Source organism: Doryrhamphus excisus, chromosome 15 (genome assembly GCF_030265055.1).
Source record: "Doryrhamphus excisus isolate RoL2022-K1 chromosome 15, RoL_Dexc_1.0, whole genome shotgun sequence".
NCBI lineage: Eukaryota > Metazoa > Chordata > Actinopteri > Syngnathiformes > Syngnathidae > Doryrhamphus > Doryrhamphus excisus.
The window spans coordinates 4,414,853-4,486,941 of NC_080480.1; the positions used below are offsets into that span (position 1 = coordinate 4,414,853).

General features: G+C 38.1%; 3 protein-coding genes and 1 long non-coding RNA gene across 7 annotated transcripts; 3 read left to right on the forward strand and 1 right to left on the reverse strand.

Annotated features, from left to right (window-relative positions):
• Nucleotides 1–2,054: 2,054 nt before the first annotated feature.
• luc7l3 (LUC7-like 3 pre-mRNA splicing factor) lies at nt 2,055–6,536 on the reverse strand. 3 transcript variants are annotated; one of them, XM_058049942.1, is made up of 11 exons: nt 6,324–6,536; nt 5,865–5,931; nt 5,669–5,708; nt 5,440–5,584; nt 5,293–5,370; nt 5,100–5,204; nt 4,531–4,692; nt 4,088–4,413; nt 3,788–4,008; nt 3,473–3,699; nt 2,059–2,203 (listed from the first exon to the last, which is right to left on the reverse strand). In XM_058049942.1, exons 1-10 carry the CDS (start codon nt 6,420–6,422, stop codon nt 3,506–3,508), a joined length of 1,437 nt encoding a protein of 478 aa, XP_057905925.1. In that variant the 5' UTR covers nt 6,423–6,536; the 3' UTR covers nt 2,059–2,203; nt 3,473–3,505. The 3 variants fall into 3 exon arrangements, with proteins under 3 accessions (XP_057905922.1, XP_057905925.1, XP_057905923.1); XM_058049940.1 differs by having other exon boundaries at nt 2,060–2,206; XM_058049939.1 differs by having other exon boundaries at nt 2,055–3,699.
• A 143-nt stretch (nt 6,537–6,679) lies between these two features.
• ankrd40 (ankyrin repeat domain 40) lies at nt 6,680–13,413 on the forward strand. 2 transcript variants are annotated; one of them, XR_009119652.1, is made up of 6 exons: nt 6,680–7,411; nt 7,741–7,889; nt 9,444–10,055; nt 10,834–11,015; nt 11,099–13,029; nt 13,134–13,413. XR_009119652.1 is itself a non-coding variant. In XM_058050208.1 (5 exons), exons 1-5 carry the CDS (start codon nt 7,278–7,280, stop codon nt 11,240–11,242), a joined length of 1,221 nt encoding a protein of 406 aa, XP_057906191.1. In that variant the 5' UTR covers nt 6,680–7,277; the 3' UTR covers nt 11,243–13,412. The 2 variants fall into 2 exon arrangements, 1 of the variants encoding a protein (XP_057906191.1); XM_058050208.1 differs by having other exon boundaries at nt 11,099–13,412.
• Nucleotides 13,414–20,580: 7,167 nt separating this feature from the next.
• On the forward strand, nt 20,581–29,534 carry wfikkn2a (info WAP, follistatin/kazal, immunoglobulin, kunitz and netrin domain containing 2a). The gene is made up of 3 exons (XM_058049340.1): nt 20,581–21,065; nt 23,064–23,380; nt 25,584–29,534. Exons 1-3 carry the CDS (start codon nt 20,859–20,861, stop codon nt 26,782–26,784), a joined length of 1,725 nt encoding a protein of 574 aa, XP_057905323.1. The 5' UTR covers nt 20,581–20,858; the 3' UTR covers nt 26,785–29,534.
• Nucleotides 29,535–31,979: 2,445 nt separating this feature from the next.
• On the forward strand, nt 31,980–44,097 carry LOC131103797 (uncharacterized). Its single transcript, XR_009119683.1, has 3 exons — nt 31,980–32,108; nt 37,206–37,271; nt 44,063–44,097. It is a non-coding gene; the product is annotated as an uncharacterized LOC131103797 (long non-coding RNA).
• The last annotated feature ends 27,992 nt before the right edge of the window (nt 44,098–72,089 follow it).

Here is a 72,089-nt window from a genome sequence, read left to right on the forward strand (position 1 = left end):
TAATTCCTTTATCGGAATATGACTGACAAGCAGACAAAAGATGCAAGTGTGTGTTGGTAGTCTCTGTCATTAATCAGCAAGGTGACAGCATTGATGAATTGCCTTCTCTGTAACATCGCCTGCATGATGCATCACCTAATGACCTTCAGTAGAGATTAACTGTGCAAGAGTAGACACTTTTCTCTTTGGACTATTTAGCAGCACGGAGTGCATACAGTATATGGTATGTTTGAATTGACTACTAAGTGGGGAATTGTTTTTTTTTTTTAGTGTGAGTGGACTATGACTGGGTTTAATTCTTGCTATTTTACCATGCTCGCAATGGAAGATGTGTGGTTTGATCTTATTACACATGGTCATACTGCCCTCTGCTGTTAGAACTCTTTACAAACAGAGCAGCATCTTAAAAACTATGTCAAGGATCATATAACGTATTTTCCGGACTGTAAGTCGCACTTTTTTTCATAGGTTGGCTGTTCAAAAATTGTTTGTTACATAAACACTGGACACCTTTTGTGTTCATGTTTATTTTTTGGTGTAGCTGAATAACCATTGTGTTAGCATATCTTACACCTATTAGCATGTTCGCTATTCTTTTATTATTGTTAGAACTTGCCTTCCAAGAGGACGTAATGTCTGTTTTGGTCAAGTAGTTTGGAAAATAAATTACCTAATTATGCATTTTTGGCCTTGTGCGACTTGTACTCCATATTGACTTGTTTTTTTTTCTACCTAATTATGCATTTTTGGCCTTGTGCAACTTATACTCCGTAGTGACTTATGTTTTTTTTTTCTAGTAGCGACTTATGCATTTTTGGCCTTGTGCGACTTATACTCCGTAGCGACTTATGTATGTTTTTTTCTAGTAGCGACTTATGTATGCTTTTTTTTTACCTAATTATGCATTTTTGGCCTTGTGCGACTTATACTCCGTAGTAACTTATGTTTTTTTCTACCTGATTATGCATTTTTTGGCCTTGTGCGACTTGTACTCCATATTGACTTATGTATGTTTTTTTCTACCTAATTATGCATTTTTGGCCTTGTGCGACTTATCTTTTTTTTCTACCTAATTATGCATTTTTGTCCTTGTGCGACTTATGTTATTTTCTACCTAATTATGCATTTTTGGCCTTGTGCGACTTGTACTCCATATTGACTTATGTATGTTTTTTTCTACCTAATTGTGCATTTTTGGACTTGTGCGACTTGTACTCCGGAGCGACTTAGGTTTGTTTTTTTTCTACCTAATTATGCATTTTTGGCCTTGTGCGTCCAGAAAATTTGGTCATCTTTTGGCAGGTAAATGCTAAAATATGTCCTAAAAATTTGGATTTTACTTTTACTAACACACCAAAATGTTATGCTCCTTTTATGTTAATAATTTATGTTCCATTGCAGATGACTCCAAACATTTTTGCAAAGTTTCTTGTGTGCGTGTATGAATTTCTGCGATACAGGATTCAATGTTAATATACTGAATGAATATTTTCGCAGTTCGAGCTGACACGTCTATTCCCTGTGGTCAACAGGCAGCTAAGGAAAAGAACACAGTCGTCACATGTTTTTACCTTTTATTCCTCAAGACCACATGGACATTAAAAGCAGAGCAAACCTAAACACGCCTTCAGTCTTCAGTCGAAATGATTTGATCCAAACGAAAAGTCAGTTGTGTTTTTTTTTTTTTTAACAGCAATCAATGCGAGCTCACGTGGAAGGGAAAGGAGCCACGCCTTATCATTGGATTATCATTTTACATAACTGTCTTTAAAAAAAAAAGTAAAATAAAAAAAAAATCAGAAGTGAAGTAGGACCCGACAGACCAAAATAAACCACAAGATGTTTGTTTTAATGACTAAATGCAGAGAAAAAGGAGCTTCTCACAAAAAAAATCTGCCTACCGAGTTTGGTATTTTAAGTAAAGTCTGTCTGATGTGTAGATCAGCTCCCGCCCCCTTCGAAATGAAACAATTGAACCACAACCACCCTCGTCCAGCTATGAGACTGACACATAGAAACATTAAAATCAGTATGTTATTTTTTTTTTTCCTCCCTCGCGCCTCATTTCCACGTGTATGTTCTTGACTTTAAATAAGCCCCTACGCATTTGTGGGTCACCTTGTTTGTAAGCGGCCAGGGGTCGGGTTGAAGGTGAGGTCCGGGTGATCTCCTGTTCTTCCTCTGCCGGGTATCCCAGATTCCCCTGCTGGGCAAACATTTTCATACAAGCTAATGTTAGCAAGGGAACTCAGCAACTGCTTTTGCGACACATTGTCTGCCACAGGAGCAGCAATAATCTGAAGAGAGCATCACACTAACAAGATTACAAAAAACATCCTCCGACACGTCTGACGCCATTGTCAGCGTTTGGCTCAACATTCCCGAACAATGTCTAGCAAGCCTGACACCACTTTGCAATTAAATATGTTTACGGGTGTCACGGCTGTTTTGATATTCCCTTAGTTGTTATCAAAGTGAACAGATGTTGACATAAATGATCAGAGAGAAAAAACTACGACATAAGATGTTAAAAATCAAGCAGGGAGCTTTCGCTCCGATACTTGAATGATGAAAGCTAACGACATACAAACATTTCACAGTCAAGCTCTCAAGTTCATGTTGTTCTGACAGGCAACAGCATTCACAAAAAAAGGATGTGGGTATAGAAAGGAGTACCTGGGGTGAGTACCTGCACAGTTTGACAGTCAGAGAGTATCCATGATTTTTAATTTGCCCTTTGCACATGTGGTCTCGCTCACAACACCAACGGCTGTGTGAGGTGTGGAAGTCAGCTGCAAATTATGCGATAAACCCCTACCCCTCCAGTTAGTAAGTTACGTTAGCCCCCCCCGGTTACTATGACAACCCCGTCCACCACCCACCCAAGAGAAACACACACTGCATGTCATTATCAGGCACAATAAGGGATTCCATAGCAAAAGTAATTTCTGTGTGTTTACATATGAGGATAAAACCACTCCCTGTTATGGGTACATATAAACACACAGTAGTATTTTCAATATAGCTTAACAAATCAATACTGCCAATTGGAAGAAAAAAAAAAGCAAGCAGGAAAATTGCTTGCGTTCATTAAGATTTTTCTGCTACTTTTGTCCACAAAAAGACAAACATCTTGAAGGATCAAAACCGATACAAGACGAGGGGTACCTCTGGGCACGTTAGCTCAGGGCTACACTGGCCTTTCCCTCTGGGCTTTGAGTGCATTTTTTCTACCTTCTTCTCATTCATCGAGCCTAGTCGTTCATCTTCAGTGCATATTTATGATGCACTATTCAAAAACAGGATATGGTACATCAGACAAACATTATCAGCATTAAGTGAATGCAAAGGCACAAAAGTGGGGGTGGGGGGTGGGGTGGTGCATAGGGAGAGGGGGGCAAAGTGGGAGGGGTGGGGGAGGAGTGTGTGGGAATCGGGGAGTCAGGGTGGGTGAGTAGGAGGACGCACTTACCTGAGTCTGATCTGAGGTCCTATCAGATCAGTTTTAATTGGACTGAGTGTCACCTTCAGAATGGAGGAGCTCTTGCTGGCCGTTAAGGAGAGGGGGGGAGGCCGCGGCAGCAGCAGCCTCTGTCTCCATGGGCTGCGCTTCTGTTGAAGCCTTGACAGCATCTGCATCGCTCTCAGAGTTCTTGTCTTTCTTGGAGCTGCTGTTCTTCTCCTCGGATGACTTACGGTCTGGAAAAGCACACGAGCAAAGTCGGCTGGTTAGTGGAATCTAGGAGAACCCATTTGACATGTGAGAGTATGTGACATTGATGGTCACCTTTGTCCTTGGATGACCGCTCTTTGTCTCTATCTCTGTCTCTATCCCTGTCTCTCTCCTTATCTCTCTCCCTGTCCCTGTCGCGGTCCCTACTGCGGCTGCGGTGGCGGTGAGCTCTGCGCTCCGAGCTATGCGACCTCCTCCTGTCGCGGCTCCGGGAGCGGCGCTTCCGGTCAGAGCGGTCGCGGCTGCGTCTCCTGTCCCTGTCTCTATCCCGGCTCCTGTAGAATTAGCAAAATAAGTATGACGTTTCGACAGTAACGTTTGACATGACAGGAAAAAAAAAAAGGTGCAAGTTACCTGCTGCGTCTACGGTCCCTGTCTCTGCTCCTGGACCTTCGGCGGTCACGTGAGCGACTCCTTTTCCTGTCTGATGCTCGGCTGGAGTGGCGGCTGTTGGAATTGCTTCGGCGTGCCCGTCGGTCCCGGTCCCTGTCCCTGTCTCGCTCTCTCTCCCTGTCTCGCTCGCGCTCCTTCTCCCGCTCTTTCTCGCGCTCCTTCTCCTTTTCCTCCTCCTCTTTCCGCTTCTTCTCCCGCTCCTCCCTCTCACGCTCGCGATCTTCTCTGTCTTTCTTAACGACCGGGTTTTCACCTTGGGGGTCCTCTGAGCGGCGTCGAAGCTTCTCCTGTGGATAGTCAAGCAAAGGAGCAAGATATTTAAAATTAAATGTGTTTCAAAATACCATTTTAAAATGTAGTGATTTGTTTCTTAATATGTGGTTAATATGTATGGCACTGTTTACCTTTAGCTCCTCCACGGTGGATTTGATCTTAGCATAGCCCATATGCTGCTTTCCCATCAAGTGGTCATCCACACGAGACTGCGCATCACCCACAATCAGGAAGGCCCCGCACACCTCACACACCTCCATCTGTTTCTCCTGGGCCGCAAAGCTCTCAATGGTCTGGATGACAAGAAACATGTGCTGCATCAGTTTGGAATTATGTCATATGCTTCACAGCTACTGTAAACCATGTAAGCCTATGTGAGACATGAACAGATGTCTCTTTTCTCTGTGTAATAAATATATAAAAACAGCTAAAACGAAACAGCTAAGATTGCATGGTTTCGGCCTCTTTAGCATTTTTAATATATTTTTATTTTGTACAGAAGAGAGAAAGACATGTTTATGCCTCACAGACGGATTGTGGATGATGTGTATCAATAAACAAAGTGCACTTTTTCTTCACAGCAAAAATAAATCAATGAAAAGCACACAACGTGTGAAGTATATCTGTAAGGTATCAAATTTAAGGGTGGAAATCACATTAAGTGGAGAGCATAATTCGTAGGCCGAGTCTGATGACTCACAGAAGGGTTTGAGCTGAGCTGCTCCCTCTCCTCCTTCAGCTGCTCTACCAGTTTCATCATGCCCTGAGCCTCCTCTACACGGCCCTCGGAGCCCAGCTCCTCAATCTATGGCACAGCAAAAAAAGAGGGGAGTTAAATCAGTTACTTGAATGGTAAAACAAATGAATGCTATCATGCATAGTTCACAAACAACCTGCACAACTAAATCTTCAATCTTCTCTGTTAGAACCTGAGCCTTCTCCTCATTCTTTCCTGCCGGAGGAGGAGCTTGCTGTAATAAACATTGCAGAATTAGTACACAATAACACACAAAATAACTAACAGAAAAAAAAAGACAAACCCCGGAATTTTGCTGAGCTTGAGAGAGAGCAAGGCGAGCGTGCCCTCGGCGAATACGCCGTTCCACCTCAGCCAAGAGTGACTGCAGATAGCGCAGGAAGTCCCGCTCGTAGCCCTCCTTCATGAACCGTGAGCTCTTCTCATAACTGGACACAGGGAAAATATTTGTAATCATTTCAATTAAAGGGAACAAACAAATAAAGCAAGATGTTTAAACGCCTCAAACTTACACTTTCCTAAGATTTTCATCATGAATTTTCTCACAGGGGCCTGCCAAGAGAAAATAAAATGATTCATCAGTATATTAATTACATACACATACGAGGTACAGCGTTACATAAGTCCAGACATCCATGACGTCCGATAGTACAGTAATGTCCATGCATTCCTTGTAAAAATGCAATTGTACACATGTGTTTGACTTACCCAGATCTGAGCGTGTGTTTGTAAATAACTCCGCTGGACAGAAGCCACACAGATAGTATCGACAGACCTAATTGCAGAAGAAAGATATGTTCTAAGCGTCATCGTATTCCCAACAATTATAAAACTTGGATTGGTCAGAAAACACGTGATAGTTTAAGGTAAGCCATTAATGTGCCTAAAATAAAAATGTATAGAAAACGGTGCCTCATTGTGAAGATTAGCATTAGCTTTAGCAGACACTCGTCTTGTGCCGCACTTGCTAACAACGGACGAACGTGTGTTTATGTTGTTACACACACCACGCTGCGTGAAATTGTGCTTTTACTCCCTTAATGTTAAATTGTTAACGGTAAGATACGTTATTGTGACACAAAAAGAATCCCGTCTCCAAACACAAGCATTTTACTTTAGTTTGCTATCAAACTCACACTGCTAACATTAGCAAGAATGCTAACTTACGCTCTCGTCGTCCCATTTGACGTTAGAACGTTTCTCGTCCGGGGCCAAATTTCTATCTCGGCCCATTAACTCATCGAGTAATTGGGCTGCGGAAAGCATTTTCAAGCTTAACTTGAAGTATTGTTGTTAAACACAATAATATATTGCGGAGATCCAGTTCACACCATCTAATGCTCCCAAAGTACATTGAATCAAAATGGCAGCTGCTAGTGACGTCACCCTCTACTTACCGCTAAGTGAAGCAGAGGCCTTTGACCCGGAAATGGAACACAACGGCAAACGCCACACTGGAAACGTGCTATGGATGGTATGTCGAATAAAATATTTCAATTCTGTTATGTTGTTGTCACCTTAAAAGAAAGCCACAACCATATAAGCAATATATATGTATATAATTTGTACGCACTCAATATATGTCAATTTATTTAGAAAAAGAAGAACCGCGTTACATATTTTCAAAAAGCAAGCAAAATGTAGCTATAATTAATTACAAGGGAAAATCGTTAACTTAATAACATACAATTATTTATAATACACATATGATTAAAATAAATGGTTATCCAGTGGTGTGGAACTACATTGACGTAGCGGTTGTTACATCTAAAAGTGTCCCCCGGTGAGGCGGTGGTGCTTCTGGCAACCCGCTGACGGAACGCTGTCGCCGTGGATAATCTTGAGTGGATAAACCCTGTATTGAATGTGACACGAGAAACTGAACCAACAACAACGGTGAAAAGGGACTGTGAGGAGTTATCCCATTATAAAAGCGCCAAATTATCAATTTACTAAGTCGCCTTAGCTGAAGAAATTTGTTGTTATCCGCTAACATAGCACCATAGATAGACCTGCTATCACCTAGTCAAGCTAGCAAGTTGTTCATATTTAGCCCGGGCGGCTAATGCTAGAAGCTTTTACATATCCTATGAACTCGGGCGTATCGCAGTCTCTGCAAACATGTCCACTACTTCATTGGATAAAGAACTACAGGAGCGACTGAGAGAGGCGTCTGCCATCGGGGATATTGACGAAGTGCGGACATTGGTGGAGAGTGGAGTAAACGTCAACTCCCAAAACGAAATAAATGGATGGTAAGTTTGCGCGCTCTTGTATGCTCTTTCTAAAAAATTCCTGGTGTAATAAATTTATTCCTAATTATAAAGTTCAAGTGTGTTGCGTGTATCATGTTTGACATGCGATATCCAATTAGGTAAAACATGTCTTAATCCTTCCAAAATCCTTTTAGCAGGTAATCTGGGATGTTGATGACATGGACCAAAAAAAACAAGACAATATGTTAACAGCAACACAGTTCTTTTTTTAAATAAAAAACAGTTACTTGTATAAGTTCATCAACACAATGGTGACACTGTATACTAACTGCCCTCAATGCTGTTTTGGTGATCTCTAATCTGACCAGGACTTGCCTCCATTGGGCATGCAAGCGGAACCATAAGCACATAGTGTCGTACTTACTAAGTAGTGGCGCAGACAAAGACATCCTTACAGCTAAGGATGAGATGGCCTCGCAGCTCACATCCAAGCCGGAGATCAAACGACTTTTAGGAGGTAAGCAATTTATCGCAGTTACTTTCTGGTTTGTATGCGTTTCATAGATGATTCTACCATATCTTACTTATAGTGTGGAAATATGGGGTAATAACTATAAAAGCAATCTTCACTCGCTAAATGTACTGCAAAAAAGGTCAGTAAGGATAATTCATAATGCCGCCCACAGAGAACATACTAACTCCTTATTTCTAAAATCACAAATACTTGCTGATATAGTTAATCTTCAAACAGCAAAAATAATGCACAAGGCTAAAAATAACCAATTACCTAAAAATGTCATCCAATAGTTCTCTACAAGAGAAGAACTACATTTGAAACACTTATATGCTAGGACTAAGTTAAAAAGCCATAGCATTTCAGTATGTGGAATCAAACTATGGAATGGATTGAGTAAGGAAGTCAAACAATGCACAACGATGAGCCAATTCAAGAAACAATACAAGCAGTTGATGTTTGCTAAATACAAGGATGAAGAGTCTTGAACCAGTCATGATGTGCTATATATATCACTATATTGACAGGTACTATGGTACACATTATGTCATTGTATGGTCATATCACCTCGTACTTCGGTATGAGGTACATTATTAAAAATAATAATAATAAAAAAACTGTATGATGGAAAGCAGGAAGTGAACAAATGAAACCGTTACTGATTGTAAAAGTAAACTGTATTATGGAAAGCAGGAAGTGAACAAATGAAACAGTTACTGATTGTAAAAATAAACTGTATTATGGAAAGCAGGAAGTGAACAAATGAAACAGTTACTGATTGTAAAAATAAACTGTATTATGGAAAGCAGGAAGTGAACAAATGAAACAGTTACTGATTGTAAAAGTAAAATGTATTATGGAAAGCAGGAAGTGAACAAATGAAACCGTTACTGATTGTAAAAGTAAACTGTATTATGGAAAGCAGGAAGTGAACAAATGAAACAGTTACTGATTGTAAAAATAAACTGTATTATGGAAAGCAGGAAGTGAACAAATGAAACAGTTACTGATTGTAAAAGTAAAATTTATTATGGAAAGCAGGAAGTGAACAAATGAAACAGTTACTGATTGTAAAAATAAACTGTATTATGGAAAGCAGGAAGTGAACAAATGAAACCGTTACTGATTGTAAAAGTAAACTGTATTATGGAAAACAGGAAGTGAACAAATGAAACAGTTACTGATTGTAAAAGTAAACTGTATTATGGAAAGCAGGAAGTGAACAAATGAAACCGTTACTGATTGTAAAAGTAAACTGTATGATGGAAAGCAGGAAGTGAACAAATGTAACAGTCACTGATTGTAAAAGTACCAGATGGAGGGGTAGGATTTAATAAGCTTTGCTTCTTCCTACTCCTTTTGGACATGTGGAACTGTGAACTGATTATGGGATGCATTCAATTGTAATCTGATGCATGTTCAAATGAAATAAAACCATTACCATAGATTTATGTAGATAAATATACAGTGTGCGGTGTACACTTGGAGCTTCTGAGACATCCAGCTCAAATGTCCAACTTTCAGGGTTTGTGGTATTGACATTGAGTGTTTTCACAGTTGAAGTGGAGGACCTGCCTGAAGTCAAGGAGCCCGAGTTGCCAATCATCCCCAATTATTTGTCCAACCCGCAATTTATATACTCCAAGATGGATAACAAGACAGAGCTGCTCCTATCTCAGCACCTTGCACAAAACGGATCCGTGGAACACACTGAAGGCACAGACAGCAATTCGGCCCCTCTTTCTCCAGCCCAGCACCGTCACATGACACAGAGCCTGGGCTCTGATGACCCCCCGACCAACCCCATCCAGACCAGAGAATTTATTCCTATCGCCGAGCAAAACGGCGTGACGCCGAGCCCAGTGCCGCCTCACAACAACCACACAGTGGTAAACTGCACAGTTCCAGTGGATGTGTCGGTGGAGCCTCACCTCGTTAACCACGCCGTGCCGCACAACGGAACTGTGTGCTCGCCCCCGTTGGCCTCGCCCAGCCCAGGTTTGGCTTGCAGCGGCGGAGGTCACGTACAAGCTCCGGTGGCTAACGCTAACCCGAGCGTAAGCAGGCAGCAGTCGGTGCCGCAGCAGATCGGCTACAGTCAGCCGGGAGGGGCTTTGCCAGCATTCCAGCCGTTTTTCTTCACAAGCACTTTCCCTGTCAATGTGCAAGGTGAGTCCAAATTAAAAATATGCAGACTTAGGATACTTTTATAAGTAAAAAAAGGTAATTGTGTTTATGGATCAATTTGATTCAGGTTAATAATTATAGGTTATCACATGGTTTGTCTGGTATCAGGCCAGGTATCAGCCCGAGACCGAACAAACCATGTGATGATCTTATTATCACATACTATTTAATCATGAGCTTATTATCACGTGCCAGAGAGTTGAATTTTGATTTGAGAGAATCAGGCTCGTATTCATCCCCATTTTCTTTTCTGATTGATAAGATAAACATAGACACGTATTTGTCTAACTCAGGCGGCGGAATACTTTCTACCAGTCTTCGTTCGTTCTTGCAGTTGATGAGCCATTCAGAAAAAAGCTTGAGGTCGCCCTTGGTTTTCCGACTTGTATTTGCATTTTTAGTTTTTTCGATCATTTCAAGAGTGTCCTCCTCATTAATGGTGATACAGTAAACCTCGGCTATATCGGATTCAATTGTTCCCACTGGCGTCCAGGTACATTGGAAACATAGTCAAGGAAGTGCCTTTTTATAACGGATAAAATCCGATTTACACATATACTGGATATAAATCCGATATATGCGTATACGGACATTTTCCGGTATACGCATATAATGGATTTCGCTTATATCGGACAAAACCAGTGGGAACAATTGAATCCGATATATCCGAGGTTTACTGTACTTCTAATCGTAATACCGCAAACCAAAACTGTATTGGGTTGGAAAAATTGGCTTAAATCCTGCAATTCTTCCACTGTAGAGTTAGTACTGAAGGTGCGTATTCAGAATCCCAACGCGCGGGAGAACGACTTCATCGAAGTGGAGCTGGACCGCCAGGAACTGACGTATCGCTCGCTGCTGAGAGTGTGCTGCCGTGAATTGGACATCAGCGCCGAGCACGTGGAGAAGATCCGGAAGCTCCCAAACACGATGTTGAGAAAGGTAAGAAGTTTTGTAGGTATTTGAATGTGTTTTGATACACTTGGAGACTGTGGAAGTGGAAATGTGTCTTCTTCCACGTACAGGACAAAGATGTTGCCCGTCTGCAGGACTTCCAGGAGCTGGAGGTGGTCTTGGAGAAATCCGAGGGCCTGGCCTTCTTCTCCGGCGCGGGGAACTTAACCGACAGACCCTGCTACAACATGAAGGCCTCCCGCCTCACTTACTAGCGCTCCCTAACAAGAGTCTCCCCCTGCTCCGACCGGGCTTGTGTAGCCGCCCCTGGAGCAGCCGTTAACCAGTTGCCTGCCAGATCTCCTCGTCGAGCTTTGTTCAGCTTGGGTGTTCTGCCAACTTTTATCAAGTTCACAAGCTTATCATCATCATCCTCCTCCTCCGGGCCCTTTCGCTGCTTTCGTGTTCCCAACTAGCTAGTAAGAGATTACTGATGCATGTTGTCTTGGATTATGAGAGAACGTACCCCCCGCCCCAACACACACACACGCATCTCTCTTTGTGCCAAGACAAGTGGAACACCAAAGGGTAGGTCGAGGACGTAGGCTTGTCTTCCTGTAGACTGAACGGGTTTCTGCAATAGCCTTATATGGACAAAGGTCTCATTTATAGACGACTTGGTGAAATATATTCCACACCCCCCCCCCCCCAAAACATGCTGTTGCTTTAACCTTAGTGTCTTTGCTGCTGATTAGGACTTCTGTTAGTTGCTGAATTAATTTTTTAATTTTTTTTTTAGGCGGGGGTGGGGGTCATCATTTTAACTGCTGACTGTCAACATGGAGAGCGCTGTGGAAAAGGAGATATTAATTTTTACTTCATTGAGTTCAGTGCGGCGGCACGGTGGTCTAGTGGTTAGCGCGCAGGACCTCAGCTAGGAGACCAGGGTTCAATTCCACCCAAGTTTGCATGTTCTCCCCGTGCATGCGTGGGCTTTCTCCGGGTACTCCGGTTTTCCTCCCACATTCCAAAAAACATGCTAGGTTAATTGGCGACTCTAAATTGTCCATAGGTATGAATGTGAGTGTGAATGGTTGTTTGTCTATATGTGCCCTGTGATTGGCTGGCGACCGGTCCAGGGTGTACCCCGCCTCTCGCCCAAAGACAGCTGGGATAGGCTCCAGCACCCTCTGCGACCCTCGTGAGGAAAAGTGGTAGAAAATGAATGAATGAATGAGTTCAATGCTTTGGAGTAAGAAGGCTCGCACATTTTGTGCGCAGCGCCCACGTATGTTGACAGTTTAATAACCGGGTGAGCTCATTTGACCCGCCGATAAGCAAACTGCGTCACAAAGGAATGCGGCGCTGCAAGTTTTTCGTTTTATCAAGCGAAGAACGACAAAATGCACCCGCTTGTCTGACACACAAACACCCCTGCCATATTCTTCCATAAAGTCACTTTACTACTTCTTTTAGGCCAGTGATTCTTAATTGACGGGTATGTAATAACCCGATGTCCCTGAATGCACCTAGCGTTCTTATCTCTGCTTTGTGCGCCCATTGAAATATAAGCTAATCGAGGAGTTTGAGGTGTAAAATGGTCACCGTTTGAGGCCATTGTGATTTAGTTTTTATAATTTGAAACGTTAGCTTTATCAGATGACTTAAGTCTGTTTAACGTCACTTAAAAGCGCACTGACATAATGACTAATAATAACTCAATTGTTATATGTTAAGATGATTTGGTTGGGCAAGTGTAGAGCCTCGTTATGGTTCCATGAGAATTTTTAATGCTGCTTTCATCATCACATTTTTTTTTAATGCTGGGGCTCAATTCCCCACATTGCACATCCTACAATCAAAACGTTTCTTATCCTGTAATAACTGTTTACTGTTCAAAGCTACACCTGAAGCTCTTACTTGTATTTCTATGTTTGATGATATATATTTTTATTAATAAGCATAGTTTGTGTTTTCTTTTAACCAGGTAGGCCTGTTGTGTTTGTGTCAAAACGTCAACAAAGGTGGAAGCTGGACTTGTTGAAGGAAAGTGCAATGAGAGGTAAAGACGATGTTCAAGGCTTTATTGAGACAAAGACATAAAGGTATGTGGATTCTGTGAAAAGGACGGGGTACTAACCATATTTGTGGGGTGGTTTGTTCTAGAGAGAAAAAGCAGAATGCAGCTGGACTTAAACCTATGCATCCAGAGTCTGATATTTTTATAAATGATACGTCCTGTGTACTTGCAGACATAATCGTAGGCGCTGTTTTTTTTTTTTGTTCTGGAGACCTGTATGTGTTCTTTGATAAAGCATGATGAATGACTTCATCTCCTGGCTTACTTGATGTACTTCAATTTCTAAGGGTGTTCAAAATGTGGCCTGGGGGTCACTTTAAATACATTTAAACAGGAAACGAGAAAATTAGGGGAAAACTAAAAGTAAAAATACCAGAATTTAGTCATAATATAGGGCTCTACCATGTAGACTGAGAGGTGACTGCGCAGGCTTCACAACTAGGAGACCTTAGTTCGATTCCACCATCGGGCATGCGTGGGTTTTCTCCGGGTACTCCGGTTTTCTCCCACATTCCAAAAACATGCTAGGTTAATTGGTGACTCCAAATTGTCCATAGGTATGAATGTGAGTGTGAATGGTTGTTTGTCTATATGTGCCCTGTGATTGGCTGGCCACCAGTCCAGGGTGTACCCCGCCCCGAAGACAGCTGGGATAGGCTCCAGCACCCCCGCGACCCTCGTGAGGATAAGCGGTAGAAAATGAATGAATGTGCACTTGGGAGGGGGGGGGGTACAAAACAGGAATAATTCTATTACATTTTCCATACAAAGTACAACAATGTGTCACACACAATTAAACTAAAATAAAGTAAAATTATTCCAACAGCACGCATGCTAGGTTAATTGGTGACTCCAAATTGTCCATAGGTATGAATGTGAGTGTGAATGGTTGTTTGTCTATATGTGCCCTGTGATTGGCTGGCCACCAGTCCAGGGTGTACCCCGCCTCTCGCCTGAAGACAGCTGGGATAGGCTCCAGCACCCCATGTGACCCTCGTGAGAATAAGCAGTAGAAAATGAACATTAACAACAAAAATCACAAAATAGTAATACTATGAGAACAACATTTTTCCACAATAGTTATCACAATATTAGGTTGGGAAAAAATAATTATAACAAAAAACAACAAATGGAAGAAACGAGCATTTATTCATTCATTTTATACACTTCATTTTGGCACCTATAACAAAGCTGACATTTATTTAATTAAATATAACAGTTAGCCTATCTACATGGCTTGTTTTGATAAATATAAAATATCAAAGTGCCCCCCCCCCCAATCCTTGATTTTACCATACGTGACCCTCTCTGAGAAAAATTGGTAAACCATAATCCTGTCCTAATTGAAATGCATTCTTAGAGCCACTAGAGGGCAGTAAATAGTCATGGCTTTTGTCATCGCCTTTTTAGTTCAGATTCCACAATCTGAAATTAATATTGGGATCTGAATGATTCATATGAATGTCTCTTTTTCATGGTATACATAGTCATAACATACATAGTCCTTTTTTTTTTTTTTACCAACAGCTGTATTTACATGGCATTACACATACAAGCTCAAATGTATTGGAGTGACCAAACGGTCTGTTTTCCCGATACCATGTCCTTGATATGATGAAAATATCCCAGTTTTCATTGTTTTTCATTAAAGTGACCATCATTACGGGACTCTACATCAACGTATGGGTGGCTGCTTCAATTAGTGTTGCCAAAAAGCTAAAGAAAAAGCAAAATATGAGCAAGTAGTTAATGTTCTGATAGTGTAAATTGTAAAATCAAGGACATCCTGCACAATAACAGTTAAAAATGCTATGTTTTGGTGACTTTATGGACCACGTTTGAACTTAGGGTCCTGTTTTGTTCTATTTGTGGAATCCTTTTCGTTTTTTGAACATTCTTCCTTTAGAATTTGTCTTTGGATATTCGGTCATAGGGTTACAGTTGTCTATCCATACAGAGGAGGCATAATATAAATGTATTAAAATATAATAATGTATATAATATGGCATCTTTGAGTATCAAGTTTCAAGTATCAATTATAAGACCTTAAGATTGATGTGAAAGCATGGCCCTAGGATGCTTTGACATGGTCACTGGAGGACAGAGGATTGAACCAGCAACAGTATCAAAGTGGTAGGACTACCCTTAGGGAATAATAGCACTACACAAGTGGAAGTACATTTACAAAGTATACATCGTAAGAACTTACGAGCTATGTATCAAGTCAACGCTTGCATGTTTCAAAAGCCACCCCCCCCCAACCCCTGCTGACCTATTCTCGTTTGACCCAGGTTTGCACAACCAAGTCACTGTAGTACATTTCCTGTGTATTTTTTTCCCCCCAGCGTGTTTTTGAGACATTTTGTTATGTTCCCTTTTGTGATGTAAAGAACACAAACACCACCTAAGTCACACTCATAGCAATACACTCGTAAGTCTGTGAAGCCTCCTCAATGGAACACACGTAACAGAGTCCATGTGGTGAGCAGATGTTCCGGGCAATGCAAACCAGCGAGTACAAATATTGCATCATCTGCATTGTCAGTGTCTAAAAGACGTATAAAATGAACAATTATGTTCAGCATGTCACTAAACACACATGCACCTGCACATGGATGTCTATGCAACGGTATGTTGAATGTCTAGGAATCAGCTTAGGGCCCCGCTGTGGCTTTTGTTCATGAGCGAGACACTCATAAGTAGCTTAGCACCAACAGTCTATCATTGTTTTTAAAGCAGCGCTACCAGTCTCCTACATGACGCACGTAAAGCAAACTTTAAGACTATTTTACCGCTGGGGGTCAAAGGCGACATCTTCCACGGGTTCTTGCGGTACTTGGACTTGGGTAAAGCTACACAAATACATTGCATTGCTTTGTGGTCTAATGATATCAATGTGATGTAGCTTTACCAAATGCTGCATTTGTTTTTGGTGATTATCCCATAATGCAATTTGGATAAGTAAACATTGAAGACAGAGTTAGTGACGGGCAGACTCACATGCCTAGACAACTAGAAATGTGTGAATGAGGAGGAAGTGTTGTTCCGAGCACAAACGGACAAGACGTGTTTGTGTGTTGAAGAGTTGGAGATACATACATGGTGTTGGAACCGAGTAATGCTGTTGATGTGTTAAGGTAGAATTGAATTTATGGTAATGGTTTTATTTTATTTGAACATGCATCAGATTACAATTGAATGCATCCCATAATCAGTTCACAGTTCCACATGTCCAGAAGGAGTAGGAAGAAGCAAAGCTTATTAAATCCTACCCCTCCATCTGGTACTTTTACAATCAGTAACTGTTACATTTGTTCACTCCCTGCTTTCCATAATACAGTTTACTTTTACAATCAGTAACTGTTTCATTTGTTCACTTCCTGTTTTCCTTAATACAGTTTACTTTTACAATTAGTAACTGTTTCATTTGTTCACTTCCTGCTTTCCATAATGCAGGTTTTTTAAATAATGTACCTCGTACTGAAGTCCTACCCCTCCATCTGGTACTTTCACAATCAGTAACTGTTACATTTGTTCACCTCCTGCTTTCCATAATACACTTTTTAAGGTTTTTTTGTTTTTGTTTTGTTTTTTTTTAAATAATGTACCTCGTACCGAAGTACGAGGTGATATCAGCATCCAATGACATAATGTGTACCATAGTAAGTATCAATATAGTGATATATACAGCACATCATGACTGGTTCAAGACTCTTCATCCTTGTATTTAGCAAACATCAACTGCTTGTATTGTTTCTTGAATTGGCTCATCGTTGTGCATTGTTTGAGGTCCTTACTCAATCCATTCCATAGTTTGATTCCACATACTGAAATTAATTAAAATTAGAATTTAAAAACCAGCAGAAATTGAAAAAAATAGTTACAATTTGTAAGTAATGTAATGGTAATGGTTTAATTTCATTTGAACATGCATCAGATTACAATTGAATGCATCCCATAATCAGTTCACAGTTCCACATGTCCAAAAGGAGTAGGAAGAAGCAAAGCTTATTAAATCCTACCCCTCCATCTGGTACTTTTACAATCAGTAACTGTTACATTTGTTCACTTCCTGCTTTCCATAATACAGTTTAAGGTTTTTTTTTGTTTGTACGGAAGTATGAGGTGATATGACCATACAATACAACATCAACTGCTTGTATTGTTTCTTGAATTGGCTCATCGCTGTGCATTGTTTGAGTTCCTTACTCAATCCATTCCATAGTTTGATTCCACATACTGAAATTAATTAAAATTAGAATTTAAAAACCAGCAGAAATGAAAAAAATAGTTACAATTTATAAGTAATGTGAAAACACAATGAGAAAAAAGCCAGAAATATTTAAGAAAAAAGGCTTTTTCACAGTTTTTTGTCTTGAAATATATACTGTACAACTTAACTTAGCATTAATGATAAGCGACGCTGACTGAATGAAAGTATCCATGAGGGCTCGCATGCATGGAAGGTCAAAGTCAAGTTTTTCAGACCGAGTATGTGATGGAGGAAAAGTGAGAGTGCCCTCCTCATACCTTGATTCAATTTGTCTGCCCAGTGTGGGCTATGCCGGGAATGCAGGGTCTGCAAGGTCAAGTTTAGGTTTGGGTGGGAGAAGGGACAAGTGGGTGAGAAGACCTCCACTCCAAAAACATCATCATGTACGCTTGTATGTGTCTTTGTGTGTGTAAGCTATTTAATTGTAAGGTCATAGGATCGATTGTGTCTATTCATTTACATAGTTGATTCACTACAGACTCGGACTGAGACTACAATGTCCACCAGGGACATATTGGGCCTCTTTAGACTCGGCAGGGACCCACCACACACACACACACACACACTCATGCAAATCAAAGTTGACTTTTAGTATTCCCCTCAAGGCAGAGTGGCTTTTTGAGGTCAGTGGTGTTCCTGGAACACAGAGACCATGTCACCATTCAGAGTTCAGAGACAAGCATGACACCAGAATGACTTTTTTTGGATTTCGGGACCCCTTTGTAGATTTGGCTCAAGAAGAGCGAAGAACTTATTGACAGAATGACATCAAGATGTTTGTACTTGTGACTACTAGTATCGTGTTTAACTAAATATAAGTCAACTTTTATTCCAAGACCGTTTTTTGGGAAAATATTTCCATTCGTGGGCTGCACGGTGGATGAGTGGTTAGCGTTCGATTCCCCCCTCGGCCATCTCTGTGTGGATTTCCGGTTTCCTCCCACATTCCAAAAACATGCTAGGTTAATTAATTAGCGACTCCAAATTGTCCATAGGTATGAATGTGAGTGTGAATGGTTGTTTGTCTATATGTGCCCTGTGATTGGCTGGCCACCAGTCCAGGGTGTACCCCGCCTCTCGCCCGAAGACAGCTGGGATAGGCTCCAGCACCCCCTGCAACCCTTGTGAGGAAAAAGCGGTAGAAAATGAATGAATGAATGAAATACAATAAAACCTAAAAAAAGCAAAAATTATAAAAAAAAAAAAATCTGAATATATTTTACAAAACTAAAGCCAAAATGTTAAAACCATCCTGAGGATAAGCGGTAGAAAATGAATGAATGAAAGTCCCAAAAAAAGTTGTAATTGAACAAGAAAATTTTATGATAATAATGTAATATTATGAGGAAAAATAACCTCAGTTTGGTTGCATAATTTAGAAATATTCAAGAAAAAATATTAAATAAATTAAAATTTTTAAATATTAAAACTATCTAATATTATGAGGAAAAAACATTTACTTTACCCCAAATATTTTAAGTTTCCTCCTGTAATTATGACTTCATTCCCATAATAATATTACTTTATTCACATAACAGACCTTTTCACATAACCGATTTCCCCCCAATGGCTGCACGGTGATCGAGTGGTTATTGTGCAGGCCTCACAGCTAGGAGACCCAAGTTCGATTCCAAACTCGGCGATGTCACTCCACCCCGATCCAGACGAGAACCATAGACTCCAACCTGGAGATGCTGATTCTCATCCCAGCTGCTTCACACAGTAGGAGGTGAAGATTATGACCCGATGAAACCATCAAGACATGGTTCAATTCCCATGCTCATGTGCAAGGACACTGCGAGAGTATAGAGATGGTCCACAGTTCCACGGTTTATCGAAAAACGGAGCCCATTTGTGGCCCTTAAAGTCCCATCATGTCCTCCAAAAAACCTAATTATTCCGCTACAATGTGCCATTTTTCTATATCTGTACCCTAAAGGTTAATCAAGACAATCACATTTGATTACAACAGCCTCCAAAATGTGTCTTTGGTGCCATCTTCTGGCCTCAAAAAAATGCAAGTCAAGCATCCTTGTTACTTTAATGCCATTCTGGGTCAATAATGGACAGACAGCAATCAACAAATAACATAAACATATTGGTCATATTGTGGTTTCACCATGGATATAAGACACTTCAGTCATCTATACATTATCTTCAAATGAGCATCCTCCTGTTTAATAACTTTCCAATTTTTTTTTTCCTATCAGGTATCTGTGCCATGGTTGCATCTCTCCTGGTTGGTGATGTGTGTGTGACAAGAAGAAAAGCTCTGAGTCACTTTGAGAGGTCTTATTTGGCGCCACCTTTTGGTGTTACTTGTATAACTATCCAGAACCAGTTTAGAAGTCAACCTGTCTTTTTCAGACTTTTATTGGGTTCATCCCAATATATCATCCCAATATCCCAATTTTTTATTGGACTGCGGCACGTTGTAGAAATAAAACAGGGAAAAAATTAGGGAAATTGCAAAAAAAAGGCCTAATTTAAGGAGAAAAAGCTCAAATGTCAATTTTGTGTTTTAGTAAGAATGTTTTTACTTATTAAAACACACACATTTTAAACAGGTTTTCTAGAAAAAAACAACAACAAAAAGCTAAAATGTCAATACTAATAACAGATATTACTGTAAATATCCAGTAATCCCTGGTTTATTGTGATTAATTGGTTCCAGACATGAGCATAATAAGTGAATTTATACAAATTAGGATTCCTTAATTTCATATAAATCGAGTATTTTTAAGTTTTTCATAGCAGGAGAATAGAAAAACAATTTGTATGTTTTAATAAGTGTTTTTTTTTTACATTATTAGAGCCCTCTAGATTTAAAATAACACCCCTAAAGACACCTTTACAGTCCTATTTACTCAATATATGTATACATGTTAGCATTGGGATAGTTCATTAAGATTGTTCCATTTCTACTTCCTGTTTCTATATAGTACTTCCTCATTAATGTAACATTACTGACACCTAGTGACCAGTCGATGGTAATGAAAATATATGAAATTTGCTCAAATGATGAAACTGCTTGATTTATTGATACATTTTGAAAAAACGTGATAATTTGACAGTGTGCTATACATACACACGCATGGAGGTTGCTATGATATGCTGTGATGCACTAACCAAACGCATTCCTCTGTTTATTACAGTAAATTAACAGCGTGTATTTTTTTTCCAAGTCAAATGAGTGTGAATGTTTTATTAAATGTGTGCTCGTTTGCGGCAGCTTTGCACGCTAAGGGTTAATTAAGGCTGCGCCAAGTGGTGTCCCGCCGCACATTAGCGTCTTTTGAATGAAGTTGATGTAAACTGTAAGTCAGTCTGCTGCTCTCTGTCCGCCTCTGCTCCACTCGGAGTCCACTCCTTCCTCTTTTTTCCCCCCACTTCCACGCTTCGTAGTATCAGACACTTGCTAGTTTGACACCACTTTCACGACTTGAGTGCTGCTTTCACCCCCCCACCCCCCCCAGATTTGGGATTTATTTCTTCTTCTCCGTTTCTTCCGAGGGTTTCATCCGCGTCGGACTGCGCTATGTGGTGGATGCTGTTTCCACGATGGATTTGGTTTCTCCTGGGACATTTTTCCACCGTGGTGCTGTTCATGGACAGTGTGAGATGCATGCCGATGTCCGTGGCCAAAGTGGTTTACTCTCATGCGGGTCTGTGCCCCAATGAGCTCAACCCCAACCTGTGGGTGGATGCTATGAGCACCTGCATCAGAGAGTGTGAATCGGACCAGGTGGGTACTATCTTGGACAAATACTCTTTGCAAAGGTTAGAATTACTAACACAACACCATAGTTTCACCTGTAGTTAGCAGAGTACTAAGTATGTGAAGTAGTATACAGGTATTCAAGTACTCAATTAAAGTACATAAAAAACGGCATGTAATAACATATTCCAAAAACACCTGTCAAAGATCCTCTATATGACAGGAGTGATTGGCTGGCTGATTTTTAGGATTGTACTAAAAAAATGCCACACAAAGATTGTCTATAGATGAAAATGCTCTGCTATTTTTTAATTCCATCTGCAAAAAAGGCTAGTCAAAGATCCTCTATATGACAGGGATGCCCTGCTGTTTTTTAGTCAAAGATCCTATATTTGACAGGAGCACTGTGCTGTTATTAAAAACCATTCTGCAGAAACACTAGTCAAAGATCCTCTATATGACAGGAGTGATTGGCAGATTTTTAGGATTGTACTAAAAAAATGCCATTCAAAGATTGTCTATAGATGAAAATGCTCTGCTATTTTTTAATTCCAACTGCAAAAAAGGCTAGTCAAAGATCCTCTATATGACAGGAGTGCCCTGCTGCAGAAAATGTTTCTCAAAGATCCTATATTTGACATAAGCATTGCTGTTTTTAAGAACCATTCTGCAAAAAAAAAAAAAATCCTCTATATGACAGGAGTGCTTGGCTGATTTTTAGGATTGTACTAAAAAAATGCGATACAAAGATTGTCTCTAGACTATTTTTAATTCCAACTGTAAAAAGGCTAGTCAAAGATCCTCTATATGACAGGAGCGCCCTGCTGTTTTTATGGGCCGTACCGTAAAGAAAATGTTTCTCAAAGATCCTCTATACAACAAGAGCGCCCTGTTGTTTTTTTAGTCAAAGATCCTATATTTGACAGGAGCACTGTGGTGTTTTTAAGAACCATTCTACAAAAAACACTAGTCAAAGATCCTGTATATGACAGGAGTGCTTGGCTGATTTTTAGGACTGTACTAAAAAATGTGATACAAAGATTGTCTATAGTTGGGAATGCTCTGCTATTTTTAAGTCCAATTGGAAAAAGGCTAGTCAAAGATCCTCTATATGACAGGAGTGCCCTGCTGTTTTATGGGCCATACCGTAAAGAAAATGTTTCTCAAAGATCCTCTATACATCAAGAGCGCCCTGTTGTTTTTTTAGTCAAAGATCCTCTATATGACAGGAGTACTTGGCTTATTTTTAGGATTGTACTGAAAAAAAAATGCTATACAAAGATTGTCTATAGACGAGAATGCTCTGCTATTTTTAATTCCAACTGCAAAAAGGCTAGTCAAAGATCCTCTATATGACAGGAATGCCCTGCTGTTTTTATGGGCCATACCGCAAAGAAAATATTACTCATAGATCCTCTATTTGACAGGAGCGCCCTGCTGTTTTTAGGAGCCATACCGCAAAGAAAATCCTCTATACAACAAAGTCAAAGATCCTATATTTGACAGGAGTGCCCTGCTGTTTTTACGGACCAACTGCATACGCACAAGGCAAATATATTTTATATGAGTGCTCTGCCATTTTTTTTATGTGCCGTACCGCAAAGAAAATGTTCCTCAAAGATCTTCTATACAACAAGAGCGGTCTGCTGATATTTAGTTTTTAAGAACAATTCTGCAAAAACTCTAGTCAAAGATCCTCTATATAACAAGAGTGCTTGGCTGATTTTTTAGGATTGTTCTAAAAAAGCTGCTACACTGCAGCGCACTGCTGTTTTTAAGGGCAATGCTGCAAAAAATATGACTCAAAGATCCTATATTTGACAGGAGCGCACTGCTGTTTTTAAGGACGATGCTGCAAAAAATATCAAAGACTCAAAGATCCTCCATACAACAGGAGCACTTTGCAAGAACACTCGTCAGAGATCCTCTAATAAGAGGAGCGCCTTGCTGATTTTGATGATCTATTGCTTTATCTATATGCTCTATATGTATTCCAGAGATGTTGTTTTCTGATCCAACCTTTAGGACTGCGAGACGTTTGAGAAGTGCTGCCCCAACGTGTGCGGCAACAAGAGCTGCGTGGCTGCGCGTTACATCGACATCAAGGGCAACAAGGGGCCCATCGGCATGCCCAAAGGCGCCACCTGCGACAAGTTCATGTGCTCCCAGCAAGGCTCCGAGTGCGACATCTGGGACGGGCAGCCCGTCTGTAAGTGCCGGGACCGCTGCGAGCGAGAACCCCACTTCACGTGCGCCTCTGACGGAATGACTTACTATAACAAATGTTACATGGACGCCGAGGCGTGCTCCAAGGGTGTCTCTATCTCTGAGGTCACCTGCAGGTAACATGTTAAGTATTTTCACTTTCACTTTCGCTTTGCAGAGGTAATCTTGTCTTTCGTCACTGATAACGCCAACGGACAGGACAGGGGTGTCCAAACTCTTACCGGTGATTATTAAACAATTAAATAATTATTAAATAATAGTGATTATTATTATTACTATTTTTTACTTTTTTTTTATTAAAAAAAAAATTTGAATATATTTTTTATATTGTTTGAAAAATAAATTCTAATTAATTCTGTTGCATTTAAAAACAAAAAATCCAAATATTTTTATATTGTTTGAAAATTTAATTATACAAAATTATGACCATATTTCCATAATATTATAACCCAATTTTTTAAATTGCTTTATTTTGTTTCTCAGTATTTTCTCTTTAATATTGCAACTTTATGCCTCAAAAAGTACATTATTTTTCTTCATCACATTATGAGTTCATTCTTGGAAAACTGCAACTTTTTTTTCCCTAGTTATACTGCATATTTTTTCTTTAATGTTTTGACTTTATTCTCATAAAATACCGGCTTTTTTACATTTTTTTTTATTATACAACTTTTTCAACATTGTTGAAGGAATTTTAATTATTATTATTATTATTTTTTTAGACATTTTGCATTAAAAAAATTCCAAATATTTTTTATATTGTTTGAAAAATTAATTATACTAAATTATGACCATATTTCCATAATACTATAACCCAATTTTTAAAATTTCTTTATTTTGTTTTGTTTCTCAGTATTTTATCTTTAATATTGCAACTTTATGCCTCAAAAAGTACATTATTTTTCCTCATCACATTATGAGTTCATTCTTGGAAAACTTTTTTTTTCCTAGTTACACTACATATTTTTTCTTTAATGTTTTGACTTTATTCTCATAAAATCACGACTTTTTTACATTTATTTTTTTTCATTAGACAACAATTTCAAAATTGTTGAAGGAATTTTAATTATTATTATTACTATTATTACTATTTTTGACTTTTTTTTTTTACATTTTTGCATAAAAAAAATTTCCAAATATTTTTTATATCGTTTGAAAAATTAATTCTACTAAATTATGACCACATTTCCATAATATAACTCAATTTTTAAAATTGCTTTATTTTGTTTCTCAGTATTTTCTCTTTAATATTGCAACTTTATGCTTCAAAAAGGACATTATTTTTCCTCATCACATTATAAGTTAATTTTTTTTTTACTTTATTCTCATAAAATCCCGTTTTTTTTACTATTTTTTAAAATTATACAACTATTTCAACATTATTGAAGGAATTTTTTTGCAATTATGACTTGATTTCCATAATATTTTGAACATATTTTATGACCATATTTCCATAATATTATAACCCAATTTCTAAAATTGCTTTATTATGTTTTGTATTTTTTGTTCAATATTTTCCCTTCAATATTGCAACTTTATGCCTCAAAAAGTACATTATTTTTCCTCATCAAATTATGAGTTAATTCTTGGAAAACTGCTACTTTTTTTCCTTGTTACACTACATATTTTTTTTTTATGTTTTGACTTTATTCACATAAAATCCCAACTTTTTTTACATTTCTTTTTTCAACTATTTCAACATTGTTGAAGAAATTTTTCTTTCTGCAATTATGACTTGATTTACATAATATTTTGACTTTATTCTAATAACATTATACATTTTTCCACAACCTAATTTTAATATTCTTTATTTTTTCTCGTAACATTTTGCCTTTAGTTTTGTTAAATATATTCAGATTTTATAAAAAATAATTTTTGCTTTTTTGAGGTTTTATTGTATTTCATTCATTCATTTTCTACTGCTTTTTCCTCACAAGGGTTGCGGGGCTGGGGTGGGGGGTGGGGGGGTGCTGGAGCCTATCCCAGCTGTCTTCGGGCGAGTGGCGGGGTACACCCTTGGACTGGTGGCCAGCCAATCACAGGGCACATATAGACAAACAACCATTCACACTCACATTCATACCTATGGACAATTTGGAGTCGCTAATTAACCTAGCATGTTTTTGGAATGTGGGAGGAAACCGGAGTGTTTTATTGTATTTATTATAGTTTTTTTTTTTTTTGGGAGGGGAGGGCCAATATGTGCCGCAAACGGCCCCCTGTCCGCACTTTGGACACCCCTGGTGTAGTTGTACATCATCATAGTCTAACTATCAGGGTCACACTGACTAACTCTCGTCTTATTCCACCTACCTACAGGTACCACCTGACCTGGCCAAACACCAGTCCAATCCCAGCGGAAACCACCCTCCATCCAACCACGGCTCTCCAAACCACCCTGCCAGCCGACATCCACCCTCCCGCCATCCACAGCGGCCCCACCCAGCAGGCCGTTTTTGTGGGCGAGACGGCCAGCTTCCTGTGCGATGTATCCGGGAAACCGCATCCGGAAGTCACTTGGGAGAAGCAACTGAAATCCAAGGACAACATCGTTATGAGACCGAATCACGTGCGGGGGAACGTGGTGGTCACCAACATCGGGCAGCTGGTCATCTACAACGCTCAGCTTCAGGACGCTGGAATCTACACGTGCACGGCCAAAAACGTAGGAGGAAGCGTCTCGTCGCATTTTCCCTTGTTGGTAATCCGAAGAGAAGATAAAGGGAAAGAAGCAGAACGGAATGACACCAATTTTCCCTTCCCTCCCGCGGAGTGCTTAAAAAGTCCGGACACGGACGACTGCGGGGACGAGAGCATGAGTTGGTACTACGAATCCAGCAGGAACAACTGCTTCACCTTCACATACAGTCAATGCAATAAGAACCGCAACCATTTCGACACCTACGACGTATGCATGCTGGCATGCGGCGGGGAGCTAGCAGCTCCATGTAGCCTACCTAGCTTCCAGGGGCCCTGCAAGGCATACGAGCAACGCTGGGCCTACAGCAACGTTCTCAAGAAATGCCAATCTTTTATCTACGGTGGATGCGGCGGCAACGAGAACAACTTCGAGTCCAAAGAATCCTGCGAAAGCATGTGTCCGTTTTTGAGGAACCACAACTGCAAAGCGTGTAAACCTCGCGGGAAAATGGTGACCACTTTCTGCAAGAGCGACTTCGTCATACTGGGACGGGTCACCGAGCTCACAGAGGAACAGGATTCGGGTCACGCTTTGGTGACGGTGGAGGAGATCCTGAAAGATGAGAAGATGGGTCTCAAGTTCTTCGGGAAAGAACCCTTGGAGGTGACTCTACTCAACATGGACTGGAACTGCCCCTGTCCGAATATCACCGTCGCAGAGAGTCCGCTCATCATCATGGGGGAGGTTCACAACGGGATGGCCGTCCTGCAGCCGGACAGCTTTGTTAGCTCATCCAGCGCTCGGAAAATCAGGAAGCTTCGGGAAGTTGCCCACAAGAAAAGCTGTGGGTTCTTCAAAGAGTTCCCCGCCGCACAGTAGAGCGACATTGCAAACAACCGTCGTCGGAATGACCCTATTTTCCTTATACCATAACTTGAGCCTAGCCCAGCCTAATATTAAATTCCCAAAATGTATTTTCGGGAAAAAGTGCAAAATAATCTTTTATGGCGGCATCCACATGGGAACGTTTCCAGGTCAAAATTGCAAAGTTATAGTTATGGTTCTAGTTGCATATTGTTTACATACTTCATGTTATAAGTCATAATTCCACGCCTTTTAAACATATTTTATTGTCTCCCAGGCATCCACACAAAAGTGGCGTTCCGGGTGCCCTAATACGCAATATTCCCAAAAACGGAAACAACTGGAAATAAGCAAATAGTAATTGATGACATCACCGAACCATCGCAGCATGCAAAAATTTTCCAAATATTTTTAATATAGTTTGAAAAATTATTTTATTGTCTCCCAGGCATCCACACAAAAGCGGCGTTCCGGGTGCCCTAATACGCAATATTCCGAAAAATGTGGGAAAATCTGGAAACAAGCAAATAGTAATTGATGACATCACCGAACCATCGCAGCAAGCAAAAATTTTCCAAATATTTTTTATATAGTTTGAAAAATTAATTATACTAAATTATGACCATATTTCCATAATATTATCACCCAATTTTTTTCAATTGCTTTATTTTGTTTCTCAGTATTTTCTCTTTAATATTGCAACTTTATGCTTCAAAAAGGACATTATTTTTTCCTCATCACATTATGTTATTAATTATTAATTCTATGAAAACTGCTACTTTTTTTCCTTTTTACAATACATATTTTTTTTTAGATTTTGACTTTATTCTCATAAAATTCCAGCTTTTTTACATTTCTTTTTTTTAATTATACAACTATTTCAACATTATTGAAGGATTTTTTTCTTTCTGCAATTATGACTTGATTTCCATAATATTTTGACTTTATTCTCATAACATTATAACTTTTTCCACAACCCAATTTTAATATTCTGTTTTGTAAAATATATTCATATTTTTTAAAATAATTTTTGCTTTTTTGAGGTTTTATTGTATTTGATTCATTCATTCATTTTCTACTGCTTTTTCCTCACAAGGGTTGCGGGGGTGCTGGAGCCTATCCCAGCTGTCTTCGGACAAGAGGCGGGGTACACCCTGGACTGGTGGCCAGCCAATCACAGGGCACATATAGACAAACAACCATTCACACTCACATTCATACCTATTACATTCATACCTTTTTCCACAACCTAATTTTAATATTCTGTCTTTTTTGTCGTAACATTTTGGCTTTATTTTCGTAAAATATATTCAGATTTTTAAAAATAATTTTTGCTTTTTTGAGGTTTTATTGTATTTATTATAGTTTTTTTTGTTTGGAGGGGAGAGTCAATATGGGCCGCAAATGGCCCGCTCTCCGCACTTTGGACACCCCTGGTGTAGTTGTCAACATTGTTGAAGGATACAGTTTACAGACTTCCTGTTATAAGTCACAATTCCACGCCTCTAAAACGTATTTTATTGTTTCCCAGGCATCCACACGAAAGCGGCGTTCTGGGTGCCCTAATATGCTATATTCCGAAATCCGAAAATCTGGAAACAAGCAAATAATGACATCACCGAACCATCGCGTCACATGACCAGAAGTGAGTTTTAACACACTGACATGCCGTATGTCTTCTTCTTCTACAGTTTGGTGCGTCACATGCTAACCACAATCACATGTCCGTCGTTTTCACCTAGCAATCCGTTCCCGTCGAAATGCAATTATTCATTCATTTTCTACCGCTTTTCTTCACGAGGGTCGCAGGGGCTGCTGGAGCCTATCCCAGCTGTCTTCGGGTACACCCTGGACTGGTGGCCAGCCAATCACAGGGCACATATAGACAAACAACCATTCACACTCACATTCATACCTATGGACAATTTGGAGTCGCTAATTAACCTAGCATGTTTTTGGAATGTGGGAGGAAACCGGAGTACCCGGAGAAAACCGAGAACATGCAAACTCCACACAGAGATGGCCGAGGGTGAAATTGAACCCCGATCTCCTAGCTGTGAGGTCTGCATGCTAACCACTCGACCACCGTGCAGCCCTAAATGCAATTATTTACTATTTAATCCCAGGAATGTTTCCATGTGGACAGGGCCTTGAAAAATAAAAAAAAGCTAATCAAGTCTTGGAAAAAAAACAAATTTCTGCTTGACGTCCAATTTGTTATAATTTCACCATAAATATTGCTTAATTAACTACTGTTAAATAAAACTAAAACAAAGTAAAATTACTCACATATCATTGAAAAAAGGGGTGTTTGCAGGTTTGTTTTCACTTTTATTTCATAGATTTTGGGCTCAACCATAATTTCAAACCCATAAAGTTGGTTCATTTGTCCCTGAGTCAACATCCCTCACATAGCAGCATAAATATTGTTTAAATAACTACTGTTAAATAAAACTAAAACAAAGTAAAATTACTTACATATCATTGAAAAAAATGGGTGTTTGCAGGTTTGTTTTCACTTGTTTTTTAATAGATTTCGGGCTGAACCTCAAATTGTGCGACTTTTCGGACGACGCAGGAACAATAAGCTGTTTGATTCCGCTCATGTGGAATCACTTCCAATACAGGATTATCTCTATATTTATTTATCCTTTATGTCTTACAGAGAATTAGCCGTAGCTATGAATTGAAGTATACGGAGAACGAATGAATAAAGATGATTTTAGGAGATTTGTGCTGCTTGGATTGTTTTTTTCCCCCCTGGTAGAAGCTGATCATGTAGGCTGTTCACGTTCTGTCTGAGGTTGGTGTCTTTTCTTTTTCACACACACACACACACACACACACACATGAAGTGGGCCTCGTCTGGCCTTAGAATCTGAAGCGGGTCACATTCCAGCCCAGCTGTGGAGGCCTGTGGAGCTGTGTGTTGTGTTGTGTCTGGGTCTGGGGCCCTCGCATAGCACACACCCCACTGGCCATCCTTTTGGCCCCGCGCGGCCCCCTTTCATGTGCAAGAGGCCGGGGGTGAAGGGGGGAAGAAAGAAGAAAAGAGATGGCGGTCGACTCACTCTCACTCTTAGGTCGCATTTTGTGTTCATGATGGAGAACCTCCGAGCAAGCGGCTTTATCACGTTCGATGTCACATTTGATTCGATAACATCTACTTTTGAGCTACTAAATGTTCACCCCCCCCTCCGCTCCCTCCTCATCTTTCTCACCCGTCTACCCACTTAGGCCCAGCCTTTGGCGAGGACCTCTGACCCCGCTAATGAAAAAGAGGCCACCGAGGAAAAAAAAAAAAAAAAAGCCACTTTCATTAGAGGCGCTGACAAGTGCCTCGCAAAGCTTCAACACAAACCCCTTGATGCTCCTCACATCACAGCCGGCTGCATGACTTCCTGAGCATCAAGTTCACATCAAGACCACCAGCCAGGCCCGCCCGCCAGACGGAACATAATAGTGAGCCTGACAAGTGCAAACACAGAGTGGAGGAGGAACTTGGGACGTTGGACGGTAAATTTGCAACACACTATAAACATCACATATACATATACATGCCGGGCAAAAGTTTGGAGACACTTTATCATGTTATTGTATGGGGAAGTGTCCTCAAACTTTTGAAGCTGCCATCAAACAATTGCTAAATGTTAATCTTAATTAAAATGTTTAATTATAGTACTATATACATTTATTTTGCTAAAATATTATGTGTATATTTTTAAGTTTTATTTGCTTAATGCATTTAATTTTTTTATTAATCTTCATATAATTTTATTATATATTTTATAATCATATTTAATGTATTTGTTCCAATTTAATTTTTAGATACGTAATTGTATATTAAATATTAATAATATAAATATTAATAATAATAATATTACTTAATAACTTAATAATATAATATATCTTATTATTATATATAACTTAATAATATATATTACTTTTGTATTGGCAACAATAAAAAAAAAGTATGGTAAAAAGTATTATTTACAATTGACAAATAGCTATTACTCTGTTATTATTTGTGGAAAAATACTACTTTTAATTTTAATTTCTTTCCCAAATTTCTAATATATTTGGACTTTTAATTTCATTTTTAAATTGAGCTCTGTAACTCTTAAAAAAAATTTTTTACAAAATGTATTTTTTACAAGCAGTGAAACGTCAAAAACTGTGCGATTTGTTAAGTTGTCCACTAGAGGGCAGCAGTTTGCTTACATTAACCGGCACTATGGCTTCTACAGTTGCTTGTATAGACAATAGATAGTTTGTATATAACTATTGACTATTGTATATAACTATGACTATTGCATGCAATGCTGGGCAAATTACTTAAAAAATATTTATTATTATTTTTTATATTTTTATGTATTTATATATATATATTTTTCTATATTTATTATTTATTATTTAATTACTAATTCTGCAAAATGTAACGGAATTAATACATGAATTAATTGTTTATAAATATGCTGTAATGAGTTAACAGGGGAAGTTATTGTTGCATACTTTTATTTATTTACATGATTTAAAAATATCTACATTATTTAATGATATTACTTATATAGTTATATTAAATTCATATTATAATTTTATATGCAATTCCATATGCTGAGGGCTGAGCTCGTGACTTACGATCTCTACTGAAACGCTAGGGGGCAGCGAGGTACCACAACTCTTGTTTACTGGTTACCCGAAATGCACCGTTACATTGATTATATGAACAGCATATTTGTTGTTGTTTTAAAATCCTATTTGACTAATTATGTAATAATAATAATAAAAAACATACTCTATTTTTATTAGTATTTATTTGTACATTATATCCATCCATCCATTTTCTATGCTGCGGGGTGCACCCTGGACTGGTTGCCAGTTGTACATTATAGCTATATATTTTTTTTATTTGAAACAAATGCGTTAATATGTGGTTTAAAAATGGCGTATTAATAAAAAAATAAATAAGAGTTCCTCATTTGAATTGCTGATAACTGCAGTGGACCGTGTCATTAAAAGAGAACAATAATGGCCTCTAGTGGATTTGTTTCCATGTGGAGAATATTCTCTCATGGTCTTGCCTCACTGGAACAGTTTTTGAAAGCAGCATCCGGTCAGGACCAGGCCTTTCCTCATTGAAAGCAAAGCATGCACGGTCCCCTCTAAATAGAATTCTTTCTGCTCTCGGCCACAATGACCTCACAGGTCCTGTTGCCGTGGCAGCAGCGGGACAGATGGATGTCTTTGTCGCTGCTATGTTCTTGTTCAGACACTGGAGGGAGTTCTAACTTTAACGATGAGGGTTCCGGTTCCTTTGAGCTTTCATTTGAATCTCCAAGGTCAGTTCCTTATGCAATGTATGCTATAGATAAAAAACATATTGTTCTATCATACTTTAGTCGTGTGAACGTCATCTTAATGTCATTTCTTAATTATCATAATCATTATCGTCATATTTTAATTCTCAAGGATGAGGTGCAGCAGATCACAATGTGACCTTTAGGTCTTCCCGTTTCCTGACTCAGATGTCCTCCAAAGGGGGACGTCCTGCGTCTTTGTTTACATTCTAAATAGCATATTGAGCGTGGCGTGGAAAACAGGTTTGTTAGGTGCCTGACCCGATTCCGATGACATAATAAGCGCTCATGACTTGAAAAGGAAGGGAATGTCTTGCGCCCGTCAAAGCTATTTTTGGTTGGCTTTGTGCGTCATGAGAGAGAGTATGAAGATTATTCAGTGTTTTGGTCGATGGAAAAGGGGACGTCCGTCTCTCGGGAATTGAGCTGGAAGATGTTTTTTTTTAAGGCTGCGTTCACACGTTTTGTAATCACGACAAACATACGCAGAAAGTCGGTCAATTTCACAATTATTAGAGCTTCCCCCACATGAAATAGCACCCCTATATCCACCTTTAAAGTCCTGTACAGTCGTGTGTGTTGCTTTAAATGTGTTAGGGACAGACAAGAAATTGTGTTTTAGCTCAAAAGTAGCCCGTGTTAGAGTCTTGAACCAGTCATGATGTGCTATATATATCACTATATTGACACTTACTATGGTACACATTATGTCATTGGATGCTCATATCACCTCGTACTTTGGTACGTAACAAAAATAAATAAATAAAATAAATTAATAAAAATTAATACAATTAAGTTTAAAAATTACAATTAAATAAAATTAAAATAAATTAAAATATTAGGTAAATTAATGAATGAATAAATGTGCACTGGGGGGCGTACAACAATGAATCTCGGACACAATAAAACTAAAATAAAGTAAAATTATTCCAACAACATGCATGCTAGATTAATTGGCGACTCCAAATTGTCCATAGGTATGAATGTGAGTGTGAATGGTTGTTTGTCTATATGTGCCCTGTGATTGGCTGGCCACCAGTCCAGGGTGTACCCCGCCTCTCGCCAGAAGACAGTTGGGATAGGCTCCAGCAGAGTCCAAATTTGAAGAGAAAAAAAAAACTAAAAATCTTCTTTTTACAAAAAAATTCTTTACAAAAATTAAGTCAAAATATTAAGTTTTTTTTTACTTTAATGAGAGAATATTGTTGTAATATTATAAGAAAAAAATATTTTGAAATCATAATATTATGAAAATTTTTTTTTTACAAATTTTACAAAAATTTAGTTTGTAGGAAAAAGTTTGATTAAAGAAAAAAAGAATATATTTTTGAAAGTCAGAACATTATGAAAAACAAACCAAAATTCAAATAAAAAAAAAAGAATTCTAACAAGAAAAATGTTTCAAATTCATCAAAATAAACTGGCCACCAGTCCAGGGTGTACCCCGCCTCCCGCCCAAAGACAGCTGGGATAGGCTCCAGCACCCCCGCAACCCTTGTGAGGAAAAAGCGGTAGAAAATGAATGAATGAATAAATGTGCACTTGGGGGGGGGGGGGGGGTGTACAACAATGAATCTTGCACACAATAAAACTAAAATAAAGTAAAATTATTCCAACAACATGCATGCTAGGTTAATTGGCAACTCCAAATTGTCCATAGGTATGAATGTGAGTGTGAATGGTTGTTTGTCTATATGTGCCCTGTGATTGGCTGGCCACCAGTCCAGGGTGTACCCCGCCTCTCGCCAGAAGACAGTTGGGATAGGCTCCAGCAGAGTCCAAATTTGAAGAGAAAAAAAAAACTAAAAATGTTCTTTTTACAAAAAAATTCTTTACAAAAATTAAGTCAAAATATTAAGATTTTTTTTTTACTTTAATGAGAGAATATTGTTGTAATATTATAAGAAAAAAATATTTTGAAATCATAATATTATGAAAAACAAATGAAGTGAGTTTTTTTTAAGGAAATTATGCTGGTTATGTCCAAATTTGAAGAGAGAAAAAAACCCCAAAATGTTTTTTGTTTTTTTTTTACAAATTTTACAAAAATTTAGTTTGTAGCAAAAAGTTTGATTAAAGAAAAAAAGAATATATTTTTGAAAGTCAGAACATTATGAAAAACAAACCAAAATTCAAATAAAAAAAAAAGAATTCTAACAAGAAAAATGTTTCAAATTCATCAAAATAAACTGGCCACCAGTCCAGGGTGTAACCCCGCCTCCCGCCCGAAGACAGCTGGGATAGGCTCCAGCATGAATGAATGAATAAATGTGCACTTGGGGGGGAGGGAGGGGGATGTACAACAATGAATCTCGCACACAATAAAACTAAAATAAAGTCAAATTATTCCAACAACATGCATGCTAGGTTAATTAGCGACTCCAAATTGTCCATAGGTATGAATGTGAGTGTGAATGGTTGTTTGTCTATATGTGCCCTGTGATTGGTTGGCCACCAGTCCAGGGTGTACCTCGCCTCTCGCCTGAAGACAGCTGGGATAGGCTCCAGCACCCCCGCAACCCTCGTGAGGATAAGCGGTAGAAAATGAATGAATGAATAATTACATTTAGACAGGAATGTCCCCTTTAAGTTATATATTTTGAGAAAGCTGGACTGGAAACTGACAATGTGTACAAAAACTGCATACAGGTGTACTTTGTGAGGGCCTGCATGTGCACGTGTTGACTTTCCATATATCTACAGAGTATCTGAGCAAAGCAAATACCTCTAAGCTGGCTGGGCCTGAAATCCTCACGTGCAGCTCACGTCTAATCAAGTGTGTGTGTGTGTGTGTGTGTGTGTGTGAGACACCGAGCATTCATCCTGAGCAGCTTAGGGCAGCATCACATGACACCTGATCTCCGACCTTTGGCGTGTGCTGCTCCAGTGAGCAAATCCACAGTGGAAAAAAAAAAAGGGAATATTATTCCAAATAGGAAGGTGAGCTTGAGAACGGTGGCTAATTAGGCTGCTTGTATGGACAGCAGAAGGGGGAAACCAACATCGAAAGTTAGCCCGAGGACATCGCTCCGTCTGATCTGTTGCCGTAGCAACAGCAGCTCCAGGCAGCGCCTGGTGGAAAAGTTATAGGGAATTCATTCAAAATGCGTCTGTGAAAACTGAATTTGAAACATGGGTTCACCTTGTAGACCAGTGTTTCTTAACTGGTGGGTTCTGGTGCGCTTTTATTGTGAAGGGCATTTTTAAAAAAAATATTAATGTTAGTACCAAAGGTGCGGTTCTTCTTGAAACCTGCTGTCATTGAAGAAGACCAAAAAAACACTTGTTAGTCGTTAAGACAGGGGTGTCCGAAGTGCGGCCCGGGGGCCATTTGTGGCCGTCCACCTGTTGTTTATTGGCCCGCGGCGTATTCCAAAAAAAATATTTACCAATAATTTTTTTAAAGCAACAAAATGAATAAATCAGCAGTCACTTTACAAAAATTAAGTCAAAATATTAAGATTTTTTCTTACTCTAACGAGAGAATATTGTCGTAATATTATAAGGAAATTATTATTATTTTGAAATCATAATATTATGAAAAAAATATGTGAGAATTTTCAGAAAATTATGCTGGTTAAGTCCAAATTTGAAAAGAAAAAAAACAGACAGGTGTGTCCAAAGTGCGGCATGGGGGCCATTTGTGGCCACCCACCTGTTGTTTATTGGCCTGCAACATATTCCAAAAATGTATTTAACAAGAATTTTTTTTAAAGAAGCAAAAATTGATAAATAAACAGTCACTTTAAGAATTTTAAGTCAAAATATTAAGATTTATATTTTACTCTAATGAGAGAATAATGTTTTAATATTATAGGTAAAATTATTTTGAAATCATAATATTATGAAAAACAAATGAAGTGAGAATTTTTAGAAAATTATGCTGGTTAAGTCCAAATTGAAAAGAAATAAAAAAAAGACAGTGGTGTTCAAAGTGTGGCCCGGGGGCCATTTGTGGCTGCCACCTGTTGTTTATTGGCCCGTGGTATATTCCAAAATGTATTTAACAAGAATTTTTTTTAAAACAGCAAAAAGGGATAAATCAACAGTCACTTTAAGAATTTTAAGTCAAAATATTAAGATTTATTTTTTACTCTAATGAGAGAATAATGTTGTAATATCATAAGGAAAAAATTTTTTGAAATCATAATATTATGAAAAACAAATGAAGTGAGAATTTTTAGGAAATTATGCTGGTTAAGTCCAAATTTGAAAAGAAAAAAACCCTGAAAAAATTAATTAATTAATTAAAAATATTTTTTACAAAAATTAAGTTTGTCGCAGAAAGTTTGCTTAAAGAGAAAAAATATATATTTTTGAAAGTCAGAACATTATGAAAAACAAACCAAAATTCAAAGAAAAAAAAGAATTATAACAAGAAAAAAGTTTCAAATTCATAAAAATAATAAACTCTTAATATTAAGAGGAAAAATAACAGCATTTCAGTAGTATTAAGTTAAAATATTAAAGAAAAATACGCTTTTTATACATATAATATATTATTATTATATTATAATATTATGAAAACCAAACAAAAAAACAAATGAAGTTGTCATTTTTAGAAATGAGGTTGCGAGAATAAAAAGTTAGGAGAATAAAGTCAAAATATTATAAGTCATAATCACCAAAAGAACATTAACCAAAAGAAAGTCCTAATATTGCAAATAGAAAATTACCACAGATAATTTAAGAAGTGTACTTAGCTGGCAACACAAGTGAGTTGTGGCTGCATGAGTGCTGCCAGACAGCACTGGTGCGCTGTGGTTTGATTGAGTGGAAACATGAATTCCAACATGTTCTTCCTTTGGTTTATCCTGTTGGTTTTATTGGCTTTAAAACAGGATATTTATTGATATATGTGCCTCCCTTTTGGTTTAGCTTTATTACTGAGACCAATAAAAAGTGTTTTTTTTCTCTGATTCTGTGTCTGCATGCATCTGATTTAGTTCTTCCTGCCTGAGTAACCGCATCTGTATAAAAGCGCTTGTTTCTCCTATATGACCTGACAAGCCAATCTTTATCTGCGTGCACGGTAAACAAACATGGTTGAAAGATAAAAATGTGTTTCTTGTGTTGCAGTGACAAATGGACTCGAACACTAAAGTCCTTCCTGCAAGAAAAGCTTTCAGCGCTGCATGAAAAGTGGTGAGTTAATGCGACTATTATACAGAAGAATATGAGAAAATATGCATATAATAACTAGAAGTACGAGCGGAAAGGTGATTGAGTGTTGTGTTGATCCTATCTATTTGTGTACGGTGCCCATAGTGACAGGTGCAGAGGTTTTTACTGGGACGATGACTCACTACATCCATTACACATTTCCAGTGAGGCGTGGTCCGACATATCATTGCTCTGCACGCTTACACGCTGCTTCTTACGTAAGGCTGACGGCATGTATGGATACCGCATACACACACAGACTCCTAACATTAGTATGTAAATATAACATGATACTACTTGTGACGCTGCTCCCCAAATAGGATGATTTCCAAACCACTAATATGTACTATAAATACATAAACATAAAAATACACCATTATATGGTAATGGTGATGGTTTAATTTCATTTGAACATGCATCAGATTACAATTGAATGCATCACATAATCAGTTCACAGTTCCACATGTCCAAAAGGAGTAGGAAGAAGCAAAGCTTATTAAATCCTACCCCTCCATCTGGTACTGGTAACAGTAACTGTTACATTTGTTCACTTCCTGCCTTTATAATATAATTTAAATATTCTATTTTATTTAATTTAAAATTTAAAATTTAAAATTTAAAATTTAAAATTTAAAATTTAAAATTTAAAATTTAAAATTTAAAATTTAAAATTTAAAATTTACTAAAATTTACTAAAATTTACTAAAATTTACTAAAATTTACTAAAATAAACTAAAATAAACTAAAATAAACTAAAAAAATAAAAATAAAAATAAAAATAATAAAAAATAAAAAATAAAAAATAAAAAATAAAAAATAAAAAATAAAAAATAAAAAATAAAAAATAAAAAATAAAAAATAAAAAATAAAAAATAAAAAATAAAAAATAAAAAATAAAAAATAAAAAATAAAAAATAATTTAATTAAAAATTAGTGCTGTAAGAACTGCAGGACACATATTTGTATATACATATAATGAGCTGGAAACCTCATATTACAAATATACAACATAAGGTGGCCAGTAATATTTCAGTCTTGAACAAAGCAAAATTTGTTCTCAATCAATCTTTATTGCTCTCTGGTTCTACCCTATCTTACTTATTGTGTGGAAATATGGGCTAATAACTATAAAAGCAATCTTCACTCGCTAAATGTACTGCAAAAAAGGTCAGTAAGGATAATTCATAATGCCACCTACAGAGAACATACTAACTCCTTAATTAAAAAAATCACAATATAGTTCATCTTCAAACAGCTAAAATGATGCATATTTTGCTTTGTTCAATACTGAAATATTTCTGGCCACTTTATGTTGTATATTTGTAATATGAGGTTTTTCCAGCTCATTATATGTATATACAAATATGTGTCCTGCAGTAATTCCACCCATCTCTCACATTGGCACATTGAGTACAGTATGTATGCTATAATGCTGTATGCTTACGGAACAGTTCCTGCCCTCCTGACCCCTGGCGGTTTTTAACTTCCTGGTTGAGGCACGCAAGACGAGGGAAGGCACATACTGTATACTCCTCCTCATTTTACTTCTGGTCATGCTTAGCCCAAGAAACAAAAGCTCAAAGGTGACATAAGCTCAGCATGCTATGGAAATGATATATAGGAAGGATGTTATGGCAGTTATTTGTATTTTTATCTCCACTGTGCGTTGTTGTCATCATCGTTGGGCGGTTAGGAATTTTGCTGAGTCTGAAATCATCATGAAATAACATTTTAACCATCTCAAGTTTTTTATTTGGGCTGCACGGCGGTCGAGTGGTTAGCGCACAAACCTCACAGCTAGGAGACCAGGGTTTAATTCCACCCACGGCCATCTCTGTGTGGAGTTTGCATGTTCTCCCCGTGCATAGGAGGGTTTACTCCGGGTATTCCGGTTTCCTCCCACATTCCAAAAAAAAAAAAAAAAATCAGCAATTTTACATAAATAATACTATTAAGAGGGCTGCACGGTGGACAAGTGATTAGCATGCAGGCCTCACAGCTAGGAGACCAGTGTTCAATTCCACCCTCTGGGGAATCCGGCTTCCTCCCACATTCCAAAAACATTCAAAAAAAAAAAATCAGCAATTTTACAAAAATAATACTATTAAGAGGGCTGCACGGTGGACAAGTGGTTAGCATGTAGGCCTCATAGAAAGGAGACCAGTGTTCAACTCCACCCTCTGGGGACTCCGGCTTCCTCCCACATTCCAAAAACATGCTAGGTTAATTGGCGACTCCAAATTATTCAATTCAATTCAATAGGTATGAATGTGAGTGTGAATGGTTGTTTGTCTATATGTGCCCTGTGATTGGCTGGCCACCAGTCCAGGGTGTACCCCGCCTCTCGCCCAGAAGAAAGCTGGGATAGGCTCCAGCATGCCCGCGACCCTCGTGAGGATAAGCGGTAGAAAATGAATGAATGAATGAATGAATGGTTTCAGCCCAGGGCGAGTGGTTAGCATGCAGGCCTCACAGCTCGGAGACCCCAGTTCAATTCCACCCTGGGACATCTTTGGGTTTTCTCCGGGTACTCCGGTTTCCTCCCACATTCCAAAAACATGCTAGGTTAATTGGCGACTCCAAATTGTCCATAGGAATAAATGTGAGTGTGAATGGTTGTTTGCCTATATGTGCCCTGTGATTGGCTGGCCACCAGTCCAGGGTGTACCTAGGATAGGCTCCAGCACCCCTCCGCAACCCTCGTGAGGATAAGCAATAGAAAATGAATGAATGAATGAACTTTTTTAATTTTGTCATTAAATACAACAAAAATAAAGTAAAATTACTAATAGTTAACTCTACTTAACTCTAAATTTGTTATTTTCATTGGTTTAGAACCTCATAATAGCATTCCGAGAGGCGTTTCTATTATCCTCCCCCTTCTCATGTTCAACCTTAATATTAGAAACACTTCTCCGAAGGATGCATTCAAAGCCCTGTTGCAAAACAGTCCAAAATCATTAAGTTCTAAAACGCGAAGCACGGCAAATCTTTTCCTGGCACATCTTTTTCCTTTTCCTTTTGCGGCTGGGGCATTAGGTGCAACTCTTTTTTTTTTTTTTTTTGCTCCTAATCAATAGATGTTGTTAGGGCCTCTCTCCGTCTCCATTCCATTGTAATGCAGCACAGAGCACTCCACACACAGCCTTGACAAAGACTGCTTGTGCTCTTGAAAAACCTGGAGCTGGAAGGCCTTTGCGGCAAAAAGTCTGTGACCTCACTGGTTTTGTTATTATTTGTACCCACAACTGTACTCCTGAGGGGGTGGGGAGGGACTCCACTTTAGTGGTCAGTGTGGACACAAAACAACATCCACTTAGATGCAATAATGCCATGTTTACACACACACACAGAAGCTCATGTCCTGTGGCATGGTGGGCCACGAATGCACCACAAGGCGCGCATGCTCACAATGTCGTGACAGTGCTAATGGCCTTGGTGTGATCTAAGCAGGCGGGCGGTTAAAAACACAATGGCGTCCCACACAGCAGAGCGTAGGATGTGAGCTGAATGCAACTGTTTGGGCATATCGGTGACAAAGCTAAAATGATCATACAAGGTTTACTTCAAGATATTGGACGTATATTGATGACATGTATTGAAAGGTTGTGATATGAGTTGACCTAAAAAGCAGGGCGGACCCCCTGAGGGGGTTGCAGTAAGGTGTCAGGGGTGCAGGGTCACAGTAGGTGTTCTTAGGGTCTATCCTTAGAGTAAACCTAGGGTAGTCAGTGTTTTTTACAGTTAGATAAGTCCTACAGACCAGACCAGCTGTAGGACATAATCCCTCCAGTGTGTCCTAGTTCTATTCCTGGGGTAGACCTAAGGGTCTATCCTTAGAGTAGACCTAGAGTAGCCAGTGGTTTGTACAGATTGATAAATCCTACAGACCAGACCGCTGTAGGACATAATCCCTCCAGTGTGTCCTACGTCGATCCCTGGGGTAGACCTGAGGGTCTATCCTTAGAGTAGACCTAGGGTAGACGATGGTTTGGACAGATAAATAAATCCTACAGGACACAGAGGTGTTCCCAGACCAGCTATGTGACGTAATCCCTCCAGTGTGTCCAAGGTCGATCCCTAGGGTAGACCTAAGGGTCTATCCTTAGAATAGACCCAGGGTAGTCAGTGGTTTGTACAGATAGATAAATCCTACAGACCAGACCAGCTGTAAGACATAATCCCTCCAGTGTGTTCTAGGTCCATCCGTGGGTTAGACCCGAGGGTCTATCCTTAGAGCAAACCTAGGGTAGACAATGGTTTGGACAGATAAATAAATCCTACAAGACACAGATTTGTTCCCAGACCAGCTGTAATCCCTCCAGTGTGTCCTAGGTCTGTCCCTGGGGTAGCCCTGAGGGTCTATCCTTCGAGTAGATCTATGTAAGGTAGTCAGTGGTTTGTACAGATAGATAGATCCTACAGCCCAGACCAGCTGTAAGACATAATCCCTCCAGTGTGTCCTAGGTCTATCCCTGGGGTAGACCTGAGATTCTATCCTTAGTGTAAACCTAGGGTAGACAATGGTTTGGACAGATAAATAAATCCTACAGGACAAAGAGTTGTTCCCAGACCAGCTGTAATACCTCCAGTGTGTCCTAGGTCTGTCCCTGGGGTAGACCTGAGGGTCTATCCTTAGAGTAAACCTAGGGTAGTTAGTGGTTTGTACAGATAGATAAATCCTACAGACCTAACCAGACCGGTATCCTTCGGGTCTATCCCGAGGATAGACCTAGGGTAGACAATAGTTTGTACAGATAAATAAATACTACAGACCAGACCAGCTGTAGGACATAATCCCTCCAGTGTGTCCTAGGTCTATCCCTGGGGTAGACCTGACGGTCTATCCTTCGAGTAAACCTGGAGTAGTCAGTGGTTTGTACAGATAGATAAATCCTACAGACCTTACCAGACCCGTATCCTTAGGGTCTATCCCGAGGATAGACCTCGGGTAGACAATAGTTTGTACAGATAAATAAATACTAAGACTAAGGTGTTCCCAAGGCAACTGTGTGACATAATCCCTCCAGTGTGTCCTAGGTCTACCGAGGACCCTAGGGTCTATCCCTAGGTGTAGACCCTAAAGGTCTTGTACAGATAAGTATAGGCTACAATTTGTCAATGGTATTACAAACTGAGGGGGATGTGAAACATGTCCGTCCCCTAGTGGGGGCATGACAGAAGAAGAGAACAGAACCGGGCTTCAGCAATAATTCCTGTGTGTGTGTGTGTGTGTGTGTGCGTGGGTGAGTGTGTGTATTTGCCTGTTTGTATGTGTGAGCCTGCTGAGCCAGGCCTCTCATTATGTGCAATGTAATCTGAGCTTTCGGGGCCCGGGCAGGCCCACCAGCGATTGAACTACACGGGGGTCGAGCGCCCGGTGCCACCACCTCCCCTCCATTCTCCCCCCCTGCGTTGGTCTTTCCTGTGCTTTCACTCTGCTTAGCTCTGCAACTCTGTCAATACAGTCAAGAGGGTGGGGTTTTTGGTGTGGGGGGTGTGGTGGAGTTTTGGATGGATCGATGGTTGAACGGTTGCGGGTGGTTACCAAGTTCTAGATTGTGTAGTACTGTGGCTATCTGAGCTGGGTTCTTGGGAGTATTTGGTAGAACATGTCAGACTCGAGCTGATAGTCAAACCCTGTATCACTTGGCTGTGCAGCTAACATGCTAATTTCATGCTAAATGCTAAATTTGGTAACCAGACCATAAAACTCCAAAGCGACTTATAAATGAAAAAACTGTTTATGTTACATAAACACTGGACACCTTTTGTGTTCATGTTTATTTTTTGTGTAGCTGAATATAATAATAATAATTTTAATAAATAATTTTAATAAATAATAAATAATAAATAAATAAAATGTGACTTATACTCCAGTGTGACTTATTAATTAATTAATTCATTTTCTATCACTTATCCTCACAAGGGTCGTAGGGGGTGCTGGAGCCTATCCCAGCTGTCTTGGGGCGAGAGGCGGGGTACACCCTGGACTGGTGGCCAGCCAATCACAGGGCACATATAGACAAACAACCATTCACACTCACATTCATACCTATGGACAATTTGGAGTCGCCAATTAACCTAGCATGTTTTTGGAATGTGGGAGGAAACCGGAGTACCCGGAGAAAACCCACGCATGCACAGGGAGAACATACAAACTCCACACAGAGATGCCCGAGAGTGGGATTAAACTCGGGTCTCCTAGCTGTGAGTTCTGCACGCTAACCACTTGACCGCCGTGCAGCAGTATATGTATATGTATATAGTTTTTTTTATACTCCAGCCATTGTTTTTGGACAGAATCTATTGTTTTTCTTTTCAAATGTACCCTGGTACATCTTGTATCTGATTAAAAAAAAATAGCCATCTTGACTGAGCACACATGTATGAGTGCAGATGGTTAATTAGGGACTCTCTTGTCCACTTGGGACATAAACCATAACCTGCATTTTGGAGAAAAAAAAGCTCATTCTGGGTCAAAGGTTGTTGTCAGGGTTAGAGAGCATCACCGCTTAAGTGTGTCCCAACCTGATTGTGTGTGTGTGTGTGTGTGTGTAATGGGTGGAGATAACCTTGGGTTATCTTCCACTAAGTGACCACTGTGCAGGAGCAGTTATTAATGTCTGCCGTAGAACACAGTCATGATCCTTTAGCATATCCAAAATGGCCGAATAACATTACATTATTTGTTATATAAAAATACTACATGTAAGGTTTTATTGTTACTACTTGTGATTCATGTGATTTTTTTTTTTTTTTACATTCCGCAGCTTCAAGGAGGTAACGGCAACCTTGTGAGGTGACCTTGTTTCTTCTTCTCAGCAGAAGTAGGTCTCTGTACTTCACAACAGTGTGTGCATGGAGTTGTGCAATGTGTCACACGGGTGTGTGTACCCCAGGGGAGCACTCGTGCACTCTCGCGTTGGCTTGGATTCCGTGCATGCGTGGGTTTTCTCCGGGTACTCCGGTTTCCTCCCACATTCCAAAAACATGCTAGGTTAATTGGTGACTCCAAATTGTCCATAGGTATGAATGTGAGTGTGAATGGTTGTTTGTCTATATGTGCCCTGTGATTGGCTGGCCACCAGTCCAGGGTGTACCCCGCCTCTCACCCGAAGACAGCTGGGATAGGCTCCAGCACCCCTCGCAACCCTTGTTAGGATAAGCGGTAGAAAATGAATGAATGAATGAACTTTTTCATTTTGTCAGTAAATACAACAAAAATAAAGTAAAATTACCAATAGTTCAACTCTAAGTTTGTTATTATCATTGGTTTAGAACCTCATAATAGCATTCCAAGAGGCGTTTCTATTATGCTCCCTGTTCTCATGTTCAACCTTTATATTAGAAACACTTCTCCGAAGGATGCATTCAAAGCCCTGTTGCAAAATCATGAAGTTCTAAACGCTTACGTTAACGTCAAAAATACAAAAATTATCGTTACTACGTGCATTCCGAAGCTTCAAGGAGGTGACCTTGTTTCTTCTTCTCAGCAGAAGTAGGTCTCTGTACTTCACAACAGTGTGTGTATCGTGTTGTGCAATGTGTCACATGGATGTGTGTACCCCAGGGGAGCACTCGTGCACTCTCACATTGGCTTGGATTCCGTGTAATTGGAGGCGTGACTCAGTGCTGCGCTCTCTCTCTTGGGAGCACGTTATTAATTTGTTGCCAGTTTCTGCTTCATTTTTTGGGGGTAAAGTTGTTTGTTTGTGTTTTTTTTTTTTTTATCGTTTGGCTGCTTTTAAATTGAACAATTGCTGAACCTCAATTGGGATTTTCGATGTGGTTTCATGTTTCATTTCGTTCCTTTGGCTTTTCTTCCTCCCTACACCTTTGTGCTGGCGTGTGTGCGTGTTTTAGTGTGAGAGGGCGGCGGTTGGCAAAGCGTAGCGTTTGTGAGTCAGCTGAATCTCTTCCACTTGGCACGCCGTGACATTTGATGGAGCGAGAGAGGCAGCAGCTGGCTCATCGGGGAGGCTAAACAGAAAATGGCCGACGCTCAAAGTCGTCTTCGTAGATCTCGATGGCCGTTTGATTGATGCTGTAACAGACGTCTCCCGACCACCTACAACGCTCCATTTAGCTTCCTATTCCATTTAGACCGCTTTTGACCTGGTCCGGGTCCAAAACTACCGTACTTGGACTTCTCACAATACGGATTAGCTTATGACACAGACCCTGAAGGTTCATAATGTAGTTTAGCAAATCTTTATTCTATTTGTGTAAATACAGTTTCTCATTTTTATTCAGCATCTAGACCATGTTAGACATGATCCAGCTCAAAAATCCAAAACCACCATACCTAGACTTCTCAAATCTTCTGCCACAGACCCTTAGGGGTCATAAAAACAGTTTCTGACGACGTGTGAAACATTTATTCTATTTCTGAAAATGCCATAGAAGCACATTTCTACACTTTTTTTGGAGCATCTAGACCACATTAGACCTGGTTTTGTACCGGACTTCTCAAATCTGGAATATCTTGAATATATTATTTTTCATTTTTCATCATAAAAAACTGTTTCTGACTTGTGAAACATTTATTCTATTTGTGAAAATGCAATAAAGACCATTTATAATAGTCTATTTAATAGTCTATTAGTTAGTCTATTTGTTAATAGTCCATTTATTAGTCTGACCTTATATATATATATATATATATATATATATATACAATATATTTAAAATGTATATTATATTATATTTATATTTATATATTATTATAATATATTATTAAATATTATTATTCTATATACTATACATAATATTAATATATATATAATATTAATATATAATTATTATATATATATATTATAATTATATATAATTATTATTTATTAATAGTCCATTTATTAGTCTGACCATATACACACACACATATATATATATATATATAATTTTATAATTATAAAATTATATTATTATAATATATTATTAAAAATTCTTATTATAATTATATGTGTATATATAATTATATATAGTATATATAATATTATTATATATACTATATGTATTATATAATTATATATATATAATTATATTCTTATAATATATTATTAAATATATTATATTATTAAATAATATATTATATATTATAATGATATGTATATATAATTATATATAGTATATATAATATTATCATATATAATTATTATATATAATATATCATCAATAGTTATATATATAATATATTATATTATGTAATAGTATATGTAATATTTTATAATATATATAATATATATTATATATTATTATTATATAGAATTATTTATATAATTTATAATAGACTGTTTTCAACAGCATCTAGACCACATTAGACCTGGTCCAGGTGAAAAACCACTATAACTAGACTTCTTAAATCGTGATGAGATTCTACCACAGAGATTAAATGTTAATAAAAACCGTTCCTGACTTGGGAAACCTTTATTCCGTATGTGAAAACGCAATGAAGGAACATTTGTGCCGAGATCCTTTTGCGGCTTCCGAGCACACGTAAACACGATAAGGGAAGCGTTTGGTTCCCCTCTGACGGCGTACTGCCTGCATAAGTCGGCCCATCTGTCCACCGGCCCACGTGGAGCCTTGGAGGAGATGCTGTCTGCTTGCATTTATTCACTTTGGATTCCACCCAAGCCCCCGAACCCAAACGTATCGTGTAGCACGAGAAGTGACTGAAAAGAGGAACGTGCGTAAGAGAATATATATAAGTACGGCTAAGAACGAGCGATAGCTTGTGTTTGACAAATCAATTCAAAGCCAAAGCATGACGACCATCTTTTTATTCTCCGTGGATTTTTTTTTTCCCTTTACTTCCATCCTCTTTGACAATAGAATGGCCGATGATTTGTGAAGGACTATTTTTACTGGAACGTTTAAGCTCTGCTAACCTTTCCGCAGCTGGGAAAAAGGGAATCTGAGAGGAGTTATATGAGGAGGGAGGAGATGTGGTGGGTGGGGCTCCAGAGTGTGTCCTCAGGGCGAGTGGATCATGTCAGATGAGTCTGACCTGCCTTTTTTTTTTTTTTTTTTTTCCGGGGTGGGGGGGTGTGAATGTTGCGCAATGCCTTGTGAAATGTTCCAGACGCGGAGGTTTTGCTATCTCTGTGATCAGCAGGAAAAGCCAAATCAGCTTTTCAATTTCTTAACAGCACTTTAGTCCATAAAAAAAAAAACACCCCAGATGCTGTAGTCCCAAAAAACCTTCATCTTTAAAGGGGTCCCAATCCCGCTCATTTCAGGGGCTTTTAAAATGATATTGCATCCCAGTGGAGCTCAGTGTGTTTTTAATAAAATACTCCATACATCTTCAAGCTGGGGAGATGAGTCGTCTTCATGCTGGGACTCGGACCGTGACTACTCTGTTGTGATTGGCTATCGCTAAGCTGCTAAGGAGAATTGGACGTAACTGGAGGAATATTAGGGAATCTGTTGTCGAACTCGGCTTTGTTTTCAAAAAGAGTAGATGAGCAGGTCTTTAGCTCCCCAGAAAAAAAACTAATTCTTATATTCAGAAAAAATATATATTTGTAGGGAAATTTGTGTCTTTTTATCCAATAAAACAAAAAAAATAAATGTAAAAAAATAATCAAAATAAAAACTAAATAAAACAAAAATAATAAACTATACATTAAAAAATATTTATTTTCACCAAAATTGTAAAAATGCTGCTTTTGTTTTCAAAATGAGAAAAAAAATTCTCATGTTTTCAAAAAGGGCAGACGAGCAGGTCTTTAGCTCCCCAGAAAAAAAAATAAATTCTTATATTCAGAAAAAATATATATTTGTAGGGAAATGTGTGTCTTTTTATCCAATAAAACAAAAAAATTAAAAATGTAAAAAAATATATTTGCAAACAAAAATAATAAATTATACATAAAAAAATATTTCTTTTCACCAAAATTCTAAAAATGCTGCTTTTGTTTACAAATGAAAAAAAAATTCTCATGTTTTCAAAAAGGGCAGACGAGCAGGTCTTTAGCTCCCCCCCAAAAATTAAATTCTTACATTGAGAAAAAAAAATTGTCTGGAAATTTGTGTCTTTTTATCCACTAAAACAAAAAAATTGATTTTAAAATGTAAGAAAAATATTTGCAAAAAAAAATAAATTATACATTAAAAAATATATTTCTTTTCACTAAAATTGTAAAAATGCTGCTTTTGTTTACAAATTAAAAAAAAATTTCTCATGAATCTACCGTATTTTCTGGACTATAAATTTGGTCGCACAAGCCAAAAATGCGACTTATAGTCTGAAAAACACGGTCATTTTTATTTGTGTTTCTAGAAGCTGGTTTGCATTTTTTGATGTTTTGTTTGCATTGTAACTTCATTTTTTGGGGCGTGGCCTCCTCTGAGCAAAGTTGGAAGTCTTTTTAGCGCCACGCTGAACAAGTTGTTTTCATATTCACTTAGACAAAATGGGTAGACCCGCCAAAATTTATCAATAATTAATCGATGATCCAATTAATTGACAACCCATTTGGTATTTGATTAATATTTGTTTGTTATTTAAAAATATAAATAACCTCTGATGTTAGCTTGTCAAATGTGAAGATTTTAGAAATGTCTTTCCTGGTCCATTTGGGACCTAACCGATTACTGGATTAATCGAAGCAACAATCTTAAGATTAATCGACTAAGAAAATAATCGGAAAAAGTGATTCTAAAATAAAGTACAGCTTTTTTAGTAATTAAAACGTCAGATATGTAAAGCTTAGTGCGACCTTTGAAACTTCAATTTGAGACCTTGGCTATCGTAACGTTGTTAGAAAAATTCCTGGGATTTGGGAGTGGCATAGATGGGATGGAAGAAGAGTATAAGATTTCACTGTCGGCTTAAATTCGGATCAATATGCTAAATGCAGGTATTGTAGTCATTTTCTCCGTAATTGATGAACGCCATTCTTTGGATTGGTCGGTCCGTGTGGAAAACAATGCTCTTGAGGCATGACCTCATTGTTCCCATGCTGCATTCAATGTCCTGTTAGCGCTGGTCGGCTGGCAGCTATATCAGTATTCCTCCAGGGACAAGCACTCTTAATGGACGGTGGTTAAGAGGTGAGGCAGAAGGAGCTTAGATCGATTTTTGCCCTTCATGGAAAAAAGCACAGGTCATTCCCAGGCTGAATGAAGCTGGCCAACTGTGACCTCAGTAAACGCATCGGAGCGCCAATGAATCATTTATACCTGATTGGTAATAGCCAGGATAACGCTGGTTTCTGCAGAACTCCAGGACTGTTAACGTCTCAGCGGCAAAAAAATACAAAAACAGCATGGTGAAGTTTGATTCCCCCCCCCCCCATATGTTATTGTTATTTTTTTTTAGTCGATTAATCTGAAGCTTGTCTTTTCAATTAATCGAGTCATCGGTTAGGGCTTAGACCAGGGTTTTCAAAGTGCGGCCCTGGGGTCATTTGTGGCCCACAATGTTTTTTTTTTTTTTATAAAAATTAGAATTTAACAAGAAATGTTAAAAAAAACAGCAAAATTAAAAAGTCTGCAATAATTTAACAAAAATAAAGTCAAACTGTTTAAGTTTAAGTCTAACGAGAAAAAGTCATAATTTTACCACAGTAATGTTAAAGTATTATGAGTGGAAAAAAAATCATTTTAGAAAAATATAGTTGAAATATTACACAAAAAAATATATTTTTAAGTAAAAAAAACAGCAAAAATCGAAAAATCTGCAATAATTTAACAAAAATAAAGTCAAACAGTTAGGAAAAAAAAGTCATAAAAAGGCATAATTTTATCACAGTAATATTAAAGTATTATGAGTGTGAAAAAATTAATTTTAGCAACATATAGTTGAAATATTACACAAAAAAATTAAGTTGTAATATAATGAAAAATAAAGAAAACAACAAAAAAAATCAGCCAATGGAAAAAGATATAATGTTAAAAAAATAAAGTCAAAATATTATGGGAATATTGCCATAATTATCAGAAGAAAATTTACACAAGCAAAGTTGAGATAATCACAGTGAAAAATATTTTTAAAACATTTTTTTTAACGGGAAAAAGTCCAGATTTTATAAATCTGTAAATTTTATAAATGTATAAATTTTTATAAATCTTTTATAAATTTTAATATTACGAAAAAAATAAAAGCAGAGAGGTGAAATATTGTTTTAAAATTCTTTAACAAACTAAACAAAATAAAATGGTAAATTAGATTGTGGAAAAAGTTAGCTATAATGTTAGGAAAATAAAGTCAAAAATTATGGGAAGAAACGTCATAAGAAAAAGCAAAAATCGGAAAAAAGGCCGCCATTTTAAGGATGTCTTAGATGGCGTCCCGTTGAATTATGGCGCACAGTCAGTCAGTCTGCCCCCTGCTGCTTTTTTACGACTTTGGTTCAGCCGGCTCTTGCACATTCCGCCCCTTTACTGTTGTGTTTGGAAGAATACGAAATGATTTGCTATGATTACATACGGCATCTATACATTTACTGGAACGACGGCCAGGCCATGCGTGAAGCAAACAAATACTCCATCATATAATCAGTGTCTTGTGTTCTGGTTCACTGAGAAGCTTGTGGTCTCACATTGACTTTGCATATGTTTCTGTTTTTTCTGTGGCGGTCTGAACCGGCCATTAGCGTGTCTGATACGCGGGGCCGGTCGAGTTCTCAATTGCAGGGTGCGTGGAAGAAAGGCAGAATGTCGACATTATTGTTTTCATGTGAAACAATTGCAAGTTCTCCTGTACAATCAGCATTTGTATGCAATGGTATTAGTATTACTGTGACTATTTTAAAAAAAAGCAAGTATTTGATCATTTTACCTTCTAAAACACTGTCATCGTTGTTTTTTGGCAGATGCCAAACAGGAAATGACAGGAAACACTTGTTGTTGTTCCAATGCATTTCCCCCTCAAGCAGTCCAACTATTACCTTCCATATGGCTTCCGTTTGGAGACGCTGTCTGTAAGAGCTCCATAAGCTGACATGTGCTCCTGCAGAGTCCACTCATGCAGCACCTGTTTGTCTGTGGAGGACACTTGTATCACTGATTCATTTCCCATCATTGTGTGTGTGTGTGTGTGTGTGTGTGTGTGTGTGTGTGAGTGGAGAGGTCGGTTGGAAGTCATAGTCTTATTGAAGTGATATGTTGTTTGTGTGCGGCTACACGTTCTTAAAGCAGAGGAAAATACTTTAAACCCGGGGCGCAAAAATGGAAAATGGGGTGGAATTGGGTTGATGGGTTGAGATGATGCAAGGGTTACTTTAATATTTTCAAAATAAAATAATAATAATATTAAAAAATAATAATAATAAATATAAATAAATAAATAAATATATATATATATATATATATATATATATATATATATATATATATATATATATATATATATATATATATATATACATTGTTTTAAAAATATATGTATAATTATATATATATATATATATATATATTATTTATTTATTCATTTTTTCAGGAAAAAATGCTTCTCAGCGTTGTAATATAATTGGAAAAAAGCATCAACTTTTTGCTCTATTTTATTTTTTTAATGTTTGCTGTTGTTTTTCTTTCTTTTCTTACCTTCATATTATATATACATAATATTTTCTCTAACCCAATTTTTTTCCCCAAAAAAATATGACTTAAAAAAAAACAATATTTCAACAATACTACTAAAAATATGTTATTTTTCTGTATTTATAAAATATTTTATATATTTACTGCATATATGTTTATTCTGGAAAATTCATTTTTTTCTCATTAGAATAAGTATTTTTTTCTTTATATTTTGACTTTATTCTTGGAAAATATTTTTTTCTATTTTTGCTATTGATTTTTTATTTATTGTTTTTACTATTTCAACTTTCTTTCGAATTATAACTTTATTCCTGTAATGTTTGGACTATATTGTTGTAACGTTTTACACACCCAAATTTTTAGAAAATTACATTATGATTTATTATAATTATTTTATTATTTTATTTTTATAATAATATTATTATTGTTAATATTATAATAATAATATATTATTATTTTATTATTTTATTTATTTTATTATTTTATTTATATTATTATTTTATTATAATTAGTTTCATATTTTTATTTTTTGTTTCACATTATTCTTTTAATATTTAAACTGTATGATACTTTATTTTTCTCATAAATTTCCAACTTTTTAAAATAATATGAGAATATGTCTTTTTTCTCTTTATATATATATATATATATATATATATATATATATATATATATATATATATATATATATATATATATATATATATATATATATATATATATATATATATTTTTTTTTTTTTTCTTGTAGTGTAGACTGCATTTAGAGGTGAAAACAACATTACCAAATCCTGTATATTCCAAGCTCTTCTCTTTTTGTTGCAGGCCGTTTCTGATAACATGGAGACTACGATGGAAGCATCTGTGATGAATTCAGGTAAGTCATCAAAAAGATGAGTTCATATTTCTCATTTGAATGCCAACATTTGTATTCTGTATGATCATTTGTATATTCATGTTGCACCGCAGGCTAATAACTCCCATCTATTTTTTATTCCCTCTCCTCCTCTAACTTTTCCTGACGTTCTCTCTCACCATCTGCTTTATTCGCCGTGCCGTCCATCCTCCATCCATCCATCCTTCATCCTTCCTTCCCAGCGAGCCGGCTGAGCTGCTGACGTCTGCAGTGGAGCTGGAGCGCAGCCAAGAAGCGCACTAAATCACAGCCATTTGCATGGAGGGAATGTTCATCATAAGCGTATTGATATGAGCTCACATGCATTAAACATAGTGTTTTGTTAACTTGAGGTCTCGTCATGTTCAGGGTTTTGATCAGGACTAACGGTGAAAGCTAGGCTAGGGTTTTGTTTTGGTCAGGGTCAGGTTTTTGGCACTTTTAGGGTTTTTCAGTTGTGGATTTGGTTTTGATAGGGTTGGGGCTTCCAGTTTGGACTTATAAGGTTGGTGTTTTATTCTGGTTAGGGCTAAGGGGGAAAGTTAAGGTTTTGTTTTGGTTGGGGTTAAGGTTTTGTCATGGTTAGAGTTGGGGTTTTCGGTTTCTAGGGTTGGTGTTTTGTTCTGGTTCTGGTTAGGCTTAAGGGTGAAAGTTATGTTAAGGTTTTGTTTTGGTCGGGGTTAGGCTTTTGTCATGTTCTGGGTTGTTGTTTTGTCAGGGTTTCGGCACAGTTATAGTGTTGGCTTTGAGGGTTAATCTCATGTCTTGGTTACAGTTATGGTTTTGTCAAACGAAAACGTTTTGTTTTGGGTCAAGGTTAGGTTTTTGTCATGGTCTGAGGGGTTGTGTTTTGGTTTTGATAGGGTTGGGGCTTCCAGTTTGGGCCTATATGGTTGGTGTTTTATTTTGGTTCTGGTTAGGGCTAAGGGGGAAAGTTAAGGTTTTGTTTTGGTCGGGGTTAAGGTTTTGTCATGCTTAAAGCTGGGGGTTTTGGTTTCTAGGGTTGGTGTTTTGTTCTGGTTCTGGTTAGGCTTAAGGGTGAAAGTTATGTTAGGGTTTTGTTTTGGTCGGGGTTAGGCCTTTGTCATGTTCAGGGTTGTTGTTTTGTTCAGGATAGGGTAGGACTAAGGGTAGGACTAAGGGTGTTCGGGTTTTGTCAGGGTTTCGGCACAGTTATAGTGTTAGTTTTTAGGGTTAATCTCATGTCTTGGTTACAGTTATGGTTTTGTCAAACAAAAACGTTTTGTTTTGGGTCAAGGTTAGGTTTTTGTCATGGTCTGAGGGGTTGTATTTTATCAGGTTTAGGGTTTTTCAGTTGTGGATTTGGTTTTGATAGGGTTGGGGCTTCCAGTTTGGGCCTATAAGGTTGGTGTTTTATTCTGGTTCTGGTTAGGGCTAAGGGGGAAAGTTAAGGTTTTGTTTTGGTCGGGGTTAAGGTTTTGTCATGGTTAGAGTTGGGGTTTTCGGTTTCTAGGGTTGGTGTTTTGTTCTGGTTCTGGTTAGGCTTAAGGGTGAAAATTAGGGTTTTGTTTTGGTCGAGGTTAGGCTTTTGTCATGTTCAGGGCCCCGTTTCACGAAGCAGGTTTAGTGAAAACTCGGAGTATGTTAACCCTGAAATGAGGGAAACTCTGAGTTTTCCGTTTCAAAGAGGGAGTTAAGTCAAACCAGAGACAGAGGAGTAACTCCAGCCTGTTTCACAGAGAGAGGTAACTTAACCTCGGTGTCAGTTACTATGGCAACAGACTCTGTGAACATAACCTGGTCGGGACCAGGTTTTCTTCAATGAACCTCGAGTTTCTTTCTGTCTCCGCCCTCTTACGCTACACACGGTGTGATTCATTCATTGTCGCGCGTGTTTAAAGCCAGTTTGGTCGTTTTTCACAATCACCATCACCAACAGCAGTAAAATAAACAGAAAGACAAAAAAATTTTTTTTTTTTTTTCTTTATTTCCTACAAATAAGAAAAAAAATGGTTTCTTACTTTTTAATTGTTACAATCATCAACACAATTCACCTATGACCATGCACCCACCTCTAACTTGTGTTTTAATAATTCAATTTCCAGATCCATTTTAGTTATCTGGCGGTCCAGCAGCACCATTTCTTTTTCTGTTTTTTGTACTGATTTTAATAAATGCACTTTGTAGATTTCTTTTAGTGGTAGCTGGGAACACATAAGGATGACATTATACAGTTGCACATGAATTCCACTGAATTAACCTCTGGAATTTACTGAATATCTCACTGTGTCAATCTGTGCTGTGGAGGTTGAGGGACCCTCTTCCTGCTGCCCAGCCATGCTCTGTTAAAATGGATAAGAATCCGTTAATACTTCAGTGTAGGCTAAAAGTCACTATAATCCACAAAAGCATGTAAAGACATGTGAATGGAGAGGAAATCAGTAACATCAAGATTTTACCTCTGTAGGCCTCTCAGGCTCCCTCTCAGACACCACAGAGAAGGCAGCAGACATTGTGGTCCCATCATCTTCATCATCCTGTTTAGAGTGTTGTGTTTCACTATGCTATACTTTAAATATGGCATAATCTCTGGACTATTGGCTACTTACAGTTAAATTGGCACATGGATCCACTAGACCAAGTACGCCTTCAGAATCTGTTGAGACAAAAGAAAAACACATGAAAGGGAAATTAACATTGAACTATAGGCCCAAAATAAGTTTGAGGCCTAGGCCTATTACATCTTATCAAGGCTGGTGGCTCCTGTGTAATCATGTCCGAGGATGAGGTTCCTCCAGGGATCCCCTCTGCGACTGGCCTCCCGACAGTCTGACTCATGGCCAGCTCCTCTGCCTCGGTCAGACGTGGTGGGGGTGGTCCTCCGCCAGTTTTGCGGGCATCTGCCCGCTTTCTGTTGGCTGAGTAGAAGTTAGATGTTGCTTTTCATATGTCTGATTTAACTGTATACAGGCGAGGACATTTATGTGTGTGAAAACAATATTATGTTGGAGATAATGCACACTGAAACAGCCGCTGAATGATCATCTAAGTGACATCATCATCTGAATGACATCTAAGTGACATAAATTGTAGCTGTAACACCATTCTACTTGTTTGCATCTGTAGCCTAATATTATTGTGATTACATAAATGTATATAATAAATGTAAACTTACGCATTGACTTGAGCACTAATCTTCTCCCACGCCGACTCGCGTTCTTTCGCTGCTGCAGCCGTGTTGCTTTTCTTTTTAAAAACGCTTTCAATGTTGTTTTTCTTTTTAAAAACGCTTTCAATGTTGCTTTTCTTTTTAAAAACGCTTTCAAATTCGCCGTATGACCGCATTAATATATCCAGTTCCAGAGGACTGGAATATGACGATCTTTTCTTATCACTCGTTGCCATGGTGAATCGAGGGAACGGGGCTCCATTGATCAGGGCTTTTTAAAGTCGTGGTGCACACGCTTAACTCAGAGTGAACAAACTCTGTGTTGATTGAACCAATTGAAATCACCTGTTCTGAAACCCGTAAGTCAGAGTTTCCTGTCTCAGAGTAGATCAACTCAGAGTTCAGGGTTAGACTCCAGAGTTGGTTGAACCTGCTTCTTGAAACGGGGCCCAGGGTTGTTGTTTTGTTTAGGATAGGGTAGGACTAAGGGTGAAAGCTATGTTAGGGTTTTGTTTTGGTCAGAGTCAGAGTTTCGGCACAGTTAAACAAAAACGTTTTGTTTTGGGTCAAGGTTAGGTTTTTGTCATGGTCTGAGGGTTTGTGTTTTGTCAAGTTTTGGGTTTTTCAGTTGTGGATTTGCCTTTGATTGGGTTGGGGATTCCAGTTTGGGCTTATAAGGTTGGTGTTTTATTCTGGTTATGGTTAGGGCTAAGGGGGAGAGTTAAGGTTTTTTTTTGGTCGGGGTTAAGGTTTTGTCATGGTTGCTTTTGGTTTGGGTTTAGTTCTGCGTCTAGATTGGGGTCAGGTTTTTGTCATGATTCAGGTTGGGGTTTAAGGTTAGTTTTGCGTTCGGATTGGGGCCAGGTTTTTGTCATGGTTAGGGTTGGGGTGAGAGTTTTACTATGGTCAAGGTTAGGGTTTTGTCACCAGTAGGCTTAGGTTTTATGGTCAAGCTTTTGTCATGACTAGAGATTTTAAGTCCGAGTTCTGTGATGATTAGGGTTGGGACTTCGGATTCCTGCTTGAGGGGGTTGGTGTTTTGTTCAGGATTGGGTTAGGACTAAGCGTGAGGGTAATGTTTGAGTTTTATTAAGGTCAAGGTTAGAGTTTTGTCACCAGTAGGCTTAGATTTTAGGGTCAAGGTTAGGCTTTCGTCATGACTAGGGGTTTTAAGTATGGGTTCTGTTATAATTAGGGTTGGGACTTCGGATTCCTGCTTGAGGGGGTTGGTGTTTTGTTCAGGATTGGGTTAGGACTAAGCGTGAGAATAATGTTCGAGTTTTACTATGGTCAAGGTTAGGGTTTTGTCACCAGTAGGCTTAGGTTTTAGGGTCAAGGTTAGGCTTTTGGCATGACTAGGGTTTCAAGTATGGGTTGGGACTTCGGATTCTTGTTTAAGAGGGTTGGTGTTTTGTTCAGGATTGGGTTAGAACTAAGCATGAGAGTAATGTTCGAGTTTTATTAAGGTCAAGATTAGAGTTTTGTAACCAGTATGCTTGGGTTTTAGGGTTCGGTTTGTGTCTTGGTTAGAGTCAAGGTTTTGTCTGGTTAAGGTTGGGGATTAGGTATGTCTTGTGACTGGGTTAGAGTACTGGTTTGTCATGGTTGTCCACTTTGCCAGTGGACTTTGTAACACATACGTGTTGATGATCTGTCACCCAATCAAAGGACAGCAGCATGTTTAGCTATTTATGCAAATGAAGGGTTAGGATTCAGGGTTAGGGGTCAGATACCTTACTTCTAAATACATCTGCATTTCGCTGGGAATTCAAAAAGAACCACAAAAAAATATACTTTAAACGAGAACTGTGCCCCCCCCCCCTTTATATTGCTGCAGCCAAAAAAACCTCCAAGCCCACTCAGTAATCCTCAGCGATGGCTGACAGCACAGCGGGCACTATATCACACGGCGAGATTGATGTTTTATGAGCCTACTGTGAACTGCTAGCAAGAAGCACGATCAAGTGGCGAAATAGAAACCAGATACGCGGCCGCCGCTGTGAGGCTCGGTAGCGATACACGGAAAAGGAAGCTACCATCCAACAATTACTCCCCAGCGGTGTAGCTGTACGTGAGACGCATCGGGTGTATTTGAGCAGCGGGATGGTTTCTTCTTTGACTAAAGTGCTCTGCGGCAGGCTGAGCTCCAATGAGACATCGTTAGTGTCAACCGGTTGATAACGACATTTGTTGTTTCGCTGTCATCTTCGGCTGTGAGTCAGCATGGAGGCTTTGGATGAAATACTTAGGAGAGGGAGGCTTGGTGAAGTTTATGAGCTGAGGTTATGCACGTGATGATGAATGAATGGAAGTCATTCCGTGTCTGGAATTGGAGCACGCAAGTGCTGACCTGCATAAACTGTTGGCAGGATGCTTGATTACTGGAGACTCATAAAGCACAGACTAAACACTCATTAAAAGATGGCGAGCATGGATTGATTTCAATGTCGTAGTTGAAGAATTTTTTAGTTATTATTTTTTATTCAGATTTTTTCAAAAATTCCCAGATTAAAAAAAAAAATCCCCAAATTTTTCCTCATTGAAAATGAATGGGCCATTTTTGAAACTTCCACCGTTCAACACATTCCAACTGTTCCAACATCAACATGGCTCAATATGAACTTTTATAGACTTCTAATATTTTTTATTCAGATTTTTCCAAAAATTCCCGGATTTAAAAAAAATCCCCAAATTTTTCCAATAGGCCATTTTTGAAACTTCCACACAATCCAACCATTCCAACATCAATATGGACAATCGATCTTGAGGGACCATTTCAACTTTTATAGACAATTCATTATTTTTCATGAATTCCCAGATTTTCAAAAAAAATCCCCCATTTTTCCAATGGGCCATTTTTTAAACTTCCACCGTTCCCCATTTCCCTTGACAATATCAAATATATATCCAACTTTTTATTGGTGGCGTTCCTATGCGGTGCCACCCATTGCGAACCCATCAGTACATCCCACGCAACCACACACAACCACACACACACACACACACACACACACAATGTAGCCTGAAGCATCTTTGTTCTGTGTGGGAGAGCAGTGACATCATTTAATCCACCTGCAATCTGTGCACAAAACAAACATTAGCGCATAAATACAGTATGGCCTTTTTTTCAGTGAGTCACTCATCTTCAGTGTTTTATCCATTGCACGGCCAGATAAACAACAACTAATGTATGATAGCAAACAATGCATGGCATGCATGTATGTAATGTCATTTTTATGTATTTACGTTCTAAAAATGTTACTTTTTTTTAATTCATCATATTATTAGAAACAAAAATATAAAGTTTTAATTTTTGGAAAATTTGGTTGTGGAAAGAGTAAAGTTAAAATATTACAGAATAAAAAAAAATAATAATAATAACAAGAAGAAAGTTGAAATAGTGGGGAAAAAACAGCTGGAATTTTGGAAGAATAAAGTCAAAACATTACTGGGAAAAAAATCGCATTTTCTACTGAGTGGCAATTTTATAACAATGAATAAAAATATTTTTTAAAAATTTAAGTTGGAATATGATGAGAAACAAAAATAACTTTATAAAAAAATAAATTTATAATAAAATAAAAAATATAATAAACTTATAATTGGGGGAAATTAGGTTGCAGAAAAAAATCTATAATATACACATTATACATTATAATGTTGCAAGAATAAAGTCAAAATATTATGAGAAAAATTTTGTTTATTTTATTGAATTATTTTTAAATTTTTGTATTTGAATATTTAATTTTAATGACAAAAAAGTTGCGATTTTATTAGAATAAAGCTGTAGTATTAAAATTAGAAATAATGTAATTTTAGTAGCATGGATTTGAAATATTAAATAAAAAAATGATTATGTTATTTTTTTAAAGTGTAATATAAGAAACAAACAAAACAAAAATAAATTGTACATTTGTTGATACTAATAGTTTTTTCACTTATATGAGAGACATTGCAATATATATAACTTATTAGCATAGCTACACGTTTACTTTCATTTTTCACTATATGGCCCTCCATGTACGCCCCCGATATCGTGATCATAAGTGGACTCGCAGCTTTTATATTCTACTTGATTCGAATCTGTGTGCATTTCACTTGCGTGCTAGCAGCCGTGTGGTACATTCCCCAAATCTTTGCAGGAGGACGGACATTTTCACTTCCCACTGGAAGCTTAAAATATGACTTTGGACACCACTGGTCGGGCTCATCACCACAAAGTACACACGTATTTTTTATAAGAATAGCGTCCTCTTGCATAAGGCCATCCGCGTACACCCGGTATTTACCCTGCTGCTGGTGTCGGAACTGATAAACGAGCTTCCACATGACAGCGATGCCAGATATAATAGGCATATGTAAACATAATGGCATTCATATTCATACTATTTGTCATGTTTCTACAGGCAAATTGGATAACCGCACATCATTTTGCAAGCTGCCTTGAATATTTCTATGCAAAATGGGAAAAAAAGGTACTTGCTTATGTAAATGATGATCCTGCCTGATAGAAGAAGTGTTTCTACAGTTCTCGTCAACCGTAACAGGAGAAATACTGCGAATACTGAAGTAGAAAGAGGAAAAACTGTGCTCGGGCCTGCACAAGAAGCTGTTTTGTGGGGATGGTTCGAATTCCAGAGCCTTGCTGTTCCAGCTGTGCAGACATTCCCCAAACACTTTCACAAAACTGTGTGCTCGTACTCGTCTCATTTACAGACATTTGACTTTTTATTTATTTTTTGACACTTTTGTTGTTATAATAAGTCAGTTATAATATATATATTTTTTTACATTTTTAATTGGTGCCTCTAAATTGTCCATAGGTATGAATGTGAGTGTAAACGGTTGTTTGTGATTGAATTAATTTTTATTTCATTTTATTAGATTTTTATTAAGGTCAGTTTTACTTTTGCTGTTTTTTATACGAAATTAATTTTTTTTATTTTTTTTATTTTGATTTTCTTCTACATTTTTGTTATTTTTATTCCACTTTTATTTTACCCTTTTTTGACACTTTTGTTGAAGTCAGTTATAATATAATTTTTTTTCCCATTTTTAATTGGTGCCTCTAAATTGTCCATCGAGTTTTTTGTGATTGAATAAATTTTTATTTCATTTTATTATATTTTTAGTCAGTTTTACTGTTTTTTTAATACTAAAGTAAGTTATTTTTATTATTAGTTAGATTTTTTTTTACATTTTTGTTATTTTTATTCCACTTTTATTTAAGTAATTTAAAATGTTTATTTTTATTTTTGTCATTTAACATTTCATTTATTCCTTTTTTTTTATTATCTATTAAATTTCCACTTAAGTAGTTTTTATGTAATTCGTTCACACTTATTTAAGGATTTTATAACTATTTTAGTTATTGTTACTTTCATATTTTTGTTATTATTTAAATAATTATTTAGATGTATACTTACCTTTGGAAGTAATTTTATTTTTTACACTTATTTACACTCATTTTTATTTTAAATTATTTTAACTTTTTTTAAAAATCATTTTTATAGTCATTTGGATTTTATATTTATTTATGCCTTATAAAAGCTACCATCTTTTGAAATATTAATACACGCAATTACAGGTCCAAAGTGTATTTTAGATGAATTTATTGGCATTTTGCTAAGAAAATGACTAAAATAATTTAAGTCAGACATCAGTTGTATATTACATATTTTAAAGTAATATTTTAGAATGGATTGGCAAGGCACTAAAGAACCACACAGTTCTCAGGGACTCACTTTGGCTTGTCTTCATGTCTCCATCACCATAGCAGATTTTTAAGGCCAATTAACTGAGCTAAATCAATCAGTCATCAATAAAGCATCCTCATCCTGAATTTGACCACGAGCGAGTGAGAAGCGTTCAGCCTAGCTTGTCATCGCTTGGCTCCGTCTTTCCGAAGATATGTGTAAATATTTTTCCGGGAGTCTTCTTCAAAGTGTTCTGAGGTATGTGTCAGGTAAATCCAAGCTGACGCTAAGTAGACAGAGGAAAGGTACTGGGAAGTATACATAAAAAAAAACTACCAAAGATTTAAGAGTTGGAGTTAAAGCGTCAAGATGGTCATTCATTCATTCATTCGTTTTCTACAAAATGCTGGAGCCTATCCCAGCTGTCTTCGGGCGAGAGGCGGGGGTACACCCTGGACTGGTGGCCAGCCAATCACAGGGCACATATAGACAAACAACCATTCACACTCACATTCATACCTATGGACAATTTGGAGTCGTTAATTAACCTAGCATGCATGTTGTTTTTGTTTTAGTTTTACTTTATTTTAGTTTTATTGTGTGCAAGACACATTTTTTGTACTTTATATGGAAAATGTTGCAATAGAATTATTCCTGTTTTGTGTACATTAATTCATTTTCTAATGCTTATCCTCACGAGGGTCGCCACAACCATTCACACTCACATTCATACCTATGGACAATTTGGATTCGCTAATTAACCTAGCATGTTTTTGGAATGTGGGAGGAAACCGGAGTACCCGGAGAAAACCCGGGGGGGGGACATGCAAACTCCACACTGAGATAGCCGAGGATGGAATCGAACTCGGGTGTCCTTGCCGTGAGGCCTGTGCGCTAACCACTATGCAGCTCATTTAGAAGTTCATTAAAAACAAAAAATATGAATGTAAAGCATTCAGACGATGCATTCAAAGACGTCACCTGGTGACTGTAATGCTGGGTGAGACACACAAGCACCAGACTTGATCACCGGAAAAACAGGCTTTTATTGCAGGTTTAGATACGATAATCCCAAACACTTGCTAGCTACCTATTGGCGGCTTAAACTCAACTCTGAACCACTGACATCACTTCCTGTCCGCTCCCAAAATACTTTTTGCCAACTTTTTAAGGCGTATTTGGTTTGCAGACGTGCACCACCTTTGGTTATGAGGATCATCTTGCACAAAGATGCATTAACGTATATTTTGCATGCGTGTAATTGAGCACCGTGCTCGCCATCATGGCTGCCAACCAGCCTCTTGTGAGCACGGATCCTCCGAGAGACAACAAAAGCCTCCTTTGTTGCTAACTCCGTCCTATCTCCCTTTGGTTCTCTGAACGCTCTTAGAAGTGATGAATAGCAGGTGTCCGCCCCACCCCCCCCTCCCTCCCCGTACCTTCCTCCGCCCGCCTGCCGCCGCCCCTCCCCACCATCAGCACCACCACCGGTGCCACTGATCTGCAGATTGCACGGCACTGATTAATTCCCGCATGGCAAGCGGTGTTTCATGTCACTTGGACACTGCTGAAAGGATCTGGTTTCCTCTCACAACTACCCAGAGAAGTTGGGGGGGGGGGGGGGGGGGTGCAAACAGAGTGGTCTTTGTAGACTGTTACCAAGTTAAAAATATGCTTTATCCAGAAATAGAAGTGCGACACTCAAACCGCGGTTGTGTTAGCATGATGCTTCATTATGATGCATGGGCCACTGCTATCTATCACTATGTGGTATGAGCCTAATAATAGGCCATCATGTTTACTGCTGTATTTGTGGAGTCAATCTAACAGGAAGTGAAATGGATTTGGCTGCTGGTTCGATCCTCGGCCCTTTTCAATGTCGCCCCCTCAATGGTGGAAATTTTGTTAACAATACATGTAACATTATGCTAATTCTCAGGACAGTGGCATGGCTAAGGTGGCAGATTAGTCGTCTCCTGACCTGATGGCTGCTGGTTCGATCCTCTGCCCTTTTCAATGTCGTCCCCCTAATGGTGGTAAATTTGTTTTACATTTAACAATACATGTAATGTTTATTATCAGCACAGTGGCATGGCTAAGGTGGCAGATTAGTCGTCTCCTGACACAATGGTTGATGGTTCGATCCTCGGCTCTTTTCAATGCCGCCCCCCCAATGGTGGAAATTTGTTTTACATTTAACAATACATGTAACATTATGCTTATTCTCAGCACAGTGGAATTGCTCAGGTGGCAGATTATTTGTTTCCTGACCTGATGGCTGCTGGTTCGATCCTCGGCCCTTTTCAATGTCGCCCCCCTAATGGTGGAAATTTTGTTTTACATTTAACAATACATGTTATGCTTATTCTCAGCACAGTGGAATTGCTCAGGTGCCAGATTATTTGTTTCCTGACCTGATGGCTGCTGGTTCGATCCTCGGCCCTTTTCAATGTCGCCCCCCTAATGGTGGAAATTTTGTTTTACATTTAACAATACATGTTATGCTTATTCTCAGCACAGTGGCATGGCTATGGTGGCAGATTAGTCGTCTCCTGACACAATGGTTGATGGTTCGATCCTCGGCTCTTTTCAATGCCGCCCCCCCAATGGTGGAAATTTGTTTTACATTTAACAATACATGTAACATTATGCTTATTCTCAGCACAGTGGAATTGCTCAGGTGCCAGATTATTTGTTTCCTGACCTGATGGCTGCTGGTTCGATCCTCGGCCCTTTTCAATGTCGCCCCCCTAATGGTGGAAATTTTGTTTTACATTTAACAATACATGTTATGCTTATTCTCAGCACAGTGGCATGGCTAACTATAAGTTAGTCGTCTCTTGACACAATGGTTGATGGTTCGATCCTTGGCCCTTTTCAATGTCGCCCCCCCAATGGTGGAAATTTGTTTCACATTTAACTATATGTGTAAGATTACACTTATTCTCAGGATGATGGCATGGCTTGGGTGGCAGATTAGTCGTCTCCTGACCCGATAGCTGTTGGTTCGATCCTCAGCCCTTTTCAATGTCGCCCCCCTAATGGTGGAAATTTTGTTTTACATTTAACAATACATGTAATGCTTGTTGTCAGCACGGTGGCATGGCTAAGGTGGCAGATTAGTCGTCTCCTGACATGATGGTTGATGGTTCGGTCCTCAGCCCTTTTCAATGTTGCTCACCTATAGGTGGAAATTTGTTTTACATTTAACAATACGTGTAACATTATACTTATTCTCAGCTCAATGTCATGGCTTGGGTGGTTTGGTCGTGTCCCGACCTGATAGCTGCTGGTTCAATCAGGCCTATTGGTGGAAATAACTTTTACATTTAACAATGCATGTAAAGTTCCGCTTATTCTAGGCAGCACGGTGGCATGGCTGCTTATGCTTATTGTCGTCTCTCAAAACGCTGGTTGATGGTTCGGTCCTCGGCAAGTGAATAGATTTCAACACATTTCTAGGATAGAAATCACACACAATTTCTACTGCATTTGCTTCATTTAGTTATGATCATTATTAAGTCTCTGCATCTGAAGGCATCTGAAGGTCTTTGTAGTCATATATTGTAGGAATGCAGCAGCAGGTATGGGAGTGGCGTGCTAGCATGATAGCGCTGGAAGCCACAATGCGTCAACCCTAGAGGTATACACTAAGGGAGTGGGCAGGGTAAGAAGTCTGTATTTGTTTTTAGTTTCCCTCTGCAGATAAGATCAGCTGCAGTTTAAAGGGCTGGGCGCACACACACACACACACACACACACACACACACACACACACACACGTGTCTACTGGGGATATATTCAGATATTCAGTATACAAACCAAACCAGACAACTCTATAGCACCAGACGTGTAACACATCTGAATCAAAGACATTCCTTTTAGAATATCACACAGCAATATGAAATATAAAATAATATAAAATAACGCCGGTTTGCAGCTGCAGGGTGAATAGAAACTGGTATTTGAAAGGATGCAAAGCCGACTGACTAGGAGTGGTGTGTTCCAAATGGGTGTGAGCAACTGTTTCCAACTGTGTCAACACCCCGAGCTCCTGCACATGACAGCCGTCAGTCAATGTTATCTTTGTCATTAAGCGGCATCTAAAAAAAAATATCAATTTTAAGGTCTAATTTCCTAATCTTTTAAAGTTAGACTTTAGAAACTAGATGGTGGTCTGCACTGTCCGCTGTGAGGTACCGATAAGGTGCTGCGGAGTCACAGCAAAAGCAACATCGCCTCCAGCTTATCATTGCTCAATCAGCTCCGGTGTGCTTCCAGAAATAGATGAGGGTGAGGGGAGAAGGCAGGCCAATGAAAAGCCGTTAACGGCGTTTTGCTGAGGAGGGTAACATTACCATAAAGTCTTGTCCGCTGGCCCACACCGCCGACGGAATTGAGCTTCGGCGTCTTTTTTTATGGGAGGCGAAGGGCAGACCGGGCGCCTGGCATAAGATTAGCATCCGTAGCGCTGCTGCCGGATTCACCTTCTCCTCATTGCTATTCTTAGGACAAGCTGGGCTTTGTTTGTATTTCGGACATCAACAACCACCCCGCCAAAATAAACGCAGACTAGCTAAAATATGAATCCTTCCCAAAAACATTTGACAATTTGAAATAAATACTTTTTGTCTGCTTTACAGTTCGCAGTTGGGACGTGTGAAGTCTGAGGGTTGACAAGGATAAAGGTCACAAAAGAGCATCACCATGACAACCAGAAAATTGGATGTATATAACTAAGTATGTATGTATGCATGAATGCATGCATGCATACATGTATGTATGCATGCATGTATGTATGTATGTATGCATGCATGCATGCATGTATGTATGTATGTATGTATGTATGTATGTATGTATGTATGTATGCATGTATGTATGTATGTATGTATGCATGCATGTATGTATGCATGTATGTATGTATGCATGTATGTACGTATGTATGTACGTATGTATGTACGTACGTATGTATCAGTGTATGGATGTATCTTTCACTGCATGTATTTATGTACGTACGTAGATAAGTCTGTATCTATCAGTGTATGTATGTACGTAAGTCTGTATCAAGGAGTGTATTAAATGTATGTATGTATGTATGTATGTATGTATGTATGTATGTATGTATGTATGTATGTATGTATGTATGTATGTATGTATGTATGTATGTATGTATGTATGTATGTATGTATGTATGTATGTATGTATGTATGTATGTATGTATGTATGTATGTATGTATGTATGTATGTATGTATGTATGTATGTATGTATGTATGTATGTGTCAGTGTATGTATGTACGTATCAGTGTATGGATGTATCTATCACTGCATGTATTTATGTACGTACGTAGATAAGTCTGTATCCATCAGTGTATGTACATATATCTGTATTGAGGAGTGTATTAAATGTATGTACGTATGTATGTATGTATGTATGTATGTATGTATGTATGTATGTATGTATGTATGTATGTACGTATGTACGTATGGATAAGTGTATGGATGTATCTATCACTGCATGTATTTATGTACGTACGTAGATAAGTGTGTATCCATCAGTGTATGTATGTAGCAATGTATTTACATATGTATGTACATATGTATTTATGTATGTATTGACTATACGTATGTATGTATTCATGTCTCAATATATGTATCTATGTAAGTCTATTTATGTTTATCTATCACTGTACGGTATGTACTACATACGTGTGCATGTACTTACATGTATGTATAGTATGTATGTATCAATTAAACATTTTTTGGTGAACTTCTTGTCAGTGATAGTGTTTATCTACTGCTAACAGAGCTTAACCTCATTTTATTGTATGACTTTTACTATGAATGTTACTTAAAACGTCACCTATTGTATGAATAAAGTTTCTATGATCGATGGTGACACGTTTGACACAGGAACAGATTATTCCTATTGGCATTATAAGAACATTTAAAATACAACCTGTAATGTATGTATGTATGTACATAGGTCTATATTTATGTATCAGTGTATGAAACTATGTATGTCTCTATGTATGTACAGTATGTATGTATATGAATTTTCAAAATGTTAATGTTAACTGTCACCAATAATGTGAATAAAGTTGTTATGATGGCAAAACTTTCTATTTGCATTATTTCATTTCTCATGAGAACATTAAAAATCAAAATTTTAAAGGGTAATTCTCATACTTGAAAGAATACAGGCATATATACATTACATACAAACAGTGTGTATGTATATTGATAGATACAAACATACATAGACGCATACATAGTTACATACAGTATGTACAGTGCATACTTACAGTGCATACTCCATTAAAAACATACATACATATGATATATGCGTACATGCATATGTATGCACATAGACTGTATTGACAGATAGATGCATACTTACATGGAAACATACAAAGTGACATACATTGATACATGTACATGTACATACACATACAGTACATACATTCATACATACACATTGTACATAGTGGGATGTACAGTACAATGATGACATTGATAGCATGAATAGAGAAAGAAGACTTGTATGAAGGTCTGCAAGGCAGTCGAGTGGTTAGTGCACAGGCCTAGGAACTAGGAGACGGGAGTTCAATCCCACCCTTGGCCATCTCTGTGTGGAATTGTTAGCCTTTCATTTTTTTTTTTCAAAACCTTTTCTACTGCAGTTTTCTGCTCTGGAATAAAGCAAAAAAAAAAAAGCCCACACCCTCATTGGGGGTCCCGGAAGGACCCAGAAATGCAAAAAAAACACCATATTTTTGAGGTGTTGATTTTTGGAAAAAAAGGTAAGGGGTTAGCCTTGGTTTTTTCAACTTTTTTCAACACTTTTAAATTGCAGTTTTCTGATGTGGAATGAAGTGGAAACCTCCCACACGCTCATCGAGGGTCCCGGAAGGACCCATAAATGCAAAAAAAGACAATTTTTTTCAGGTGTCGATTTTTGGAAAAAACGTAAGGGGTTAGCCTTGTTTTTTTTCCAACTTTTTTTTCCAAGTCCTTTAAATTGCAGTTTTCTGATGTGGAATGAAGTGGAAACCTCCCACACGCTCATCGGGGGTCCCGGAAGGACCCATAAATGCAAAAAAAGACACATTTTTTCAGGTGTCGATTTTTGGAAAAAACGTAAGGGGTTAGCCTTTGTTTTTTTTTCCAACTTTTTTTTCAAGTCCTTTAAATTGCAGTTTTCTGATGTGGAATGAAGTGGAAACCTCCCACACGCTAATCGGGGGTCCCAGAAGGACCCATAAATGCAAAAAAAAAAAAAAATTTCAGGTGTCGATTTTTGGAAAAAACGTAAGGGGTTAGCCTTTGTTTTTTTTTCAACTTTTTTTTTCAACTCCTTTAAATTGCAGTTTTCTGATGTGGAATAAAGCAAAAAATGCCCACACCCTCATTGGGGGTCCGGGAAGGACCCAGAAATGAAGAAAAACACCATATTTTGAGGTGTTGATTTTTGGAAAAAAAAGGTAAGGGGTTAGCCTTGGTTTTTTCAACTTTTTTCACCTCTTTTAAATGGCAGTTTTCTGATGTGGAATGAAGTGGAAACCTCCCACACGCTCATCGGGGGTCCCGGAAGGACCCAGAAATGCAAAAAAAGAAATTTTTTTTCAGGTGTCGATTTTTGGAAAAAACGTAAGGGGATAGCCTTTGTTTTTTTTCTCCAATTTTTTTTCCAAGTCCTTTAAATTGCAGTGTTCTGATGTGGAATGAAGTGGAAACCTCCCACACGCTCATCGGGGGTGCCGGACGGACCCATAAATGCAAAAAAAGACCATTTTTTTCAGGTGTCGATTTTTGAAAAAAAACGTAAGGGGTTAGCCTTGTTTTTTTTTTCCAACTTTTTTTTCAAGTCCTTTAAATTGCAGTTTTCGGATGTGGAATGAAGTGGAAACCTCCCACACGCTCATCAGGGGTCCCGGAAGGACCCATAAATGCAAAAAAAGACAATTTTTTTCAGGTGTCGATTTTTGGAAAAAACGTAAGGGGTTAGCCTTGGTTTTTTTTTCCCAACATTTTTTTCAAGTCCTTTAAATTGCAGTTTTCTGATGTGGCATGAAGTTGAAACCTCCCACACGCTCATCGGGGGTCCCAGAAGGACCCATAAATGCAAAAAAAAAAAAAAAATTTCAGGTGTCGATTTTTGGAAAAAACGTAAGGGGTTAGCCTTTGTTTTTTTTTCAACTTTTTTTTTCAACTCCTTTAAATTGCAGTTTTCTGATGTGGAATGAAGTGGAAACCTCCCACACGCTCATCGGGGGTCCCGGAAGGACCCATAAATGCAAAAAAAGACCATTTTTTTCAGGTGTCGATTTTTGGAAAAAACGTAAGGGGTTAGCCTTGTTTTTTTGTCAAACTTTTTTTTCAAGTCCTTTAAATTGCAGTTTTCTGATGTGGAATGAAGTGGAAACCACCCACACGCTCATCGGGGGTCCCGGAAGGACCCATAAATGCAAAAAAAAAAAAAAAAATTCAGGTGTCGATTTTTGGAAAAAACGTAATGGGTTAGCCTTGGTTTTTTTTTCCAACTTTTTTTTTCAAGTCCTTTAAATTGCAGTTTTCTGATGTGGAATGAAGTGGAAACCTCCCACACGCTCATCGGGGGTCCCGGAAGGACCCATAAATGCAAAAAAAGACCATTTTTTTCAGGTGTCGATTTTTGGAAAAAACGTAAGGGGTTAGCCTTGTTTTTTTCTCAAACTTTTTTTTCAAGTCCTTTAAATTGCAGTTTTCTGATGTGGAATGAAGGGGAAACCTCCCACACGCTCATCGGGGGTCCCAGAAGGACCCATAAATGCAAAAAAAAAAAAAAAATTTCAGGTGTCGATTTTTGGAAAAAACGTAAGGGGTTAGCCTTTGTTTTTTTTTTCAACTTTTTTTTTCAACTCCTTTAAATTGCAGTTTTCTGATGTGGAATGAAGTGGAAACCTCCCACACGCTCATCGGGGGTCCCGGAAGGACCCATAAATGCAAAAAAAGACCATTTTTTTCAGGTGTCGATTTTTGGAAAAAACGTAAGGGGTTAGCCTTGTTTTTTTGTCAAACTTTTTTTTCAAGTCCTTTAAATTGCAGTTTTCTGATGTGGAATGAAGTGGAAACCTCCCACACGCTCATCGGGGGTCCCGGAAGGACCCATAAATGCAAAAAAATAAAAAAAAATTCAGGTGTCGATTTTTGGAAAAAACGTAAGGGGTTAGCCTTGGTTTTTTTTTCCAACTTTTTTTTCAAGTCCTTTAAATTGCAGTTTTCTGATGTGGAATGAAGTGGAAACCTCCCACACGCTCATCGGGGGTCCCGGAAGGACCCATAAATGCAAAAAAAGACAATTTTTTTCAGGTGTCGATTTTTGGAAAAAACGTAAGGGGTTAGCCTTGTTCTTTTTTCAAACTTTTTTTTCAAGTCCTTTAAATTGCAGTTTTCTGATGTGGAATGAAGTGGAAACCTCCCACACGCTCATCGGGGGTCCCGGAAGGACCCATAAATGCAAAAAAAGACAATTTTTTTCAGGTGTCGATTTTTGGAAAAAACGTAAGGGGTTAGCCTTGTTCTTTTTTCAAACTTTTTTTTCAAGTCCTTTAAATTGCAGTTTTCTGATGTGGAATGAAGTGGAAACCTCCCACACGCTCATCGGGGGTCCCGGAAGGACCCATAAATGCAAAAAAATAAAAAAAAATTCAGGTGTCGATTTTTGGAAAAAACGTAAGGGGTTAGCCTTGGTTTTTTTTTCCAACTTTTTTTTTCAAGTCCTTTAAATTGCAGTTTTCTGATGTGGAATGAAGTGGAAACCTCCCACACGCTCATCGGGGGTCCCGGAAGGACCCATAAATGCAAAAAAAGACAATTTTTTTCAGGTGTCGATTTTTGGAAAAAACGTAAGGGGTTAGCCTTGTTCTTTTTTCAAACTTTTTTTTCAAGTCCTTTAAATTGCAGTTTTCTGATGTGGAATGAAGTGGAAACCTCCCACACGCTCATCGGGGGTCCCGGAAGGACCCATAAATGCAAAAAAAGACAATTTTTTTCAGGTGTCGATTTTTGGAAAAAACGTAAGGGGTTAGCCTTGTTCTTTTTTCAAACTTTTTTTTCAAGTCCTTTAAATTGCAGTTTTCTGATGTGGAATGAAGTGGAAACCTCCCACACGCTCATCGGGGGTCCCGGAAGGACCCATAAATGCAAAAAAATAAAAAAAAATTCAGGTGTCGATTTTTGGAAAAAACGTAAGGGGTTAGCCTTGGGTTTTTTTTCCAACTTTTTTTTTCAAGTCCTTTAAATTGCAGTTTTCTGATGTGGAATGAAGTGGAAACCTCCCACACGCTCATCGGGGGTCCCGGAAGGACCCATAAATGCAAAAAAAGACAATTTTTTTCAGGTGTCGATTTTTGGAAAAAACGTAAGGGGTTAGCCTTGTTCTTTTTTCAAACTTTTTTTTCAAGTCCTTTAAATTGCAGTTTTCTGATGTGGAATGAAGTGGAAACCTCCCACACGCTCATCGGGGGTCCCGGAAGGACATATAAAT

Bases quoted from the DNA above. Each gene is read 5' to 3' on its own strand.
- wfikkn2a (XM_058049340.1), top strand. From the start codon at position 20,859: ATGTGGTGGATGCTGTTTCCACGATGGATTTGGTTTCTCCTGGGACAT. The intron at 21,066-23,063 runs GTGGGTACTATC...TCCAACCTTTAG, and splicing joins GAGAGTGTGAATCGGACCAG to GACTGCGAGACGTTTGAGAA. The intron at 23,381-25,583 runs GTAACATGTTAA...ACCTACCTACAG, and splicing joins ATCTCTGAGGTCACCTGCAG to GTACCACCTGACCTGGCCAA.
- luc7l3 (XM_058049939.1), bottom strand. From the start codon at position 6,422: ATGCTTTCCGCAGCCCAATTACTCGATGAGTTAATGGGCCGAGATAGA. The intron at 5,371-5,439 runs GTTTGTCTTTTT...TGTTTATTACAG, and splicing joins AAGCTCAGCAAAATTCCGGG to CAAGCTCCTCCTCCGGCAGG. The intron at 4,414-4,530 runs GTAAACAGTGCC...GACTATCCACAG, and splicing joins CCACCGTGGAGGAGCTAAAG to GAGAAGCTTCGACGCCGCTC.
- ankrd40 (XM_058050208.1), top strand. From the start codon at position 7,278: ATGTCCACTACTTCATTGGATAAAGAACTACAGGAGCGACTGAGAGAG. The intron at 7,412-7,740 runs GTAAGTTTGCGC...TAATCTGACCAG, and splicing joins CAAAACGAAATAAATGGATG to GACTTGCCTCCATTGGGCAT. The intron at 10,056-10,833 runs GTGAGTCCAAAT...CTTCCACTGTAG, and splicing joins TTTCCCTGTCAATGTGCAAG to AGTTAGTACTGAAGGTGCGT.